Source organism: Rosa chinensis, chromosome 4, assembly GCF_002994745.2.
Source record: "Rosa chinensis cultivar Old Blush chromosome 4, RchiOBHm-V2, whole genome shotgun sequence".
NCBI classification, from domain to species: domain Eukaryota; kingdom Viridiplantae; phylum Streptophyta; class Magnoliopsida; order Rosales; family Rosaceae; genus Rosa; species Rosa chinensis.
In genome coordinates, this window is record NC_037091.1 from 8,859,794 (window position 1) to 8,930,864 (window position 71,071).

Genomic DNA, 71,071 nt, shown 5'->3' on the forward strand with positions numbered 1-71,071 from the left:
CTGAAAATCACCTCGGCCGCCGAGGGATCAAGGAACAAATGTCCTTCTTGATGAATAGATGCGGAGCGTGCCAGCACACGACCAGAAGGCCAAGTGTGCAATTGTAGATGTAGTAGATGAAGTGCGCGTGTTCTGACTTCGTCGAGCGACTGAAAGCCGAGGAAGGAACAATCTCGGCTGAGGGTTTGATGCCTTTAGAAATAAGGACTTTCGGGTTGTTCAATGGATGAGGCGAATGATGATTGGTAACCGAACAATTACGTTAAACTACTCCTAGTGCATAAACGTAGAGTACGATAACAGAAGAGCGAAGAAGTAAACTCTAGACTAAGTGCAGAAAGGTAAAGAGCATAAACACAATAGTAAAAGAGTAAGGAAGTAAACTCTAAATTAAGTGCAGAAAAATAAAGAACAAGAAAATAAATTGCAAGAAACTAAATGAACGATAACGTAAATAGCGAAAAAGTAAACGGCTTGAAGGATAAAACTATCAACTATTATCAAAAAGTAACAAGGGAAACAATTGAATATCGATACTAGATTACAAGAAAAATGAAGGGAAATGACTTGAACTAGTAGAGCCAACAACTAAAGAATTGAAAAGACAATGAAATTAATCTGGAGCTAAGAAAAATAAAAGGAAACCCATGATGGAGTTTTGGCTGGAGATGTATGTGTCTTGATATGTCGATTGCTTCTTTATATAAAGGTGGACTTGCTTGTAGTACGTTGTAGAAGCCTTTCACGAATCCAACTCTTGTGCTCATCTCTGGAACTTCTTTGACAATTAAAACTCTATCTTCGTGTGATGAATATCGGCCACGTACTAGTTTCTTCACGGGGTAGTAATCTTCTTCTTGTTAAAGTCCTTATCCAACTATAATTGAAGTTGGTTCAGAAGCCCACATACTTTGGTTTCATTCTGCTATTACAGTCCCTCATGCACTAAAATGCTAATCTTGCCTGCAAACTCCTAATTTGATAAGTCCTAACATGTTGTACCACGTGAAGGTCTTGGAAACTGACAATTGCCAAGTTGGATTAGTAAAACTAATCCATGAGCACTAGTACGTGCATGACCTTGACTTCCTTGATATTTATCTCGACCTTAATTAGAAGATATAAGAAAACATTCTTTTGCTATGATACCTTCTTCCTATTAACATATCCTCAAGATAACAACACATTAATAATGAGAATTTCGTTAATCATTATCTTGATTCTCCCTTCAATGGTTATGACTTGATGAAATGAAGGTCGATAAACCAGGTGTAAACAGTAATCCTCAATCTATACATACATTTTCACTTGAACAAATGATAGTGATGACAGTGAACTAACCTTTGACATTTTCTATGACTGCATAAAGATCGTTTATGCTCGTGCTTTTACATATGAGCATCAGTATAATCTGCTTCTTGGTCTAGCTGCAAAAATGGCTGAAGAGCCATTCAGACTTCTGGTAAAGACTTCAGTACTTTTTTTTTTTTTTTTTTTGAATAAGGGATTAGGCGATATTAGCTCCTCGGAGGCAAACGATGTAGGGAACAAGTCCCACCCTCAATCCCGAAGGAGAGGGGTTTGCCACACTCTGGGAACCCACCGCCCGTCCCCCTATTATTATTTCATTAATAACATAAAAAAGAAAATACAACCTAAAGAAGGGGGGGACATAAACCTTACCCAAAAAGCTAGAAAGAAAGTCAAAAGGAAGTGAAAAGATTGAAGCAGAATCTCAAATTTACCCAACTTCCAACTATTAAAACAAGCCCAACACCAACCCATGCAAGAAAGAGAGTTAAACATGGCGAAGGTAAGGGAATCCCAAATCATCCATAAGAAGATAAGGAGATATATTAGGCGGGGGAGAAACATGCCATACCAAGGATGGAGAAAGTAAGCCCATGTTTGTCATTCTATCAGCCACCGTATTTCCTTCCCGAAGAATATGGGAACAATGAAAGGTCATTGCTCTAATACGTGCTAAGCAAGCAAGCCATGCAATTCGTAGCGGCCAAGGTGGAACAAAAGATGAGGATTTGATGCATGCAATAACACTAGTCGAATCACATTCAAGCCAGAGGCATCGCCAACCATACTGGAAGGCATATTCAATCCCAATGATCACACCCATAAGCTCTGCGTAGAAGGCAGATTTGTGTCCCAATCCTTGACAGTAACCGCCAATGTAATGACCATGGGTGTCACGAAACACACCACCACAAGTTGCAGGTCCTGGATTACCCTTTGCAAGACCATCAGTATTCAACTTAATCCAAGGAAAAATTGGAGGGTGCCAGAGAACTAACCGCGGCGCCACTCGATTTTTAGGAATAGGCTGAATACCCAACCCAACCAACAACTGAATGTCAACCAAACCATTCGAATAACCTGGCATGTAAGGAGCAGCAAAGCGAAGCCAAGCCTTTAGAGAGGTGAAAATTCGCATGAGGGAAGGGCGCTTGTCCTCAAAGCTAAGCTTATTGCGAGCTTTCCATATAGCCATAAGAGCATAGAGACAACTAGCAAGCCAGAACTCTGTCATGGTACAACTATCAACAGGCCTGGAAGATTGACTTCTATGTGTTCATGTGTTTCAGATTGCGGACTCGGTGATTGCTCTATTTCGTGTTGATTTTACTGGGAGAGGAGAGCTTGCAGATCGCCAGGTCAGTTTCACAGATTCCCTGCAATACATAGGCTCATATACTATCATTTAGATCTTTCAGACCAAATAAAATATACACTCATTTTAATCTTATGGCCTTCCTCTTTATTTTTCTTCTTCAGCAAAAACTTGCAAAGATGCTTTCCCGATTAATAAAGATTGTGAGGAATTCAATGTCGCTGTCTATATGACCAACCAAGGTAATTGGTCATGGACCAAATTCAAAGACCCTTTTGAGCTCAATCATGGATAATTTTTTTAAGTGAAAATCTTTGAGTGGATCTTATAGTAATTTGATGCATGTAAGTTGGAGGCTCACAGTGAATCTGATTACCGTGCAGTGATAGCTGACCCCGGTGGTGGAGTGTTCATATCTGATCCGATGTGCTCGCCCATGCAGCAACCATAAGGCTCATGTTTAGGAAAGGCAAAGGGGAACAGCGTGTCTGCAAGGTGTTTGATGCCCCAAACCTGCCTGAGGCTGAAGCAATATCCTTCTCATTTGCTTTATTGATATACTTTATGACTTTTATCATTACCTACATCATCCTATAATTGAGACTGCATGTATCATGACTAGGGTAGGCTTATATGTGTTGTTATTCTTGACAGAAACGAACGTTTTCCAGATAACTGCAGGAGGCATTGCAGATGCAAAGGACTGAAGTGCAACGCCTTTCTATGACACAAGAAACAAGAAAATACTGTAATATTTTAATTTCCTGCTATATATAGTCATAGTTGGTACAAATTGGCAGTGATATGCAGAAAGGAGAGGCGTGGTATAGAGTGGTAATGATAAGCGTAAACATAATGCACTAGCAACTTATGCTAGAAGATGAATGACTTCAGTATTGAATGTTTGAGCAAGGTTACTTTACCTGAGTGCTTTTCTTGTGTGCAAAAGCATCTAGTACGCTTAAAGTGTTTTTGTTATACAGTACTTTTGATTTACATGTACTACTCTATCTAAGAAACTCTATTATCTGGTTTAGAAAGAACAAAAAATTTTAGACATAAAAGATAATCAGAACACCACAGTATTATTGCTTAATTGGCTAGTTATAGTGGGTCTTCTCTGTTCTGGTGTCTGTTGGTATGGGTAACCTCCTTAACACCTTATTATTCTTGTCAAAGGCCCTACTTTGCAAATAAATTTGTTTTTTCCATAAATCGTTGCCTACAGAAGGTACCTAGCCCATTCTTGCCTAAATCACAGGTTCTTGTTCTTATACCTCAAACACCGAACGTTTTTCTCATTCTCTTTAGTGGGTTCAGTAAGAAGCAGCATTCAAGACTTATTTTGAGGACCAGAATAAATATCACAGGCTACTTTTTCGATCAGTAAGGCTCCAAGGACCACCAATGATTTCGTAGCAAGACTAGGATCAGTTTAATATGTATGATCACATTGAACACCGACAATCCAGGGGTGAATGCTCTAGAAAATCAATTAACGGACTTGGACTGCCACTTAGGATAAGGTCCAATAACTTTAAGAATTATGAATTATTTGACTTCTTGTTCATACATGTCTACCAGTATAACACAGTGCCATCAAGATCATTAGTGGTGATCAGTACTTTATGAGCTTGATATGGTGCTCTGGTTGAATTCAAGCTCATTGTCTACACCATTCATTTGTTTTTTCGTAGAAGATCCTAATTATGTTTGGTAATAGTGATGTCTTAGATCTGAACCTTTCTTCCCCATATGTTTTTTTCACAGAATCATAGCCATTGTTCGCTTGGTTTGAGTTGCTTTCATCCATTCCTATTAGAGTATATGCCGGGATATACTAAAGCCTCAATCCCACATCAGATTGTTATCAGAAATAAAAGCTCACCTCGACCTCCTTGTAGAAGGGGTTCTCTCCAACCTGGGGGAAGAAAAGAAACAAAAATCAATTACATATACCAATCAGCAAACTCCCATCCTTAGCATAACTCTCACGTACTTTAACATACAACGCAACCACAAAACATTACTTATCAAGCACCAACAAATCAAAGGAAGTTAATCCTCCACTGCTCAAGAAGTGGATATCGATGATTGGATTTCTTTGGATGAATACTTTCACATTGCTCTTGGAGTCTTAGTACAGTTTAAAACAGTTTTCACTACATTTTTTCTCTCATAATGTTATATTAGCTATTTTGTTGATTGCATTCCTGACTTCCTGTCACACTTCATTATCTCCCTAATTTTGGATTTACTCTCGGAACTTTATTACACTAAGTTCGATGATTAACTTATTTGTAAAGTGGGACTCTGATTGTTGATGCTGTGTGTGAGCATTTGTGTGATTATTTTAGATATGAAAGTTATAGGTGATTTGAGTTGCAGGTAGCTCAAATTTATTGTGCAGATAGCCATATAGTAGTAATAAGAACAGAAAATAGAAGAAAGGACAGAGAAACAGAAGCAAGTTTGATCACCTCTATAGGTCTAGGGGACCTTCAAAGTGAAAGCCAGTTACTTTAGTGCGTAAGAGAGTACATTAAAAGAATAAACTAATAACATTCTCGAAAAGTATCAAGTATGTAGTGAGTTGAAGCTCCATTGTTGCTGAAACTTGATACTTCCAGGTCCATCATCTTTTTCATTCATATCCTAATCCCATAAACACGTCTTGCGCTCAATATATGGTGTAGTATGTTAACAGATATTTTACTAATAGTACTGATGCATTTTCAGAATGAAAATGTTGTCCAACTGTATTCACTATCTCTGCAGCAAATATTGCTCTAGCTACGTAGGTAATGTTATAGATAGATTCCTTGAACTTCTTTGAAGAAATTTACCCAGCTTTCACTTGATTGTTGTCTCTTTGATTTAGAAATGTTCTGAGAGATCACTTGATAATCATGCCTACTAGTCCATTCTTTGCAGTTGGATCATTGTTTTTCTGTGTGGTTCCTGCAAAATCAATCCTCTTAAGTTGGAGCTTGCTATATATTCTAGTATGCAGGTATATTAACCTCAACCTGCAATTGTCATGTGGCATATACGTTGTATTGGATTTTTAACTTTTCAGGAGTGTACCTCTGTATTCATACTCTGAAATCAAGTCACTTCTAGTGTAGGATATTTTAGATGCTTGCCTGCAAATGATCAACAATAAATTGCTTTTGTAGTACATGCACGGTCTTAACTTTTCTATGTTTTCCTTCAAATTAATTGTTGAGGTCAGGCATTCTTTGGTGAATGAAGATGTATCCACAAGCACTAATCAAAATTTGGTGTTTTCAAATCTTTCTTGTCTTCTTAGGCATTTGAAGCATGGATTTGCAATACTCTGTCATAATTGGTAATTGAATAGACTAGCTTCCCCATACCGTTAATTCCTATCTGGTATAAAGTATAAAACAACTAGATGGTTAGTAATGTTGCCTTATGAACACAGAAACAAACTGAATAAGTAGTTTCCACTACAGTTAATCCCTTACTTGAACCTTGTCATCATCAGGAAACAATTTGTACTTTCTTTCTCAAATATCAGTGTAAGTATAGTGTACTCTTTATTGTGATTCTTGGTTGATGACTGTGATTGTGAGTTTCCGTGCATATCATAGTCTCATACTCTTATTTACTATAGGAAGTGTACACAGTCCACTAATAATCATTGTTATTGTTAGAAGAGAAATTGCAAACTGATTTGTGATAATTGTTGGTTTTGGATTGCTGCATTGCCATGCCAACTAAAGTTGAATGCCAGAACTTTTCACAGTTAGTGTATCCCGTACCTGGTCATTCACTCATAATAAACTTGCGCTATCCAAAGATTTCCATATTGAAATATGCTGTTTGATTTAAGCATCAGGAGACACACACACACACACCCCAATATATCAATGTCCTCAATTTATCAGTATCGTCTGTTAAAATAGTGATACTTTTGTCACATGTCAACCTCGTCCATATTGCTGGGACTGCAAATTATAAAAGATCATTTTTTTTCTTTTGCATAGTCATTAGTTAAATCTACTTCTGCTACGGAAATGGCTGAAGATCCATTTAGACTTGTGGAAAAGACTTCACTAACCAAGAAACCAGAATTCTTCTGGTGATAATATCAAGAGCCCTGGAAGACTGATTTTATGTGTTCACGTTTTTCAGATTGTGGATTTAGGGATTGATCTCTTTCGAGCATATTTTACTTGTAGAGGAGAACATGCAGATCGACAGGTAGGTTCCACAGATTCGAGGCAATGCCACGAGATCACTATATACTCATTTAGATCACTATATGCTCTTCATATTTATGCGTCCATTCTCTTCCATGCCACGACTATGTGAAGACTGAAAAATCGATAATATCCTCGAAATTTCGGTGATATTTCCGTTTTTTTTAGGGTTTCGATATATTTTAACTTACTAAGAGAATATCGTGAGAAATTTTCGAAATTTCGCCATATTTTCTGAAATATTCGAAATTCTTGCCATATTTTCGGAAATATTCCAAATTTTCGCGAAATTCCTGATATTCTCCTGAAATTATGAGATTATTGTCACCTCTCGCGATATGTGGGATGGTCAGAAAGCATTTTGACCAAAATTGAAGCCAAATTTTGACGAGGTTGGGGTTCAAACCTGATATCTCGTGAAAGCTAGCCATTGTCCTTATCTAATCCGATTAAACTGTATAACATCTAAAGAGGAAAACTTTAAAAATTTATAGGGTCATGTATAGCTCTTTGAGACTTCTTCTGATTATCTAATTTGCTAACTAGTAGACATTTGGATCTATTATAAAAAATAAAATAAAATTTTTTTCTATCTATTTCTATGGACCATTTTCTACTTCTTTTCCTGTTTGTTTGAATACCGATGTTTATTTTAACATATCTATTTAATTATAAAATATTATTATAATTAATAATTAACTCTCCTAATCTCCTATTTAAGTCATTTTTGAGATTTCTCATGTATAATTTCATTTCTTTGTCATGTCAGTGCATCTTATTATACTCTAACTTACTACAATCATTATACAATTAAGTTTATCAAACATGTACTTTATTATACTCTAAAGCTGATTTCTGGGATTCGTGGTGCAATTGTAGCTAGGCAGAGGATATCCCTTGGCTAGTAATGGTGATTTGAATGAGATGCTGAGTCAACATGATATGGAGGGGTACCCCTAGTCTCTAAACAGACGACAGTACCTACGATCTTTCATGAATAGTAATGTCCTACTAGATATTGGCTTTAAGGGCCAAAGATTTACTTGGGCAAGGTAGGAACACAATGCTATTGTCTTACAAGAACGATTGGATCGTAGTTTGGTAAATGAAAGCTGGCTTCTCTCTTGGCTAGACACTTGTTTATCTCACCTCCCCCGTATTGGATCAGACCACAATCCACTTCTCCTGAATACTAATCCAGTGTTGAAACGAAGGAAATCTGGTTTCAAGTTTGAAGCTCATTGGGCTGATGAGGCGAACTCCCAAAGGATAATCAAGGATTGTTGGGAATTAGCGACCAACACCCCAAATCTAACCCAGTGGAAGAATAATTTCATTTGTTGCAAAATTGGCCTCAAGACTTAGTGCAATGGTAGATTCCCCAAATGCAATAAGACTGAGATTAAGGAATGCTTGATTCAGCTAGAGTACCTTCAAGCAAACTTCCCTTACACTAGTCTGGACATATAGCAAGAGTTGTCATTCAAGCTGGGCAGTTTGTGGATCAAAGAGGAAAAATATTAGCATCAACGGTCTCGAGTTAACTGGCTCAAGACCGGAGACTCGAACTCAAGGTTCTTTCACCTATTCACCATCCATAGGAGGCAAAGGAACAGAATACTGAGGATTCAAAATGAGAACAATATTGTTTGGCTAGTTGGTGAAAACCAAGTCCGGAAAGAATTTGAGACTCATTTCAAGACCACTTTCTCTCATTCGGGTTCAAGACAGTGGGGGGAAGCTTTCAAGGGGGTCTCTCATTGTGTGACTGATGAGATGAACACTAATCTCATCTCCCCTTTCTCTTTTGAGGAGGTCATGGAAGCTACTCACCAACTAGGCGCCCTAAAAGCACCTGGTCCCGATGGGTTCCCTGGCCTCTTCTACTAGAAGTACTGGAAGATAGTCAATGAATTGGTTGTGGCTTTATCGAAGGATTTCAATGAAGGCCAAGTTTTGTTGAAGGACCTGAACCAGACCCATATAATTCTGATTCCCAAAATACCAAACCCGGAACAAACTAACCAGTTCAGACCCATTAGCCTGTGGAATAACTCATACAAAATCCTTTCTAAGCTTCTGGCAAACCGATTGAAAGCACTATTACCCCATACCATATCCTCTAACCAAAACGCTTTCGTCCCAGATCGACAAATCCAGGACAACATCATTCTTGCACATGAAACTTACCACTACCTTAGACTGAAGCAGGAGGGCGGTAATCATGAACTGGGACTAAAGCTGGAGATGAATAAAGCATATGATAGGGTGGAGTGAGATTTTCTTGAGGCTGCCCTTCTTAGATTCGGGTTTGATCAAACTTGGGTGGACCTGATTATGAGCTGTGTTAATACGGTATCGTTTTCTGTTGTTCTCAATGGGAACCTAGGGAATTTTTTCCGTCCAAGTCGGGGGCTGAGGCAGGGGGCCCCCTATCACCGTATCTCTTACTCATTGTTAGTGAGGTTCTCTCCTTCAGATTGACACATGCAGTATATGATGGTTCCATTATTGGAATTAGACTTTGTAGAGGGTGCCCAACAATATCCCCCTTATTCTTTGCAAACGATGCTCTATTCTTTTTAAAGGCAACACTACTTAATTGCTAGAAGCTAGTTCAAATCTTTAAGGAGTATTGCTGTTCTCCAAGCCAATTGATCAATAATGACAAATCAAGCATCTTTTTCTCCCCTAACACACCACTGCAGATGCAAGGCCTGATGTGTGAACTTTTGAATATGGCTGTGGTGGAAAACCCGGGGAACTACCTGGGACTCCTAACCATTTGGGGCCGCTCCAAAAAAGAAGCTTTGGTTTATATCAAGGAGAGAATCAACAGGAAGATTGCTGGTTGGAAACAAAAATCTATGTCCATGGCCGGGAGGGAGACCTTGATCAAGGCTGTTTCTTTGGCCATTCCCTCTTATCCTATGTCGTGCTTCCTCTTCCCTAAGGGTATTTGTAAAGAAATCAACTCAGTCCTGGGAAATTTCTGGTGGGGATCTTCACAGAATGACCAGAAACTCCACTGGAAGAGTTGGAGCCACTTGGGTACTCCGAAATCAAAGGGGAGTATGGGCTTCAGGGATTTGCAACACTTTAACTTCGCTCTATTGGTTAAACAATGTTGGAGGCTCCTATAGGATCGATCCTACATCTCAATGGGCTCGAACCATGAAGGCAAGGTATTTCTCCAATTCGGACTTCTTAGGTGTTGTTAAAGGCCATCGAGCCTCTTGAGGATGGTCAAGCTTACTTGCAACCAAAGATCAATTTTGTGATGGGTGGTGCTGGCAAGTCATCAATGGCTACTCCATAAATATTTGGAAGGATAGGTGACTTCCTCTTCCAAATTGTGACATCCTTTGCACTAGTAGAGACATCCCTTATACTGCTCCTCAAACAGTGCACTCACTCATCTATCGGGATACTCATTCATGGGCACTAGATAGGATCACACACCTCATTCAACCACAGGGGGTACCAAGAATCTTGGCAATCCCCATTGGGGATGGTGTTGGTTATGACCATTTGGTTTGGCCATGGACTAAGGATGAAATTTATTTAGTAAGTTCTGGCTACCATTGGCTGCAAGATAACCAGGTTATCTCCAAACCCACCAGTTGTGGCTCCTCTCATCAGATTGATCCTAAATGTTGGAAGATTATCTGGGGATCTTTCACTATTCCTAAAATCAAGTGTTTTTTATGGAGAGTACTGTGTGGGGCTATTTTTTATGGAGAGTACTATGTGGGGCAGCCCCATCTATGTTAAACTTATTCAGGAGGAAACTATCCCAGAACCCTCTTTGTCCTATATGTGAAGCACCAAGAAGAGTCTTTCAAACATCTCCTTTCTTATGCCCTTGGGTGGAAGCAGTATGGTTTGGCTCCTCGTTGGGCATCAGACTAGATAAACAACAATTCACCACTATAGACAACTGGCTACTAACAAGTCTGAGGAGTATTCCAAATGCAATACAAAAGAAGAAGTTTCTTACCTGGGTTAGTTTCTTGTGTTGGGCGATCTAGAAGACTCGTTGTGCTTTTGTATACCAGCATAAGCCTGTATCCCCAACTATCACCCTTAATTCAGGCATATCCCTAGCCTCTGAGTATTTGGAAGCCAATACGATTGAAGCTGCGGAAAGTGCACCATCAAGCGCCAATCCCTCCCCAAAGTGGACAAATCCTCATCTTCACTCTGCCAAGATCAACTATGATGCAGCCTGGATGGCCCCTTCTAATGTGGGTCTCAGGGTGGTCATCAGAAATCATGCCGTAACATTCATGGGTGGATCTGCTAGCCCCGCGACTTATAGCTCGGTGGTAGTGGCATAATCTAAGGGGATTCTAGCTGGTGTAAACCTGGCTATCTCCTTGAATTTGAAACGGGTAATGTTTGAATTAGATGTGAAAGATATCATACTAGATTTAAAGAATGCAGCATCTTGCAGAATCTGGAGTACTTACCCGATAATCGAAAAAATCAGAAGAAGATGCTCCTCCTTTGATGAGTGTTCTTGGGACTGGGTTCCCAGTGAAGCGAATCAAGCTGCTCACCATGCAACCTCGCTTGCCATTAAGATGGTGGGTCCTCAGCCACCACCATCCTTGATCTATGTTCTAAGAAATGATGGACTTCCATGTCCTCCGACACCGGAGCTCTGATTATTCCGATGGCTTTTGTTTGATTCTATTTTCCTTTCCCGGTTAGTCACTATTACTATGTCCGAGTCTGGGCTTAGTTGGTGGTCAACTGGTTTCCTTTCCACATGTAATTGGGCTTTAGCTTTTGCTGGGCTATGCCCGTTTTAATGAATCTCTGTCATGAAGACAAAAAATAGTTCTATTCAAAGTCTTTTGCGATCAACAAAGCAAATAGTTCTCTGGCTTCTCTCTTAGTCTCTGTTAAGACCCTCCTCTTAACCAAGGTTTTAAATTTCTCCGAAACTGTCGAAATTTCCGTAATTTTGAAGTACCGAAACGAAATTCATATGCTATATCATTTCCGTCAGAAGTTTCCCTAAATTTTCCGTACATTTCCACAAAATTCTTAATTTCCGAAATATCTACACACACAATATATATTTAAAAATTCACAAAGAAATTTTGTCCGAAATTTCTCTCAAATTTCTGTTAAATTTCTATGTCATCTACAATGAATTTTTACTTCATACTTTTATAGAGAAAATATGAAATTTTGATATTTTTTATTTTTTGCAATCAAGTTGAATACAACAAAAAACCTTTTTGTTTTTATCTACTACAAAGTTGAATGCTCAAACCATAACATGATTTCTTTTTGCTTTGTCTCAAATATTGTATGCTTCATACACTGTAACATCATATTAAGTAATTCCACAATATCCGATATATGGATTGCATGTGGAAATGGAACAACACGTACACATACAATAACCATGTGATGAAGTACGAAAATCATTTCCAAAATTCATGTACTTGAGAGCAGTATTGTATTATACTAAATGAAAGCAGTTCAACCAGCTACATCGAACCATATCATAGTAGCTTTTATATTCCTTTTGTTGTACTTGTTCATTTTCATTCACAGGGTTTTAGTTTTACGTGCCCCGACCCACCCCCTTGTAATTTTCTAATTGTTAAAAAAAGTAAATCATATTTACATTATCAATATACAACATTATCAATACACATAGATAAAAACACTAGTTTAGCAACCTACTACAATACTAGTTAATTACTCGTCCATATAAAATATCATAATTCTATTATAAATGTATAATTTTAGAGATGTTACATTGTAAATAGGTTTATTATAAGTTAGTTTAGTCTATGTAAAAGTTTCATTCAAAAATATCATTTTATAAATGCAATTAATTTAATTTCTTTATTTTTAACCGAAATTTCCACCGAAATCGAAATTTTCTCCGAAATTTCCTTAAATTTGCAGTATCGAAATCGAAACCGAAACCGAAATTTGAAACCTTGCTCTCAACCTAGACAGATTACTATCTACACCCATCTAGTCTAGACTTTTGCCCATTAGTAGCAGCCCACTTAGCTAGCCCAACACTTGGTTGTGGCCCATGAACCATGTATCTACTCTAGCTAGTACTGAAGACTACTGTTGGGCATGTTTTGAAAGATGAATGAATTCATTCTTTTCCTATTTATTAATCTATTACCTCTTGAAGTGACCTCAACAGTCTCCGTCTCCATTTTCTGCGATTTAAGAGCTAGGGTTTCCGTGCCGTTTCTCATCGTGAGCGCCATGAGAAGTACCAGCAGAGCAGAGTGAGGAGGCGAAGAGGGCCCAACCACCCGAGAGCCGGAGGTGCGGGCCTCCTCGTCGTCCGCCTCCGCCGCCGCCGATGGGTCAGCCGGCGCCTCGTCCCCAAGCCGCTGTTCCTGAGGCGGCCGTTCCTGAAGCGGTCGGTGCCGAGGACTTGTCGGCAGCGGCGGCGGAGGACGACGAGGAGCCCGCACCGCTCTCGGGTGGCTTGTGCCCTCTTCGCCTTCTCGCTTTGACTCTGTTGGAACTTCTCATGCCTCACCTCACGCCTGGAAGTCGAGAACGGCAGTGCCGCGGAAACCCACGTTTTTAGGTTTTGATTGTGTGTTGTTTGGTAGGGCTTGACTGGAATGAAAGGTTTATCTGACGCCAGAGTTGATGAGATTTGTGAAGCTGCCGAGAAGATAGTGGTTAGTGCTTAACCTTGCCATAATCTGAAATGTATTTCTAAATTTTCTGAGGTTTTTCGAGTGATAAGTTTCTTTTCGGTTAGTGCTTAACCTTGCCATAATCAGCAATTGAGGTATATTCAAAGTTCAGTCTGTTGATATGATGTACATTCCATTGTTGTAATCATTTGGTTTGCTGCTTCTAAGTGGTACTTCTTGTGAATGTCTGCATATTTGCTTGTTCTCGGGTTGGTTGTGCGAGTTTTATGGTCCTGGATTTTTGCTTTTCATAATCTAATAGTTTACTGAATTTGACATATCAAATTATAGGTGACTTTGACTTGGGCATAATAGTATGAATTTCCAATGTATTTACCCCCCTTGTCCTATCTCCTCTCCATTTGTGTACTAGAAGATTGTTTCTCGTGTGGAAAGAAAAAAGAATAGAAGGATGGGGTCGTCTTCCTCCCAGAAACTCGAAGTCAATAACCGTTTTCCTCTGCGTTTTTACTTTCGGATGGCTAATATAATTCTCAGACAGGTAAACTATACTCCCTCTCCCCCAATTTATTAGCAATTTTATTACTGAAATTGGAGTGGGTGTCTAGTTTGGCTCTATGTTTGCTAATCAACTTGCTTTGGAAGTGGCCACGGGCTTTTATCTTTGATCATTTCATATTTTAGTTCATTGAAAATTGAAAGATAGTAAACTGGTATTGATGCTTGATCGGACCCAAAAGTTGTGACCATGAGATCCACTTAGAATAGTGGAAAATGAAACAGACGTGATCACTTCTACTGGATCTGCTTTCGATGATAAAGGCTTAAAGCCAGTGCATGATTTCTGAATCTTTTGATCACTTGGGACACCGTTGACCTTGAATCTTTGTGCTCACGGAACCGATTGATGATCAGAATCGATTCACTGATATTGAAACTGGTTCAGACTTGTTAATGACCAAACTTGTTGACGAAGATCAATATTCTAAAATGTATATAGCTAAACCTGAATTTAGGAAATTAACACTCTGGACAGTTCCATCTAAGACCAAAATCATGAAATTTACAGGTCAATTGTCTAGTGCTCTGCTCTATAAGTGCGAATGCATCCTACCTTCTGCATTCATATCCTAATCGTAGAAGTACTCTTGCCTAGTGTAGTTTATGTGTATATCAGAAAGGCTTTTCTTCTCTAAATATTAGAGCTTGTGCTTTTTCGTATAAAATGTCATATTGATGTTTTATTGTTCTTAAACAATCTCATGCCCTTATTCATGTCCTAAAAGTTATTCAAACATAAATCTCGTTTCCCCTGGTTTATGTTTCAAAATGTTCTTCCACCTCCTAATGATTTTGTTACAATTGTAGGCTGACATATATCGGGAAGAGAAAGATATTTTTTACCTGTACATTACGCTCCTAAGGTTTGCAAGGTAACAAAGAGCCAAAAAACCGAACTATAGAGTCAGCTAAGTTGAATTAGGATAATATATCAGTGTGGTGTTGTGTGGGTGTGTGCACATGTTTGGATCTGTAACATATGTTCCAAAATAACCTGAAACTATGTATTATTCTTCTGCTTAAGTTTGGTCTCCGAGACAATACCGGATCATCAAGACTATATAAAGGCTGATCAAAGAGAAAGATCCTCTCAGAAGGAAGTGAAAAAGGTTATATTTCATCGCGTCTTTAATTTATAATAAAGGTTCATCTTTAAGCAGTTTCAGTCACTAATTTGATTTCAGTTTCGTGCTCTAGAAATTGTTGAATGCTCTTGCTGAGCTAGAGGAGTTAAAACCAGCAGTTAAACAGAAGACCAATGAGATAAACAGAGGAAATGCATATCAAAACAGCAGGCATGATCACCAAACTGGGGAAAGTATACCTCGTAGATCTGATAAAAAGAAAGTAGAAAGTGTGGGGACTTGTAGCTCCAGTACTGGTGGAGAGAATTTATCCCCGCACCCAACACCAGAGTTTCCCTTTGGTCTCCCTGGTAACAAGAGATTAAAGAAAGGTGATATTAAAGCTCAGAAATGGGGATATGGACTCAATGATATATGTTCATTGAACTAGGTTTAGCGAACTTTACTTGGTTACTACAACTTTAACCCCTTTAAGTATCTGTTTTCATTTGTATTAATAGAGAAGTTTTATGCAAGTTGAACATGAAAAATCTGTTTTTGTTTCTAAAAGTAGATAAAATCCTATGTTGGAACCTTCACCTGAGTTTTCTGTAGTACATAGTATTACCCCCCACCATGCTTTTTCAAGTGCATTTGTAATTTACTGATGCCTTTCTCAAGCCTCCTATCTGTAGTCTCTAGCAGGAAGAACATAGCTTTATGTTCCTTTTCTTTGATATTTTTATTTAAGCACAGTATGTATCTTTTGCAGAGACACGAACAAAAATTTTACTTGAAGAGGCACATGATTGGAAGCTTACCACTCCATGCAAGCCAATACCACAGGTAAAACTCATCTACACAAATCTTATCCTTCTCTATCAACTGTCTAGAGAAATTGCTAAACCTGCATGATAGTTAAATGTCACTTTTCATTTTAGTTTATTTTGTACTGTTATTTAATAAGCACTCTTTCCCTGATCTATAACTGTCATCAACACCAAGAAAGGGCTGAGAGTAGAAAATGTTGCAATTGAAACTCTGGAACTCTTGTCCTGCAGACTAAGACACGAATTTCTAAATTGCTTAGGTCCATTTACATATGCATTACATTTCAATTCTGCAAGCCAATTAGGTTCTAAGTTGTGATAATCAATTAAAGAAAATCAAGAGAATAAACATTTCATATCCCTATCCTATATATATATCTTCAACATATTACAGTCGACATGTCAATAATGAAGCATCAACTTTGCGATTCAATTTACAAAATCCTTGCCTCTCTTTGGGCATAGGATCATTGGAAGTACAGTTAAGCTTCCTTTAATATGGTTTACTCCTTTTTCATGGACAGAAACTTTATTAAAAAGGATTGATAGAGAAACCATATTAGGAAATTTGATTAGTTTTCTCATCAGCTTACTAAAATGTAAAAAGAGTTAAAACATCCTCGAAGAAAGGCTCTCTCTTCCTGCTGACAGATATGGAGACATTATTGTTTAATCTCCGTATAATTAAGGAATAATAGTTTAGTCTAAAGGCCGGCCTCTCTTTTGCCAGTGAGACGGTAAAGAAAACTATATATAGAACAGATTTTGGATGACAAATATCTAGATGGTGGAGCTTAGTTGTGCAATGAAGACGTCAAATTTCTGCTATCTTATGAAAAGCTTTTCATTTACATTATCAAAAATTGTTTGCTGCTAACATTTATGACTCCTGAATCAGAAGTTCAGAACTATGCACGAAAAGTGAGATACGAAAATGGAAAAGTGCTTATTTGTAGAATGGACCCTTTTTTTTTTTTTTTTTGGGGGACTATACTATATGGTAAAATACACTATTAAGTACTGCAGAGAATTTCTCAAAGTACCGAGCAGTCAAAGTTGCTTTAAGCGTAAATATGATTTCCTTCTGTACATGGAGCATTGAATGTGTAAATTTTTCAGGCGCGTCCTGCAATTAACCAGCCAACTGCACCACGAGTTGAAGAAGATTTAGAGCTGGTCAAGGCTATTGATGCCTCCTTCCAGTCTGCTTTGCAGGAGAGGCCGCCCTTGTCTGATGCACTCCAAATCCATGAAACAAATGCATCAAGTAGTTCGAGTACCTCCATGGATAGTGGAGACTTGTCACAGTGTGAAAGTGTCCCAGGAGGGGATTCAGATTCACATGCAGAGATCCATGTAATCTCTACCATTCAAACATCTACTACCTCAGAATCAATCCCATCAGCTCCACCAGTTTCAGATGATTGTCTAAATGATCCTTTTCAGTGTCGATCAACTGATTCCAGTCCTATCCAGGAAGGTGAAAATGCTTCTTCTTCATGCGTGATATGTATGGATGCTCCAGTTGAAGGAGCTTTTATCCCATGTGGGCATATGGCTGGATGCATGGCTTGTTTGAATGACATTAAAGATAAGAACTGGGATTGCCCTGTCTGCCGCGTTAAGGTCGATCAGGTCATAAAGCTCTATGTTGTATGAGTCATTAGCATTGAACACCTTGAAGATTCTGTTTCTGTTAATAGATGAAGTTCTGCCCAACCTGAGTTTGCTGTACACGTTATTACCTTTCACATTGCTTTGTTAAGTATTAGCACTTGGTTTTCACTTTTCAGTTTTTGATGGGTGTAAATTCTGTATGTATATTTACCCTTTTCTTTAAAATGTGTTTCTTATCAATGAATTCAGGTTATGAGATTTACCCTCTTTTATAATTTTCTCACATGATCAGTTGGGTTTGGTTTATGCTTTGAAGGGAATTACTCGGATATATCAACTCTTTGGTGTCAAATATAGCATGAAAGTAACTTATGATACATAAGTGTGCATTACCCTCTTGTACTCCACCTTATTTATAAGAAGTTAATTTTGTGGTAAATGCGTGACAGTTTTACTACTCTTCAGTTAGCAGTCAATAATGCTTAATGCAGCCTAAATATTACGTAGATATTAACTATGTATATACTTTCATGTATTTACATTTTAGGAAGATGGTCTTTTCATTGTTTTTGTCTGTCGCAACTTAAGTTACACATGAATGGCACCGTATGTTACACGCAACGTTGCTAAGAGGTTCAAAAACACTTCTCTTTCAACCTTTAGAGTGTCATTTAAAAACAAGTGTCGTAAAAAAAAAAAGACAAAAAATCGATTAAACTAAGTCAAGAGATTAATCCCGAGGCATCGAAAATGTACATACGGTCATACCCATTTAATAAGAAAGTGGAGTTGGAATAAATTTGACACAGCGCAAAACAATGCACAGCTCAACTACCTCGCTTATGAAACGCCATCGTTTTGGTCCATTCCCGCTCTATAAATTGACATCCCCCTCTCTTTCCTCTCAAATTCAAATTTCAGATACCCACTCTCACTGGATTCGGCTTCTCTGCTAGAAAAGAAGTTGCTAAGATCTGCTTGGATATCATTGTGAGCTCGCCACGTCAGCCTAACTCGATCTAATGGCTATTAAATTGACACCAGAAAAAGCCATAAACCTCACAAACGTCGACGTTAGTACGTTAACGTCAACACTGAATCTCCAGATCTGGCTCGTCTCCTCGCATCTGTCTCTCTCTCTTCGCCCAATTTCCTCCTTCCCCTCACCATCTAGTCGTGAACTGAATCGAACAAGATCATGGTGGAAGTCGTCGGAGCTGAAGAAGCCGGTGTCATGGTCATGGTGGAAGTACTGCTTGACGGGAACCGGAACAGGAACGTAATCGTAGACTTGGGCTTGTATTTCAATTTAATTGATTTGGGTGTATTCCAATTTATTGGATTTGGGCGTGTTTTGTTGGGAGGTTGTAGGAATGAATTCTAAATTGTTTTGTTGATGCAGTAGATCGAATTTCAAGATTTTATTCATGGAGCTGAGCTGATAGCTTCAAATGATACACTTCTGTTTGATAGAATGTGTGTGCAAAATCTTAATCTCGAATTCTGTCTTTTGTAGGGAGGAGGTTTTCCAAGTTGGTTGGAATCCGAAGAATGAGACTATCTTAGCTTCTTGTTGTCTTGGCAGGAGACTGATGGTGTGGGATCTTAGCAGGTAATCCCTTAACCAACCAATTGCACCATTTCATTTATTACATAGGAAGAGGAGATATTGACGTTATCGTTTGCTGTTATACTAGATATCAAAACATTTTAAGTGCCTGTTTTTTTACAAAACAATATCCTGATTTCATGCATGTATGTAGGGTTGTGAATCTATAGCATTTAGTGGTTTGGTTGGTAGCCCAGATGGTAAGAACAATGATCGGTCTGGACAGCCAGATCAAGTGAACTGTGTTATAAGAGGGAGATATGTTCACAAAAGAAAAATAAAAATTGTGGCGTCTTATTATGAATGTGGTTAGAATACTTTGAATCTTTGATAAGTAGAAAAAAGCTAGACTGTTGGTTCCAGTTGGGGGTTAGGATGCTGGTTCATTGATGAGGACATCATTGTCAAACCATTTTGGGTTTATGAGTGGAAGAAATGGAAAAGGAGAACATCTAATTCGCTGGATTAATTGAATTCAAATTAATTACTAAGTTTTAGTTACAGAACATCTAGTTCATCTCAAGCCATCTCTATCCATATGCCTGGATCTAATTGATCTCGGAGCCTTAAAGTTTCCTCTATTAAGTCTTGTATGCTTCAGCCTCACAAGTCTGAGTCTCATCCTTAATTGAGTCGTAACTGATAGTTAATGGGAGTGTAAGTGCCTTTTGTCAAGTCATGGTTTGATGAATAAATTATCAGAGTTTCCTGAGATGGGATTTGTTGATGTGAAGTCTCGTAGAGCCTCTAATTCTTGTTTTCTATCCCCTGTCCTATTGTTTCTGTCCTAGTTTGCTCCTAATATTAGAGGTTGCTGATCTTGGTCTCTAAGGCAGTAGGTATACTGCACCACTTGTAAAAAAACCGAGGCACATGAAATGGATAGTAAAGGATAAAAGGGACAGGAAGAAACAGAAAAGAAAAGGAAAAAAAAAAAAACAGAACAAAAAAGAAAAAGTAGCGGCCTTAGACAACAGACGAAACTGTAGGCATTATCCTCTTTGTATTGAAAGGCATTGGTATATGATCAAGGCTTAAACTTTTGAAGAAACATTGACAGTTCGATATTGAGCAAATATGACATTATTGTAAGGATAAATTATGCACAATTTTGTATTTTCCAAATCTTGGTGCACATGTAGATGACAAATCCATATACATCCAGCAAGAGAGTGAAAAGTATCATTACTGTTACACATGTAGATAAATTATTGTAAGGATAAATTATGCACAATTTTGTATTTTCAAAATCTTGGTACACATGTAGATGACAAATTCATATAAATCCATGTATATGAAATTCAATCGAATTTAAAAATCATGAAGTCTATGAAGCTAATGTTATTCATCTTCACCTTATTAGGTTAATCATGCTCATGTTGTCAATGACAATTTGTACAAGAAGCCATGTTGTTGTAGGACTCGCTTTGATCTCTACAATGAAAGATCCCGTGAAGGAATGAAAATTAGAGCACAACATGTTGGTTAGGATATGGAAGTGGAGCTGATGATGTTAACAAATAGTCTCTTTTTCTTTGTTGAAGGCTGTTGGGTTTTGGTGAAGGTGTAAACTTTTACTTTTGGCCATGACTCCAATTTGGAGTGAATTGATATGAAAAGTTTCCATGACTCCAAACTGTAGAAGAAGACACCAAGCTGTAGAAAGCAACGATTCTGTGATATCCTTCACCACAGATGGCAAAAAGAAGAAGAAACTAAACTCTAAGTTCAAATAGCATCAAAGACCAATCATTCATCACCACAATATGAGTCTTTCCCATCATCTGGAAAATCTTGAGAGTTAAGTAATGCTTGGAATAAATTGGAATACACCCAAATCAATTAAATTGAAATACACGCCCAAGTCTACGATTACGTTCCTGTTCCGGTTCCCGTCGAGCAGTACTTCCACCATGACCATGACACCGGCTTCTTCAGCTCCGACGACTTCCACCATGATCTTGTTCGATTCAGTTCACGACTAGATGGTGAGGCGAAGGAGGAAATTGGGCGAAGAGAGAGAGACAGATGCGAGGAGACGAGCCAGATCTGGAGATTCAGTGTTGACGTAAACGTACTAACGTCGACGTTTGTGAGGTTTATGGCTTTTTCTGGTGTCAATTTAATAGCCATTAGATCGAGTTAGGCTGACGTGGCGAGCTCACAATGATATCCAAGCAGATCTTAGCAACTTCTTTTCTAGCAGAGAAGCCGACTCAAATCTGGAGAAGGCTATCAGCCATGTCCAGCTCTACCACAGTCGACGGCGTCGCAGCTACCGCGCTCCGCTCAATTTTCTACCCCGTCCATCTAAGCTGAAAAATCCAGTCGTCGCGCCGACGAGATCCGAGTGGTGGCAGTGAGCAAGACGAATCTGGCCGTTGTCCTCTACCAAGTATATGACGCCGGCCACCGCTACTTCGGCGAGAACTACGTCCATGGAATCGTCGAGAAAGCTCCTCAAGTTTCTGCTCTGAGCAAGATAATTGAAATAGGTATGATTTTGATGACTATTGGTTTTGGGTTTTTCAGATTTCTGAAGATATAGAGAGGCCTTTTGTTGGGAATTTGCAGAGCAATAAAGTAAAGCCTCTCTTGAGTATAAATTTTTCATATCTTACTCTGAATTCTAGTTGATGTTGATTATTCAGAATCATACATAAAGTTTGTGTATTAAGCATTGGTTTCCAGCAAAGGAAGGAGCTTTTTGGTCTTGTGTGATTGCAATGGTGCTTTTGAGAATATCCCATTTAAATTTCATCTCAATGCTTGACAGTTTTAAGTGTTCAGAACTTTTATTGTACTACGTTAGCTTGTTTGAATCATTTTTTTTTCAAGTGCAGTGTCTACTTGCTAGACTTGATTAGCTTGAGTTGAGGTTCTATCAAGGTCTTTCTCATTTGTCGAACTGTTTGCTTCACCCTTTTTTCTTTAAGCACTTTGCCAGATGCTTCTGCTGTGCAGCTTAATGTTTATGAATAATGTGTAATCTTCTGCTGTTAAGAGTAATGACTTTGTATTTGCCAATAACGTAATTGTTTATAGAAGTATTTGAGTTTGTAGAAAGGGTATGCTTGCCTTGTTAATTTGAAAGATGCTCAAAAAAAAGTAATAGGTATTTTCCCCCCAATCTTTGTTATCAACAGAAGCACTAGCTACTATCTTTATTTTAATGTTACTTGGTTGTTTTTTGCCACCCCCTCCATATAATCTTTTGTTAATATTGCACAAGATAGTTATAGCTTGATTTACTGATGCAATGATGCTAATTGCATTTTGATGTATTTGTAGAATAGTTCTTGCACCAGTTCTGTTATTCTCATACTTGTACAGGAAAGCATAAACTCTTTTCTATAGGAGGACATGTGAAGCTCTAGATGCTCAGTGCAGTAGATTTTGCAAATGACTAGTTACTATAGTCTTTTTGTGCCATTTTAGTGTGTTCTGCCTAATTCTCCAATGCAGTGCTATTTCCATATTGACTCTGATGTTGCTCCCTATTTTCTATGTGATACTTTATTTGCATCAGAGGTATCACTTCGAGCCACTTAGAATTCTCATCTAGATTATGTGGAACAATTTCTTGATTTATATGCAATTTGTAGAAAGGGAACCCAAGAGCTCATAGTTGGTTATGTTTGTGCAAGTTTATTTATTTGTAGTTCATGACAATCATGGATAATTATCTTTATAGTTGAATCAAGGCTTTCCAGATGCCTTCAAATATTTTATACGGGTCCTAATCTGTATTATATCTAGCAAATTTTCAATTATAGTTTCTGACTATCTCTCTTGTGTTTAAAACCAGGATATCAGAGTTGATTAATTGAGTGGATCAAGGATTGAGTGGATATCAGTCGTAAATCTACATGATAACACACATTGGAGTATGTGGGGTGGCACCAGAATGCTGCAACAGCGAACAAATTCTAGATCAGCATTTTAGAAGCTTCAGATCTAACCTCTCCCTTAATAAAGCCTCTAGTCGTTGATGAGATTAGAATTAGCTAGGTTTAGATAATATTCTTTTCAATAAACCTATAACCTAACATTTGCGGGTTGTTGTGATTAATTGTAAGAACTTTATTGTCATTCTTCCTCATGTACCTTCAGAGCCATATTTGACTAAAGAGCTTACTACAAGTGTTACAATGATGGAGATATTTTGTTACTTACGAGAGGAGTACTTTGTTTCTGGTTCTACATTGAACTTAATTATCTTGCATATAACATTACAAAATAAGGAGATGCATTAACTAGTTCGATGTAATTAAAAAGGTAAATAGCTGGGTTGAAATGTTAATACATGTTGTCCAACAAATCTCATCAAGCTATATTGTTTATCTCAATCTCATCATGTTCAATTGTTTATCTGCTTCAAAATTTTCTCTTAGTCGAGCAAAAAAATGCAGGATCTGAATTCTCTTTTGATGCTATGCAACATGCAAAGTAGGAAAACCCTTCAAAGTAACAATCCATGAATTTATCAAAATCCAAACAAATCATGCAAAATACAATACATTAGAATCTGTTTAAATCCATATGGAATAAAAACAATGCATGAATTCTGCAAAATCCATGACAATCCACGGATTATAAAAAATCAAACAGAATCATTTAAAATCTAGATTGAATACACCCCCCTTAGTTTTGAGAATCATGTCCTGCTTCCAAAAACAAGATAGTCTGGTGGTAGGCATAAAGCAACAGAATCATCCAGAAACAAACATAAATAAACCACTAACCAGAACTACTAATGGAAAATGTAAATAGAGTTATTACTTAATTTTCGGTACAAAATAGTTATTGCTGAACAAGAGTTGCTAGAAAACAAACAAAATGAATAATTTAAGTAGAGCAAATAAAAGTTCTTGACATCACTATAAAATCGGATTAAACCAACTAAGTCGAGTGCGTACCGACACCCTAACGCTTGGGAAAGATCGCTTAACTCTTCTATCACCCAAGTTGAATATGCCAAGCTCTCGATTTATATATTCTCGCTGATGTAAAGTCGAGTGATTATTTGTTGCAAAATAAATACAATTTCCTTCCAACTTGTTGATCTCTCTTGCAGGAAGGGACACATGACCCGCGCCCGACAAAAACAATAGTTGATCCTCCAGGCACCGGGCGCTAACAATCTTCTTCTTCTTTGGGTGAAGCTTGTAAACATAAAAAGCACTTGTCCTCAAATATACATTAAGGTCACGATCTTCTTCCTCAACTCTAGTGATACCATCTCCTCCATCCTCATTATCTTCCAAGTTGTCATGTTCCTCATTGGCAGAGTCATTGTCATCATCCATGTCATGGATATCATCTCCTCCATCCTCATTATCTTCCAAGTTGTCATGTTCGTCATTGTCATCATCCCTGCCTTCAATATAATCATCCTCCTCATTTCCTCCACCTTCACCTTGACCTCCACCGCCACAATCCTCGGGGTTCTCGTCGTCATACAATTTCATAAATTTATCTTGCATTTGATGGATCAAATATATTTCACCATTGGTTGCTGACTCTATCAAATGCGAGTCTAGTGACGCTTTTAATTGGACTATATAGTCCCCATATACTTCATTCTGGTCACTGAATCTTGGCATTATATCATAGACCAGATATAATTCCACGGCATGACCTCCACAACTTAAAGTACGAGGAGCTGACATAAAGCCTTCCTTATCATGACTAAGAACCAAGGCATATAGCTTGCCAGAAGAAAACAATAAATCCATAATGACCTCATTAGCATCTAGTACCTCAAAAATACTCCAACTCGTGTCTCCAGGTCTGCACAAACACAATGTTTCAGCGTCTCCAAAGAAAGCTGCTATCATACATTGCTCTGAAGTGATATCCGAGGTGGACAGCACAAGCCAATAGCTGAAACGGGAGGCACCATAGCGTTTCCATCTGGTCGTTTCTACAAAATTTTGGAAAGATGGAACCGTGCTCAAAGATGGAAGTTGGTGTAGGGCTCCTGAAATGGGATTTACTAGAAACATTGTAGAATCTAGATCTTTTTCCATGACCATGATCATCCAACCTTTAGAAGATCCTTCAAACCACCCTCCTTGAAGTGGTTCAGGCAGGTCCAACTTGCCAACTTTGCCGTCATAGAGGTCGTAAAAGCTCAAGCTCTTACGGCAACATTGAGGAAGTATTAACCAGGGGAGTTGATGTGGAGCACTAGGGATATCTCTGCGCATAGGAACGGTGTTCCAAGACTTGCAAACACTGCTTAATCGTATACGATCACGTACACTCAGGTGCGACACAACCATCTCCATGACATCATCTGGTAATGTCTCCCAGGGTCTGCTACAGAGCAGTCTTTTGATCACACTACCACCAAACACTAAGCAACCGCAAATGACCAGAGTATCAATAATCACCTCCATCTGGCTAAAGTAAATACTCAACGACTTAAATAATGAAAACATTTTGCTCTGCATCGTGTGTAGCTGCCGCAGTGGCTCTCGGTCGGTCGGTCGGTCTGTCTGTCTCTAGTTAGCTCTGTGTAATGGATCCTGAGCTTTGCCGCCTCTGTTATCATAAAAATAAGAACCCCATTCTTATCAGCATTAGGGAAAAACGTTTCTTTTGCCAATAGTATTAGGAAAATACTAACCTTTTGCGATTAGGAAAATAATCTAACAGATCCTTGCTGTTTGACTCCAAGTTTAGGTTTAATTGGGAATTCTCAAGTCCTCGTTTTTTTGGCCAACTCAGACACAGTTTGTGCCTTACAATGTATCCCTGCTCTTGTTCTCTTTTAGTAACTTTGTTATGCTGCTGTTTTAGTACAACTAAATCTAGGTTGTTCAGTTTACAATTGGTAAATTTCTGTTTTTTCAAATTGTTTCTCAAGTATTTGGAGTTTTCAGTATTCTGTGTAAGCTAGGTGATAATGAACTTCTTTCTCAAAAAAAAAAAAAAAAAAAAAAAAAAAAGTGATAATGAACTTCAGTGACATTTACATTTGTGTAGTTACCTGTAAAGTATTTGATTGAACTTGAAAGGAAAATATGAAGACCAGGTATGTTAAACAGTTTCACTTTCAACTGTGATCATGTTTCATGAATTCTTACCTTTTGTGTTGGATTTCATAGTTACTTAGATCAAAGTATTGTTAGTGATTGTTCATTCCATGTCTATGATTGTATATGAGAGTTTTCATTACCCAAGCTGTTCGGTTGTTTAAGTGATAATAATACCAGATTCATGAGATGGTATATCTTTAAGTTTTCATATTTGATGTTGCTGCATAAGTTGTTTGTGATATTATTATACAACCATTGTTTTTGTTTCTTGCTCATTTTCAAGTTTTATATTTGTTTACTTACATTTTTTTTTTTTTTTGTTTAGTTTCCTGGTAATTTCTGTAGTCATATGTGTTTTTATCCCTCATTCATCTAAATCTTTTTGTCAACATATTTGTTTGCTCAGTAGGTAAAGGGGGCTCTGTGAGAAGGCTAAGGTGATATTGATAGAAGAAAGCAATGTTCAGGTTAGCCCTTTTAGTATATTCATTTTCTTTTCTTTATATAGTTATGTGTAACTTTCCCAAGATCTTGATTTATACTGTAAACTTATGCATTGATATTGTTAAACTACAGCTTAGGGTTGCTTGTATCACAAAGTTTTTGCAGTTCATAAGCCTCTGCTTGTGTCTTCACTAATAGAGATTGCAGCATATATAAGTAGGCAAACGAACTCAGTTTTTGGCAAACTCAGACACAGTCTTTCTCTTTGAATAATTTTGTCATGCTGCTGTTTAAGTACAACTAAATCTAGGTTGTTCAATTTAGATTGTTCAGAAGTAGACCGCTTCTTTTCCATTTAAGACTGTATTTGGTTCAGAAATTAGTGATTGTTCTACATTGTTGTCGCAGACCAGTGAAATACATTGTCCAGAAAATACTTGTTTTCTGTGATATATGACTGATCAGAGTGGAATACATCAACAACCTCATACATATCAATGTTCTGTTTTCATCAAACCACGCTCCAATTCATCGCTGACCTATTATTCAAGAAAGTTTCATAATTGATGAATAAATGACATGAATCTTTGGATAACAGAATCATTAAAAGTTTTAGCATAATGTAACTCTCCTCGAACACCAAAAGAGGGGAAAAAAATCAACACGATGCTTCACTCAATTGATAAGCATATCGAGGAGATTCCTCTAACAGCATCTAGCTTCTGATTAGAGTGAAGGGTGAAAATTTGACTCACAATTCTGCATAGCGCAGGCTCCAAGTTGAGGGAAGTCGCTGCAAGCTATCCATCTTCAGGGATTCCACAATCACACTGCATATGAATGAAGCATGTATAAACATAGATACATAAAATCTGACATACAGACACATGTCTGCGTGGATATTGGGTTGGTAAAATAGTGTGAATGGTTGCAGTTGTATTGAGCTTCTGATTTTGACTGTTGAGTGTTTATGTATCTGTTTAATTTTAGAATCTACATTTGCTCTTATGTTTCATATGCTGCTGTTGTTTATCTTTTGTTGTTTGATCAGATTGTAGATCATTTTACTGCTTTAATTGGGTTGAACTCCCAGATAAAGTTACTATGTCAATACTGTCATTGGCTTGGAACAATTGATATCTCTGAGAGTGCTCAGAAGGTATGCATGAAGTGGCAGTAAATCTGCAAGGAACTGAAGTGGAACACCATAGACATGCGCAATGATGGTGCTCCTAGCATTCCCTCTGACTTAAAGAAGATGTGCTGCATTGTTGTTGATCTTAGTTGTCGAACTTTGGTGGATGTGAATGTTGAGGACTTTATCTTGGATGAGCTCATAAAGTTTATCACTGAGAGGTATGTAGTTTGCTGCTTTTATTAAATGTTTTGGTTTGTTGGCATCAAGCTGCAACTCAGACATGGAATGTTCCATAGTTGGTCCAGGTTTAATTAAGAAGTTTACTAGGATGTGCTTCTCCTCGATGTTTCTTCCCTGTGTTTGTTTGTGCAATATTTCATTGCAGATGCATTTGTGCCTTTAGGTTAATGGAAAACTAAAAATGGCTTTCATATGTAGTGATTAAACTGGTGGAATGCCATATATTTGATATGATTCATTAGATGTCATATTAACTTGCGAAAATGGAGAGTTAGGGGGGTGATCAATTCTATGGAGCTGTAAATGTCATGATTTAGAAAAGAAAAAAACCAGGAAATATTTTGTATTAGGACTACTAACCTCTGAAGTCATCCCTGAATGCTTTTGTATTAAAGTAATATAGTATATGTGAAGTGAATCTAACAACATGTAATAAAAAGGAAGAAAAGTACGTGGAATACTTAATGTGCTGCCATTTACTATATACGAAAGTTGAGTTCCACTGTGCCCCTGTTCATAAGGCAAAAAGTTTTGATTTTTCGGATTGTTTTCATTTGCTACGGCTTTATCTTCGATCTGTTTTGAGGGATTTGATTAAAACAACACAAGTGGAAGGTATTTGTAGCTTTGTGAGAATTTGATTTGAAATATTTTCTGGGTTGTATATTTGATTGGTCCAGGATTGGATCAAGGATTGGATTTGAAATTTTTTCTGTGTTTGTTATAATGTTATTCAACAAGAAACAACTACAAAAGCTGGAGGGGCATATTCGAAATAAGGAATCACAACGTGCCGCTCACAACTCTCCCACCTCCATGATCAAAATAGTTAGAAAGTGGCTTTGAAGATCCCCCCCCGGGCAAAAAAAAAGGAACATGAAAAGCGGCTTTGATGCATGTTATTAAATTCAAGATTAATGAGGTTTAGATTTTGAAGGGTGCTGCTGTAGGAGGTGTGATGTTGAACCGTTTTGTTGTTTAGCTTCGAAAGGGATTAACATGGTTATGCATTTTAAGGAATAAATGGTTGAAATCTTTCCAAAGATCAATCCAGGTCTGTTTTCAGTCTGTGGTAAAAGTTTAAGAGATTGCAGTTTTGTGTTGTACTCCTTATGAGTGCAGCAAGTGGTATTATATTCAAATGATACTTTTCTTTCTGCCTATTGGTCAAATGAGGCATGTGCTATTTAATTTTGGATGCTTATAGATGTGTTGGTCTTTCGAATGAACCGTATTGTGCCTATCATCATCTGTTCAGAAAATGTATATTGTAGAACGTAGACCATGCTGGCAAGTGATACTGATAACTGAGATGATGAATGTGTAGTAGAGAAGACTAATAATAAGGATTTTTGTTTAGAAGGAATTATTGAGCAAGTGGCATACTGGACTTTATTTAATATAGTCAAAATAGCTTAATGACCATTTTTATTGGTCCTTTCAAAGTATATAATATTAACCTGCATACGGGATTTGGAGTTTGTTCCAATCCCTAATTAAAAACCGCAATGAGTCCCTAAATAACTCTCGCATTATACTTAACCTTTGCTTCACTATTGTTTAGATAATTAGTTTGCTCCTTGCCGCTTCTAATTTTATCTTTTGCACATTCAGTTACTGTATGATTAGTGAGTCATCTACTTTTGGAGCAATTACTGGCTTTTGTATAGCTATCTCAACTATGTATTTGTTCTGATGCAAATGAAACACAGGCCTAGCCACCTATAACATTTATATGTTACGGCATTCCAGTTTGGTACGGCAATCACAAATAAGAACTAAATTATTTTTATATGCCCTGTATGTCTGTTACTTTTTGTGATACAAGCTTTTTGTTAAAGGTTTAGTCGTTTTCTGTAGTTCTAGACTACTTTGATTGAAGTCAAAGTTTTGGTCCATTGTTTGTGCCTGGGTCATTTTCAAACATGATGGTTGGATCTCGAAAACATTGTGTTTTAAGTGCTTTTATTTGGAACAGACGACTATGTGGAAATTTTTATTTGGGATAGAAAGGCCATTGGGATGTCAAACAAGGAATAAACTAATTTTTTTTTTCTTGGTTGAATTGATCAAGGGTTGGTGTTTGAGCTTTGTAATTGTTTTTTTAATTGGACATGAAAATATGATCTATGCTCTTTTTGCTTGACAGTGTTTTTTGTATTTGTGTTCCTTTCTGTGATGCAAGCTATTTTATAAATTCTGGTAAAGACTTTTTCTGCATTTCTTAGGCTAATTTGGTCCATGGTTTTGATGCCTTCCTCATTTTTAGACTTTATTGTTGGGTTTCAACTGACTCTTTGGATTTTTTCTATTAATTAGTACTTTCCTAATTGTCCTACTCCTAATAGGAATTAGTATGAAGAACACTGATGTCTAACAAGGAATAATCTAAAAAGCGTGCTTTGTAATTTTTTTCTTGGAGTAGTTTTTGATTAATGGTGTTTTCTGTAAGACTTTTTGAGATTCTGTATATGTTTTCCTTTTCTTTTTATTCTATAATTTTTTATGCAGTGCTTCTGTAGATTCTGGTTTAGACTTTTCTGTGTGTTTTTTTAGACTATTTTGGTTCGTTATTTTCGATTTGTGGTTTAATTGGTAAGTTCTTTTCACATGTTCAGAATTGTCATCTATCATTTCATATTCTGCATTGTAGTATATTGAATTTTTGTTTGTTTTCCAGTGATATTCTGTTCTCAACCAATGAAACTGAAATAGTATTGTAACTGAGTTGAGGTTACAATAGTTAGTCTTCTATTTATAAGGCTTTGGTTTTATGAGAAGTTGCTAGAGATTAGAGAGGTGGCTTCTTAATAGGTATAAAATCTGCAATAGTTGGTTTTCATGAATTGATCATTAAGTACAGAACTATGCATACCCCCCCACCCCTCCTTTTCTCTCTCCTTTTTTGCTCTTACTATATAAACTTTATAAACATTGTGTTCAGATTAATTTTATTAGTTTTATTTGTTTCTCTTTTGCAAGTTCTATGCAAAAAAGTGTTGCTGTCATTTTTTTGCCACTGTTCGTTTGTCTATTAATCAATACTATCTCACTCTACTATTGTTATTCAGGTAGAAAATCTAAAGTTTATTGGATATTAACTGTAGTAATATTGATTTTTCTGACTACTGCTGTTTTCTTATGTAGACTCTACAAACAGTGTGGCGTTTAATTTTTCAAGTGGTTTCAGTTCAGGTATGTAATTTGAAAAAAGCATCAATGTTTGTTTGTCGTTTTGTAAATTATCTTTAAAGATTATTTATTTGTTGAGTTTGTGTTTCATTGTATTAAAACTGTGGGTTGTTTGAATACAGTAATGGCAGCGAAGAGTGGAAAAACAAAAATGAGGAGAGTTTTACGAGATGATGATGCAGAAGGTCAGAATACTCGGAAACAGACAGAGAGAATACCTAATGATCAATCTTTTACTGCTGTTTCTCATATGGACACTGATTGTGAAACTATATCAATAAAGCGAAGACAAGGTAAGTAAAAGTGTATTGATAAGAAATTTTAATTTTGTTGTATTATAAAGTAAATTTTAGTCATGAGAGCATTAGTAGAGAATAATTTGGTTTATTTTGCATTTCAATTGCATAGTTGTCAATATCTTTTTATTCTTGCTGCTTTTTCTTGAGGTGTCAAAGTAGTTACTTACATTGCATTTCACGGTGCATTATGTTTGATTAAGTTTTGTACATTGAGTTTGTTTTTTTTTAAAAATAGAATATATAATGAAAATAAAGTTGAGAAACTAACTGCTCTGTTATACTTTATTTTCAAATTTTGTAACTTAGTTCTATAGGTGATGTCTCATTTTGCTCCTGCTTAACAAATCTCATTATGAGAATGATCTCCCTGTTTTGGTTCTAATTATATAGAGTTTCTACCTAAGCTAATTAATTTTCTGTAGAGAATAAGAGAAACTTAGGATCTATGCTGTTGAGAGCCAATTAGTTTTTGACATGATTAAATTTAAAGAGACTGTAATTTGGTAAAATGCAACTAATTTCTTATTGTCACTCTGTTCTTTTCGCTTTAAAGGTTATGTATTTATTTATTATCTGTTTCATTGTACAAAAACCGTACATTCTTTACTTTGATTTGCAACACTGTTGTAACTCAGTTAAGGTTATTGTATCTTTTTCTTATAATATGCATGCTTGGTGCTTGGTTGGTTTTGTGTAGCAAGTGTATTCTTCAGAAATTTTTCTCATCATTTTGTTTTATAGAGTACCAGTATTTTCAGTTTTTTCTATAATGGATTAATGATTAAAGTTTTGCTATTGTTTCTGATTTAAATACAGATTGTCAAAGAAGATCGAAAAGATTGAAAGAGGGTAAGTGTATGTTATCAGCTGTATAATGTTGATACAAATGAGTAATTTTTGTGAAATATGTTTTCTGTTTATTTTTCTGAAATATGTTTTCTGTTTATAGATTTAAAAATAGTTGATAATATTACTGAAATTATATTTACAGCTCTTGGCCTGTGATGATGGAACAAAACCAGAGTTTGCGGAGCAATGATGAGAATGTCAATGCATTCGATTATGATCAAGGAGATCCTAGCATGTCAATGCCTTCCATTCTGGTAATTTCAGTTTTCAAGTTCTGTTGTAGAACTAAAGCATGTCACAATATGATCATAAATGAGACCTAATGTCTTACTTCTGTTTTCATGTTGTATGAGGGAGGGGAGCAGAAGGTTATGTTATACATTCATCTTCAAAGAAATTTTCTTCGGTATGATCCAAATACACATCATTGCTGTATGGTTTGGTATGTATCTTTCCTTTCGTTTATAAGTGAAGTTTACTATTATTCTTTCTGCATTGCCTTCAAACCACCCTTAATAATATGCAATTTAATCTTAACTGTATCAAATTGCATTGGATAACAATAATAGTCCATTACCTAGCATGTAATAGTCTTTTAAAGTAAACATACACTTCCACACACACCTAAACTACATTGCATATTTTACATATTGGCACACTTCATATCATGAAGTGTGTGAAACACCCTTAATAGTATGCTTGTGTAATTTTCACGTTGCCCTGCATTATACAAAGAGGGGCAAAACTCCCAGGCTGTTAGAGGTAGGCTTAGTTGTGTGTGAAAACGTGTGGACAAATGCAGTTCATTGTGGCACACTGAACAAGTCTCACTGAACAAGTCTTATTGAGGTAGGCTTAGTTGTGTGTGAAAAAGTGTGTGTATCAAATTGCATTGGATAACAATAATAGTCTATTACCTAGCATGTAATAGTCTTTTAAAGTAAACATACACTTCCACACACGCCTAAACTACATTGCATATTTTGCATATCTGCACACTTCATATCATGAAGTGTGTGAAACACCCTTAATAGTATGCTTATGTAATTTTCACGTTGCCCTGCATTATACAAAGAGGGGAAAAACTCCCAGGCTGTTATTGAGGTAGGCTTAGTTGTGTGTCAAAAAGTGTGGACAAATGCAGTTCATTGTGGCACACTGAACAAGTCTCTTCCCTGATTCAATGGTGAACTTCCTTTCAAGCTCTCCACTAGGTTTGTGTAATTTTGTTAAATGAGTTTCTTTGGATTCATAAGATTTAGGTTTTTGCGTTCCTTGCATTTACCTATTTACTTATATTCTGATTTTACAATTACATTTACTTTTCTGTACCCACAGGCACCAAGAATCCAATACAGAAGGGACATGCTTGGTGCACTGATTACATGTAATCAGATATGTTTTACTACTATTGAGTCAAAAGGAAACCCCAAATAGACCCTTTGTTGCTTAAAAGAGAATACCAAATAATATATTGTCTATATTCATTATTTGGTACTCTCTTTTTCAATCCAGTTCCCTCTTCAATCTGTTGGACGTTCCACTGTGTTTGAATGGATGTGATTGATTGGGTAAGAAGAGGGTTCTGTGGTTAGCTGTTACTCAATGTATGCTGTTTTAGTTTGTGGTTAACTGGTTATTGTATACCTCTATAACAGTTTTTTTCTCTTTGTTAATTATTTTTTGTCTTCGATCCTCTCAAGCAGAAATGCTGGGAGAAGAGTTACGGAACTTAAAATTAGATAGCACATGAAAATATAGTATCCCTCCTGTAAACTAATAAAACATTGTGGACTGTAGATCATCTAAGATGTCCTGGAGCTTCTGAATTAATTTTTTTTTCTTTGGATACTTGGTTCGTTTAAAGGTCAATTGAAGTTTCGGGTAGTGTAGTACTCTATTGAAGATTGGGAGTTCTGGTTCAAACATGATCAATTAATCATTGAAAGGAGGTATATATGTTGATGTATTACTCTGCAATACGTGATCTTTTTAGATTTTGGAGTCCATTTCATAACAAGGCAATGTTTTTAAATTTGTTTTAAGTAGCAAACATTTTGATCTGTTCCTTGCTCATGTTATTGCTTCCTCTTTGATGACTTTCGTCTTCTTCTTTTCTAGAGAATTCGGATTCTCTTTCCTTTTTGTTTATATTTATAGTTTCTTTTCATTGATTTGCATGGGTGAGGGATAGATGTTGGACCTTGAAAACACAATTTGTTGCTGCAATTAGGTCAACCAAACAACTATATGCAAATTCTAGAGGATTTGGTTCTCCTGGAGGTGTTAAATTTGGTGTCAAAAACTACACTTAAAGTTGAAATGATCATACAACCCGCAGCAAAGCACGGGCATACTATCTTCTAAAGGAGTGCTCAGCTGCTGTTATGAACAGTGATATCCTTAGAAACTGTATCGTTTCGATTTTGCCCTGCTTCCTGTTACTGTTTTGCCCCCAACTTCCATTTTGTCTGCAGACAGAGAGAGAGCGAAGAGTGCAGAGGAGGAAGGGAGAATAGCCCAATTTAAACCCCTTCCTTTCATTTTCCTCTCCTAACCAGTAATAACCATTCACCAGCACCAATTATATGAGCTTTACACACTCATTATTTCATTAACTCTTTGGGATTCTCCAAAGAACACATTTTGAAAGTTTAATTGGCTCAATTTTTCTTTCAAGGTACAAACTTTGATTTCATCTGCTTCTGGGTTCTTTGAATTTCTGCTGCTTTCTGTGTTTGCATGAGTTTGCAGTAATGGGTTTTTTGATATGGTGCCTTTCTCTTTGTTTGTTTGTTGTGTTTGTACTTTGCCTGGTTCTTATGGTTTTCGTTTGTTTAATTTTCAGTTTTTATTTTTGTTTTATACACTGTATATGTAGTTTGAATACTGGTTTTGTTCCACAATTTGTGTTTGAGTTTGGGGGAAGGAAGTTAAAGTATTAGGTTGGGCTTCTGCAATGCATAGTATGAACCATTCAGAAAATATAGTTTGTTTAAGTCCGGTTGTTGTCTGTAACCCTCTGGGATGGAAAACAGAGGATGAGGATGTGACAAAGAATCCTGTGAGTTATTATTTTCTGTTATACATTCTCATCCTTACTGTAAGTGTTTTTAGATGGAATTGAAAGCGTTTATTCAATTATTTATTGTCTTCAGTTCCTGGAGTATTATTAGTTTCCAGGTGTTTAGGGTTTAGGGTCTAGGGATTTGCCTAATCTAGGAATCGGCAAATGTTCCTCAGGCCAGGAAGCATTTCACACCCTTTGAGATAGCTATAGAAAGAATATCAGGTAACTGATATTATGCAGCTTTACACCTTAAACAAAAGTTCTAGATTGAGCCTGCAACTTTTGTCTCAGTGATGTATTAGTTCCTCTGATTATCCACATTATGATTAAATATGATTTTATCATTTTAATATTGTGGATAAATTATCATTATATTTATTTACTCAATCACTCATACTCTAGATAAAGGCCCATCAACCCTATTGCCTGGTTCTGTGGTAATTCAGAACTTAACTTTTTTGGTTTAGCTCTGCCTTTTTTCATCCCAGGGGAAAAAAAAAAAACAACACAGAGAGAGAGAGAGAGAGAGAGAGAGAGAGAGAGAGGATAAGAAAATGAATCGAGTTAAATGTTAAATGTGGGTGGCATCTGTATGCAGTGATCATCATCAGTCTGAAGGTGCCAACCTTATATTATTAATTTCACTGCTTACATATCGTAATCATTACATAGAAGGAGAACCATAACACAGACTCAAATCAAGTTTTGATGGATAAGTTTATTTTATTGAGCAGTTGGCAGTTGCATAGTCTTAATCTATTATCATCCCTTGTTCAAGTAGCTATTACTAGACAAACTTTAGGTAAATTCATGAAATTAGATGTTAGGTAACACAAAGTTTGAGATTTTATCGGGCAGTGCTGCTCTTCATAAAGTTTTTCTTTAACAGCTTGCAAAGGGATTTTTTCTATGTTCTTGAATGCTGTTCAATAACTCAAATATTTCATCTCTCTGTTTGCTTATTAGATACTGATTCAGTTGTTTAGGTCATTCAGTGATGCAGGACAAGTAGCATAAAAACTGTAAAACTAGGGTTTACTTGCAGCAGTCTTGATTGTTAGGAAGAAAAGGAATTTAGGATAAGAAATTTAAGAAGAAAAGGGATAGAACTACCAGCATCACACCAGTAAGCTTCTAGGATAAGGGTAGTAGCATCACACCTAAGATTACGTTGCATCACACAAACCTGGAGAGAAGCAAAAGCTTTCAATTTTATTAATCTTAATCTGAAAATAAAAGACTACAAAGGCCTCTATATATAGGGAAGCTAAGATAATTCTAGAATAACTAGGAATATCCTTAAAGAATCCTAAAGAAATAATCCTAATAATTATAAGAATCCTAATAATAAAAGCCTAGATTTATTTGAACTACATTCCAAATCTTGACTTAAAATATTCTGCTTGTATTCTTCATCATTCAGGTTGCAAAATCAGATTCTTGACTTGCAAACAATGATCTTCCTCTTGATATCCAGACGTCGAGATGCTGTTCCTTATATCTTGCATTCCATTTCTCTCTCCCAATTGAGATTTTAGGAAAGGTTTCAAATTTGAATTGCTTTGTTTGCAAATTTGAATTGCTTTGTTTGCCAATTTCTTTTTATTTACCTTGGTCATTAAGCACTTCATTAGACAAAGGTTCCATACTGAAGAAACTATCACTGCTGATAATGGCCGGGATGGGACCACAGACTTGGATACTAACTTTGAAAGAATCCTATCTCTAAGACCCTTCACCATTGCTGCAAACTATTCACAACCCACTATTATTTAGAGTCATAATAAGCAAATGAAAAGTAAATCATAATTCCACAACTGGCCGGAATGGCACATTGACCAAGCAATAGGACTACTGATGATTATTAGAACCTAGAAGACATAAAAAACCATGAGATGGCAACTGATTTAGTGTTACTGTTACCTTTAGAGTCTCAGAACTATATAGTCGAGAATTCAGGTTTTTTTTTCCATCTTTTGTGATCAAAAAGGTTAAATGTCTTCATCTTCTCTGTACTTGGTATATTCTGAACTTCTGTTCTTCCTACTGTTATCATATATCATTGCAATGCCTCGGCTCGCACAAGAATCCTGTATCTATCCAGTTGAGTATTAAAGAAAAATCAGGAACAAGAAGAAAACGAAACAATCTTTCTTACTGCTTTGAAGACTTTAATCGCAATTTTAAGAATTTACAGATGAATTTGATAAAGATGAGGCTAACATTTACCTGGAATGAATAAAATTTGGCTGAATTTGCTGGTACTTTAAGCTTTGAAAATGACGGAGAATCAAGGCCAAGAGTTTCTGAAATCCTAGAATAGGGACTTGAACCAGCAAAGTTTTTAGGGACTAGATGAAAGTTGATTGCCTTTTTTTTTTTTTTTTTGCTCTTACTGTTCTCTGGTGGGTATAAATTGGATATGCGTAGTCCAAAATGTACGTAGGTTCCATTCTTTACAATCAGCTGCAAGACATAACTAATGTATGTTACATTTGAGAAAGCTTAAGGAGGAGAGTTGTGAATTACATAAGCATTAATAACTTAAAGTATATTACATTTAGGTTTCAGATCATTGCTGTCATGGGTCTAATTTGAGCTTCTGAGTTAAGCATGAATTTCTTTTTTGATACAGGAAGGTCGCTGCGTGCATGTCATCGAAAGAGACTTGAGTGAACCAGACAGAATTGTTGGGGAGTTGTTACAGCCTGGGGGTTATCTCAAATTGATTTGGTTGGGTCTTGAGGGTAAGAAATCACCTATTCTAGAATTGTTTACAGCAAAAGTTGTTTGCTTTAATTTCAATAATTTTTCATAGTTTCTGCTAAAGTTAAATGGTTGGTGCTAAATTAGCAAGCTATTGTTTTTTTATTATTGGCTTCTTTGTACATTCTTCTTATTCTATAATGAAACCCCTAGCCTGCAGTAGGAATATTTAGGCAAATGCCATGCATTGACTGAAATTTTATTACAGTTAAACCCTTAGCCTCCATTAGGAATCGTTAGGCAAAAATAGACAAGCTTGGAAAAAGCATCTCAACCTTTTCTAGTTTCCATTTACAATTTCAATAATGCATACAAAATATACAATCATTTTATTGAGTGAGTTGAGGAATTTAGGGAAAAGTTGAGAACTGATGATAGGCAGCTTAGCTATTTACACTATCTTAACACGTATTAGGTCAAAAAAAGATATAGAAATAAAAGTTTGCTCAAACTAGAACATTCATAAAAGGCTTGCATGTTTACTGTAATATAGCATTTTTTTTAGCTTTCATAACTTGAATGATTTGACCCCAAGTCCCAACCCGCCTTAGTTAAGTTATATTGGTGCTCAAGCCTATGATATATGTAATGGCCATCCTGGCTTAAGATCAATATATTGGCTATGCTTTCATACAACAACAACAACAAAAAAACAAAAAAAAAAGGCAGCCTGTGATGTATGACTACAGATTACAATTTTCATTAATTACTGTAGTTAGCATGTTTACTGTAGTATAGCATTTGTTTAGCTTTCATAGCTTGAATGATTTGACCCCAACCTGCCTTAGTTAAGCTATTTGGTGCTAAAGCCTGTGATATATGACTACTGTTTTTTTTGAGAAGAAACAGCTTTTTATTAAAAAAGCAAAAATCGAGATACAGGGAGGAGGCGGACAAGGAGTCCGCTTTAATGATCTAAAGAGGGCAGCTAGGGCTATACTAATCAAGGCTTAGGGGCTTATACTACAGCTGCTTGCCAGTTAAGAATAATGGAAGAAAGATTATAATCCTTGAATTCCTTAGAAATAGAAACCCATAAGGATGCCCAAAACTTGACTCTCTCCCACAAGTCTTCCTTCTCCACCCCTCCATAGTTTTCAAATAATCTTTTATTTCTTTCCATCCAGATCACCCAAACTACAGCTAGCACCCCACAACCCCAAAGGGTTCTGGCTTTTTTACCTTTACCAAACGCTATGGGGTTTTCTCTTAGCAAGTCATTTCTCTCTAATGGAGTTGTCCAGTCCACTCTTGCTTCCCAAAATAATTTTTTCCATAAGAAATTAGCCACTTCACAATGCACGAAGACATGATCAGCACTTTCCCCTTGAGCTTTGCATAAAATGCACCAGTGAGGAGAAAAACAACTTCCTGGTCTTCTCCTTTGAAGAACATCACATGTATTTGTCTTCCCCAGTACCACAAGCCATCCCAAAATCTTCACCTTAGTAGGGACCTTGACCTTCCAAATAAACTTTGCAGGAGGAAAAATTGGATCTGATCCACCACTAATTAAGAAGCTATGGAAAGATTTGCAAGAGAATTTCCCATTAGGCTCAAGCTTCCGCCTCCTTTCATCTGGTTTGGACTCCACTGAACGGACATTTTCTAGCTTAACCATCAGCGAGGCAAACTCCTCAATCTCTTGATCATTTAAGTTTCTTCTGAACCCAAAATCCCAGCTCATCGGAAAATTGAGAGGGATAGCTAACCTTTCCACTGAATAGTTGGTGTGTCTTGATAGTCTGAACAACCTTGGAAAGTAGAATTTTAAGGGTTGATCCTCTAACCAAGAGTCTTCCCAGAACCTCACTCTTTTGCCATTGCCCACAATTAGTTTATGACAGAGAGAATATTGGCTTATTCCTGCTGAAATATCCTTCCAAGGGCTTCTACTTGATCCACCCAAACTTGGCTTTGTGTCCCACCCATTCACATCATATCCATATTTGCTCCTTATTACAGCATGCCATAAGGACTCTCTCTCCAAAGGAAATCTCCAAAGCCATTTCCCTAGGAAAGACTTATTTTTTGCTAGTAGATTCCCGATTCCCAGCCCTCCTCTTTCTTTGCTTTTCAACACTATCTCCCAACGAACTAGATGGTTCTTCTTGTTAGAAAGTAGAGCAAAATTAGCTTGATATAGCTGTCAACATTCAACACAATCATTATGTATCATCACAGTTAATTCTATATAATTAGGCATTAATAGGCCACGAATAGTTTTCCTTTTTGTATCCTAGAATCAAGCTATATCTTTGTATATATGATATACAGATCAATACAGCAAGTATCACTTCCTGAAAATCTGTTTCTGTTATTTTTCATGGTATCAGAGCAGGACGCATAATCCTGACTCTTCTCTAGTCTTCTCAACATCAAATCCACAAAGCCATAATCACAATGGCTGGAGATAACGTCCCACCATCACCATCCAATCCCAGCAAATCAGATAATTCAAAATCTGATGTCTCAAATCCATTCTTCACTCATCATTCAGACCACCCTGGATTGGTCCTAGTCTCCAAGCCTTTGAATGGAGACAATTACACAGGTTGGAAGAGGGCTATGACATTGGCTCTTAATTCTAAAAACAAACTCGGCTTTGTGAATGGTTCAATCAAAGCTCCATCATCCGAAGCTGATCCTGAAGGATATGCAACTTGGTCAAGATGCAATGACATGGTCCATTCATGGATCGTTAACACTGTCAGTTCTGAAATTGCTGACAGTATCATCTACTATCCTACAGCTCATGAGGTATGGGAAGATCTAAGTGAGCGATTTTCACAAGGCAATGCACCTCGCATATTTGAAATTCAGCGAGACATCGCTTCACTCAGGCAAGAACAACAATCAGTTTCAGCATACTACACAAAATTGAAGAGTTTATGGGATGAATTGGCAACCTATTCAGAAGCATCACAAGGAGCCCAGGCAGATCAACAGAAACTTATGCAGTTCTTGATGGGATTAAATGAGACTTACAGCGCAACCCGCGGTCAAATCCTCTTGATGAATCCCCTTCCAAGTATCAGACAAGCGTATGCTGCCGTTGCCCAAGAAGAGAAGCAACGTTTCATTGCAGCAGCGGAGTCTGGTTCAAGCGCTGCTGCCATGGCAGTTCGAAGTGGCGGCCGGTCGAACCAGATCGGCAGCAGAGGCGGTCGTGGTGACCGACTGAATTTTCGGACCGGTCAGGATGCAGAACGCAGCTTCACCCCGCGTTTTGGTTCAGGTCGAGGAAGGGGAAGGCCGCATTGTACCTATTGTGGTGATCCTGGACATTGGGTCCAAACATGCTTTCACTTGATTGGTTTTCCTCCAGGTCATCCCAAAGCAAAGCAAGGATCAGGAAATTTCCCCAAGAAGCACACTGCTTCACCAGTCGCGCCCTCTCCTTCTGCTCACCAGGTTCGTGCGACAAGCATCGTAGAAGAGGAGAAAGGATCAGCAATTACTTTATCTGAGGCCCAATTCCAGCAGTTTTTAGCTGCTCTTCAACAAGCCCAAAAGCCCAATCCAAATACTGACTCGAGTTCCAAAGCAAATGCAGTAACGCAGCCAGGTTTGTCTAGAGTTGCTTCCCGCAATTGGATTATTGATAGCGGGGCGACAGATCATATTACTTCGTGCTCTAAATTGTTGAATAAAAATAAAAAATATGCATTATCGCCTGTTTTGCTACCTAGTGGAGAAAAAATGCATATTGAAGCCACAGGTTCTATGCCTCTGAGTACCGCATATTTTCTACATGATGTACTGTTTGTGCCAAAGTTTAAGGTTGATTTAATGTCGGTTAGCCGTTTGACAAGAGGTCTGAATTGTTCAGTGACATTCTATCCTTATTGGTGTGTTTTACAGGATCTGGCTACGAAGAGGACGATTGGTTTGGGTAAAGAACGTGATGGGCTATACTATTTGGTGGCACTGGCAACGGAGCAAACCAAACATTCCATTACTAAACCTTCCAGATCATCTTGCAACCTTGCCATTTCCGCTACCAACCTTTGGCATCATCGCTTGGGTCATGTTTCTTCTCCATGTTTAAGTCACATAGCAAAACAGTTTCTACATTTTTCCATTCAGCCATTTCATAATTGCCATGTATGTCCCTTGGCTAAACAGAGTCGTTTACCATTCGGTTCTAGTTCTATTTCTTCTACAAGACCTTTTGAAATGATTCATTGTGATATTTGGGGTCGTTATCGACACCCTTCTCTTTCTGGTGCCTTTTATTTTCTTACAATTGTGGATGATTTCACCCGATTTACTTGGGTTTTCTTAATGAGGCACAAAGATGAAACACAACCACTTTTAAAGCATTTTTTTGCTCACATTCTCACTCAATTTGACTCTCGCATTAAAACTTTCCGAAGTGATAATGGTAGTGAATTTATTTCCCTTCGCTCTTTTTTTCAAGATCATGGCGTTGTCTTCCAACATTCTTGTGTTTACACACCTCAACAAAATGGGGTTGTGGAGCGCAAGCATCGTCATATTCTACAGGTAGCTCGTGCTTTAAAATTTCAAGCTCACCTCCCTTCACAATTCTGGGGGGAGTGTGTCCTCACAGCCGTCCATATAATCAATCGCTTGCCCTCGCCCATCCTTTCTTACAAAACTCCATTTGACCTTCTTTACTCCAAACCGCCTTCTTTTTCTCATCTTCGAGTTTTTGGTTGCTTAGCTTATGCAACTAATGTGCACCCTACTCATAAATTTGACACTCGAGCCATACCTTCCATTTTCATTGGTTACCCGGTCGGTCAAAAAGCCTTCAAATTGTTTAACTTATCGACTAAGAAAATTTTTACGAGTCGAGATGTTAGATTTCATGAAGATGTGTTTCCTTATGCCTCCAATCCGCCTACTATTCCTTCTGCCTCGTTGGCCCATGACCCAGGCCCAGGCCCCATTCCACTTCTCTCTAACTCCTTTTTTGACTCAGCTTTTGACTCTCAGATGCCTCCCACACCAGTTCGGCCTCCCACACCAGTTCCTTCTTCTCCGCCATCCCCAACCACGCGATCTTCTCCGCCAATCCCAGCCCCACGATCTTGTCCGCTTCCGCCACCTCCGCCTCCGCCTCCACCAGTCCGGCCCCCGTCACCCTTCGCCAGTATTCCCGTCGACCCAGGCCGCCTGCTCCACCCCCGCTCGTCCCTCCTCTTCCTACCCCACCATCTTCTCCGTCTCCTCCTCCCTCCCCTCCACCCGTCGCTCTTTCCGACCAGCCTCCTCCCGGCCCGCCACTGCTCCGTCGCTCCACCCGCTCCGCTGCGCCACCTGCTCGGTTCGCCGATCTCGACTTCTCCAAGCCTCAGTCCAATGCTTGCACTTACCAATCGCCCTCCTTCCCGCCAGGTCCTTCCAAAGGTACGCGGTATCCATTGGCCAATTATGTCTCTTATCATCGTTACTCTCCTGCCTACTCCTCTTTTGTGGCTCAGCTCAGTGCCGTCCATGAACCAAATTCCTATTCTGAGGCAGCTGCTGTCCCCGAATGGCAGGATGCCATGAGAGCCGAGTTGGAGGCCTTGCAGGCCAACGGTACATGGACACTCACCACGCTGCCCCCTGGGAAGTTCCCCATTGGTTGTCGATGGGTTTATAAAGTCAAGCACAAGTCTGATGGTTCCATTGAACGATACAAGGCCCGGTTGGTGGCCAAGGGCTTCACGCAGATGGCCGGTATTGACTATCAGGACACCTTTTCTCCTACTGCTAAAATAGTTACAGTCCGTTGTCTACTTGCATTGGCTGCGTCCCGTGGCTGGTCCCTTTCTCAACTCGATGTCAACAATGCCTTCCTCCATGGCAATCTGGATGAAGAGATTTATATGTCTCCACCGCCAGGGCTTCGGAGACAGGGGGAGGAGCATTTGGTTTGTCGGTTGCATAAATCCTTGTATGGTCTAAAACAAGCTTCAAGGCAGTGGTTTTCTAGATTTTCAGAAGTTATTCGATCTGCTGGTTTTGTGCAATCTAGAGCGGACTACTCTCTTTTTACCAGAAGGCAAGGCAAGTCATTTACAGTCTTATTGATATATGTTGATGACATCTTAATTACTGGCAATGATCCTGTGAGTATTGCTGATGTTAAGAATTTTCTGCATAAAACATTTCGTTTGAAAGATCTTGGCTGCGTAAAGTATTTTCTTGGCATTGAGGTTTCTGCATCCAAGAGAGGAATTTTTATTTGTCAGCGCAAGTATGCGTTAGAAATTATAAAAGATGCAGGATTATTGGGCGCTGCCCCTGTCGATACACCCATGGAACGTGGTTTAAAGCTGTCAGATAAGACTGAGTTACTCAAAGATCCAGAGAAGTATAGGCGTTTGGTTGGAAGATTGATCTATCTCACAGTGTCAAGGCCAGATATTACATATCCTGTTCATATATTAAGCAGGTTTATGCATCAGCCTCGAAAAGCCCATTGGGAGGCAGCCTTGCGAGTGGTACGCTACCTCAAGTCAGCTCCTGGTCAAGGCTTATTCTTTTCCTCAAATAGTGATCTTCGGCTACGAGCCTTTTGTGACTCAGATTGGGCCGGGTGTCCACTTACAAGAAGGTCTACTACAGGGTATTGTGTGTTCTTAGGACCTTCTTTAATCTCATGGAGGTCTAAACGTCAGAAAACAGTCTCTCTTTCTTCAGCTGAAGCTGAGTATCGTGCTATGACAGGAGCTTGTTGTGAGTTGACTTGGCTACGTTATTTACTTCAAGACTTGGGGATTTTACACCAGGAAACGGCATTGCTTTATTGTGACAATAAGGCTGCTTTACATATAGCAGCAAATCCAGTGTTTCATGAACGTACAAGACATATAGAAATGGATTGTCACTATATCAGGGATAAGATCCAAGATGGTTCAGTGGAGACACGGTTTGTGAGTTCTGGAAATCAATTGGCTGATGTTTTGACTAAAGCTCTTGGCAAGGAAGACTTCATGCTTATGATTCGCAAGTTGGGCGTACAAGATATCCACTCTCCAACTTGAGGGGGAGTGTTAGAAAGTAGAGCAAAATTAGCTTGATATAGCTGTCAACATTCAACACAATCATTATGTATCATCACAGTTAATTCTATATAATTAGGCATTAATAGGCCACGAATAGTTTTCCTTTTTGTATCCTAGAATCAAGCTATATCTTTGTATATATGATATACAGATCAATACAGCAAGTATCACTTCCTGAAAATCTGTTTCTGTTATTTTTCACTTCTTACCCTCTCCGACTCCATCCCAGAAAAAAATTTTCAGAAGAGATTCTAATCTCTTTGCCACTCCCACCGGAATTTGGAAAAGAGATAAATAGTATGTTGGGAGGCTGCTTAGAACTGCTTGAATCAATGTTAGCCTACCGCCTCTTGACAAAAAAGCTTTTTTCCAACCCTCCAAGCTCTTCTCAATTTTCTCTACAACTGGGTTCCAAAATGAAGCTTGCTTTGGGTTACCACCTAAGGGAAGGCCCAGGTATTTCATAGGCCAAACTCCAATCTCACAGCCTTGATCATCAGCCATCCTTTCTAATCTCCCAGCCTCAGTATTTATTCCAACTACGGAGCATTTTGATTTATTGATTTTCAGCCCCGAAAACAAACAGAAACTTTCTAGGACCATGTTTAAATTATTCCAATTATGGTCATCATCCTTCAAAAAGAAAATTGTATCATCAGCGAATTGCAGATGAGTGATTTCAACCTCTTCCCTCCCGACTACCAGGCCTTCAATTAGTCTACAATCTCTTGCTCTCTCCATAAGTCTATCCAGAACATCCACCACTAGGGTAAAAAGAAAAGATGATAAGGGGTCACCTTGTCTTAATCCCCGAGAAGCACCGAATTTTCCTCTTGGTCTCCCATTTATCTGAATAGAAAAATTTGCTGACCTGAGACAACCCCCTATCCATTTTCTCCATCTGTCTCCAAAGCCTTTACTTTCCATAGCATAATCCAAAAAGTTCCACTCTACGTGATCATACGCTTTCTCAAAGTCAATTTTGAACACCAGACCCTCTTTCTTCTTCTTCCTTGTCTCATCAACCACTTCATTAGCCACCAAAACTGCATCTAATATTTGTCTCCCTTTTATGAAAGCGCCCTGGGCACCAGAAATGGTGTCACTTAAAACCTCTCTCAATCTCCAAGCTAATACCTTTGCAATAATTTTATATAAGCTTGTTATCAAGCTAATAGGTCTGTAATCCCCAACTTTTAGGGAATTTGCTTTCTTTGGTATAAGGCAGATGTAAGTCTCATTCGTCACCTTATTCACAACTCCGTTTGTGTGAAATTCTGCCATAACATCTAATACCTCTCTTTTGACCACTTCCCAATTTCTTTGTAGAACTGCGAATGAAAATCCGTCTGGACCCGGAGATTTAACCGTGTCACACTCGAACACTGCTCTTTTAATTTCTTCTTCTTCAAATGGTGTCTCCAGCCATCTTGCCTTCTCTACGCTTATTGGGTTCCAATGGAGGCCTTCAATTCCGAAACTCACTTCCTCTTTGCTTGAATAGAGATTCTTGTAGAAGCGGATGATCTCTTCCTCTATCAAATCCTCTTCTTCAACCACAATGCCGTTGCTTAATTCCAGCTTTTCAATAACATTTCTTTTTCTTCTGCCATTGACTAGCTTGTGGAAGAATCTTGTGTTGTTGTCTCCTTCTTTGGCCCATTTTAGCTTAGCTCTTTGCCTCCAGAAAATCTCTTCTCTCAGGGCTAACTCCTCCAGTCGCCCTCGTAAAACTTCCCTCTCCCTTTTTTTGACCACACATATACCTGCACTCCTTTCTTCCTCATCCAGCTCGTTTATTCTTGCTTCCACCACTTTCTTTTCTTTCCCAATATCACCAAAAGTCTCTCGACTCCATATCTTTAATTTTCCTTTCACATTCTTGAGCTTTCTCATGAATCTAAAGCCTTTCCAGCCATCACAGTTTCCTTCATCCCACCACTTTCTAAAGTTTTCTTTGAAGGAAGGATGTTCCAACCACATGTTTTCAAACCTAAAAGGTGTAGGACCCCATTTAACACTAATTGTGTCAAGCAAGATTGGGCAGTGATCAGAAGTTACTCTCGTAAGAGCCTGTTATGAATCCAAGTATTAGTTTCCAGGTTTGAGTTGTTAGAATGGATACACTAAAACGGTATTAGTTAAGTGATGTCGTTTTGTCGATAGGGTGCCGCGCACCGTTTTAAGAATATGTTAGGTAGGTTCACATATTGCAGTGCAACACGTGTTTTGCTACTACTATATATCCATTTGTAATCTTGGTGAGAAGGCATGAATGAAAATCTGCATTTCTATTTTCTTAGTTTTCTCTAGAATTTCTCTTTGCTTCATTTCACTACTATGGCATACCATGGCTACGATCCCGGGGATCGTAACAACTGGTATCAGAGCCCGCACCTGGGCCTGTCTCCGGTGCGTCCGGCGGTGTACGGCAGTGGGATCTACGGCGGTTGTTACAACACGCATACTTCTCACCCTTACGGTAGCCCTAGCTACCCACCACCTCCTTCCCAATTCCCATTGCAACCAAGCTACCCTCCACCACCACCACCTTCCCAAACCATCATCAATGGCCACTTACTCCCTCATCAATTTCCATCAACCCACTCTTACCATTCACCTCGTTTTGACCCAATTCCCTGGATATACCCATCGATTTCACAACGCCATTCCTATGACCCATCAGTTACCAGTGTTCATTCTCAGTTCATCTTCACCAAAACCATGAATCCACCACCTATTTACCATTCTGCTCCTTCATTTCCAACCTTTCAGTCACCCTCAATCTCCACTTTTGTGCCCCAATTTACTGATCTCAAACCTCTTTCTCTCCATAGCAAACCGTTTCGGGGTTTCAATCGTAGAGTCGCCATGGGTGCAAAAGCTAGAGTGGCCAAAAAGACTCGAAACCCAGATCTGCTCCGTGAGGTGGGTAAGTACTCGAGGTCCAAGAGGTGCCACAAGCGCGGTCTTTGGGCCATCAAGGCCAAAAACGGCGATGTATTTCCATGCCACAACACCAAGGCGGCAGTTGAGATTATGAAGGAGATTCTTCAGCAAATTGTGGGTCTAAAACCTCCATTCGATATATCAAAATCGACTGCGGTGCAATTCAGAAGTCTGCCGTCTTCCAGAAACACCTCGTCGTCTTCAGTTTTGGCAACGGATGATACATACCACTCTACTCCCAATTACTTCACCTAAAGTTGCACATCAGGTGTTTGATGAAAAGCCGGCGATGGAGACCCTAGCACCAACTACAGAAGATGAGGAGATTATCAAGGTTGTGGTTGCCGGAACCATTCCTTCATACTCAGTCGAGTCAAAGCTCGGCGATTGCAAGAGGGTTGCTTCTATTAGGTGCAAGTCCTTAGAGGGATTTGATTAGGAGTCAAATTTGGGTCAATGCTATGAAATGCCAGTTGGGTTTGTCACCGTTCCTGTTGGGATTGTCGGGCCTCTCATTTTTGATGGAAGAGAGTTGTCAGGCCCTATGGCCACCACTGAAGGTTGCCATATGGAAGACCTCGCTAAGAGAGCAGCTGAGTTCAAGTTCTTCATGAAAGACCCTGACAATTATGAAACCAGTTTCCATCTTGAAAAGGCAAAAAAGGGGCCAAAAACACATGAAATTGGGCACCAAGCATCCATTATGTCGGTTAGTGGCATTGAGAATGCCAGAGTAGAGGACCCTACATCTATTCTTGGAGTTAAGAATTCATCAAAGATTCCCTCCCTAGCCATTGACGCAGACAAAGAAGCCTGTAACCATCATCCCTTGGAGAAAAGTTGTGATGACAGTGGAGGATTGAAAACCTTGAATATTCAATTTGAGGTAATTGCTTCTCCATTTGATAAATGTCACTTTTTGAGAGGTGTATCTACTTTGCCTCTTGCAACATGGCTTGAGAAAATTCAAAGGGATGCAGATATGATTTTTTATGGAAATTGGGAGGGGCTTAAAGCCAATGTGGTTGTTGGAACTTCAGTAGTTGAGTTTTGGGACAAGAAGTTAAACATGCATTTCTTTATCAAGTGTAAAGAGCCAGATAAGTACTATATTAGAAATGCAATTTTCAGTCTAGAAATTTCGATTTCATTTGTGACTTTGAAATTGCTCGCATTTAACTCTTGTATGAGTGGGAACATATCTATGGATAACGAAAGGGTCCGGGCATTTGATGATGGTACCATTGGTCATGGTCATCAAGTGGAGAATTGGCTTTCCTTGTCTCTGAGACCAACAAGTTCTCTGATTAGTGCTCTTGAACCCTCTATTTTAATGGTAGTTGGTGGAACTAGCACTAATTATGATCAGGAACAGGTGCCATTGGGTTTCTTGCCTTTGGAACGAATTTTAATGGTAGTTGGTGGAACTAGCACTAATTATGATCAGGGAGTGATGCCTCCTAATTCAACTCTGTATTATGAGGTCGAGCTTTTATCTTTTGTCAAAGACAAGGAACCATGGGACATGAATACTTTAGAGAAAATGGAGGTTGCTGTGTCATTGCTGGAGCAGGATATCAAAACGGGACCATTAGATCAATCTGGTTTAAATTTTGTCAGTGAGATTATTTGTAAATCCAAAGCTCTAATGTTTGAGAGGATGTTGTTTCATGCTACAAGGGGAAATTTGTTTTTCAACCAAACACCAGCAGATGAACATATCATGGATCCTTTATCTAGTGAAATGGTTGAGCAGATAGTTTTTTTTGTCTTCTTCTCAGGGTTGCAGGCAAAAGCAAAGATTCTGAAAATTTGTGAGGCCTTTGGTACAAATTGCTGCCCTGTTCCTGAAGATATAAATAAGCGGAGGCAAATAACTAAAGACGCTTCATCACATCTTGCTGAATTGGAAGCAACTTGGGATGCAGGGCTTCACCACAGAAATAAAGTCATTATTCTCATTATGCTCTACATGAGGCCTCCTGATGATTTCAAGGTTGATGCTAGCAGTGGTTATATTCAAATAGGTGTCCCTCAATCTATTATTAAAGATGCCCAATATGTAGAAATTAGTGCTAGTGATCTCATCAAATGGGACAAGGCCAAAATGGGGTACTACGTTGGCATTGATATGGCTAAAGGATTATTCCTTGGAAATAGCGTGTACTGGATACAATTTGATGAAGAATGGATCGTCCTCCTTCATGTCTTTAAATCACGGGAAGAAGAGTATGGTATGGAGTTCATTTTTGTGAAGGACTCTTATGAACTTATGCACGAATATATTTTGGAGAAGTTCAAATTATATTGGCTATTGCAATATCTATTGCTTCCAGCAGGAAAACAGTCTTTGAGTGTTATCCTTGCCACTAAGTTGATGACTTTGAAATACAAGAAAGATGCACAGGATGCCAATTGCCATGTGGCAATTTTCCATGTTGGTTTTGTGTTGTTATTGCATATGCAACTCGTAGGGATGTGTTTGCCACCTCAAACAGTGGAGTTTCCTCAACATTACTTGACAAAGCAAGAGATAGCCAAATTTGGGATTTGGCTTCCTACAACACTGTCACGTTTGCAGACAAAGGTGATTTTACTGGAAACCACTTATACATGCGCATATTTCCAACCTAAGCAACACAAATGGTCTGCTGCAATTTCTGTTAGGTTAATCTCAAGTGGTCTACATATTACTGATCATAAGCAGATGCTTGAGATGTGTTTGAGTGTTACTAAGTCTACCTTGGATGCTCTTTATATAATGCAGAAGTCGGGTATCACACAAAATTATCAGAGTTTTCTTCAGTTGTATTTGCCTTATGTTTGTGTGGGAAAAGCATTTATAATTCTGCAACATGAGTATCATATTGATCCAGAAGATATCAAGGCGATTATTTCAAGTGCAATTATTCAATTGCATTTAAATGAAGCTACTGAGTTATACAAGGGAATGGACAATCTTCTTAGAGCTTTTGGGATATATATAGTCCTTAATCATTTGGTCTACCATCTTTGCTCAAATGGTCTACAAGTTTTAAATGAGCAATCTGTTGATGTTGTATCCTTTGTGAATTTCCATGATATAATTGGGGATCATTGGCTCCCTGCTCATGATGAAAGATCCATTTGCCAAGGTACAAAGAGAATCAGTAGAAGGTCGCTCGCATTGCTTACCCTTCATCACTGCAATAATAAAATGGTCCAACGATTCAGTTACCTGCGGATAATTCTGAAGAAAGTCATTTTGGCAGAACTGCAAGTTTGTAAGTCTAACTTGGAAAAATTGTCTGATAGTTCTTTTCTTCTGTGGTTATTCAAGTTACTAGAGCCCAAGATCTCATTTGAACGTCCACAACCACGAGTGTACCATGTTGGCAGTAGAAAAACATTGAGGATTAGTTCATGATTCTAGTGGTCATCAGCCTTTTGGCTGGTGCACTTCTAATCCATGTTCAGATGATAAACCTCACATCTTATCAATTAATGTTCTTGGGGGTTTTTGTTTTGCTACGCCTGGTAGCATTGAAGTGACTAGTGTTGGCATGTTGAACATTATTGTTGCTGGGTTGATTTGTGTTGTCTGCTTATTAACTATTGTTGATGGTGAATCAAAGTGCATTGACGTTATCTGGACATCAAAGCTAAAGGATGACTCTCTCTGCATTGCTGGTGGTGATGTGTGCAGACCTGCTGCTATTGACCAACTTGTTATTCTGAATGAACAGGTATTGATGATCAATTTTGTGGATAAACTAGCTTGCAAGTGGTTTTTTGGGTTCCAATTTCCCAAAATGGTACTTCTCATATACAGTAATGCAGCGTTGAAGACTTATCTCCTCTTTGTACTTACTGCTTGTTATAGAACTATTGTGGCTGTGCTTGTAATGTCTCCATATTTGAAACTTGAGGTCAAGTTTTGCTAAGGGGGATGGATTGTTATGAATCCAAGTATTAGTTTCCAGGTTTGAGTTGTTAGAATGGATACACTAAAACGGTATTAGTTAAGTGATGTCGTTTTGTCGATAGGGTGCTGCGCACCGTTTTAAGAATATGTTAGGTAGGTTCACATATTGCAGTGCAACACGTGTTTTGCTACTACTATATATCCATTTGTAATCTTGGTGAGAAGGCATGAATGAAAATCTGCATTTCTATTTTCTTAGTTTTCTCTAGAATTTCTCTTTGCTTCATTTCACTACTATGGCATACCATGGCTACGATCCCGGGGATCGTAACAGAGCCAGTTGTCTTGAGTTTGGAAACATGGACTCCCAATCTGTAGAGTATAGAAATCTGTCAAGTCTACACCAGATCGCATTCTCCCTTAAATTGGACCATGTGAACTCTGCTCTTTGAAGACTTGGATCACAAAGATTTGCCTCCCTTATGAAATCATTGAATGCCTGCATGCTACGGGTAGTTCTGCCACCACTTGATTTTTCGGAAGGGAATCGGACTACATTATAATCCCCACATATGCACCACCTACTTCCACATAACCCATATAGCCCTGCCAGTTCCTCCCAAAATCTTACTCTTTCTCTGTATTTGTTTGGGCTATATACTCCTGAAAGCCACCAATCCAAGCCATCAACTCCAGCAATCTTTATTGATACAGAATAAATCCCGACTACAGATTCTGTCACAGAAACACATCTGGTGTTCCAAACCACCACCACACCACCAGATCTTCCCCACGATGGAATTGCTACCCAATCTTTGTGTCGTGCTCCCCAGATGCTTCCGATTAGTCTTCAATCTATTTCGCCTTTTTTTGTTTCCTGTAAGATTACTATATCAGCCCCACTTTCGATCAACAAATTTTTAATCACCCTTCTTTTGTTCTTACTCCCCAACCCTCTTACGTTCCAGCTGAGAATCTTCATTTTAAATTGTTGGATTCTCCCATCTCAACAATGGCATTTAGCTGCATATTCGTCCAGTCCTTCTTGGCTTTTGCATCAAGGTTGTTCTTACTCTTCTGCTTTTTCCTTGCATACACTTTCAGCTTCATAGGCGCTAGGAACTTCCCAAGTTTACCTATTTTTTGTAGGCCTGTGACATTTTTTTGAGTCTGATGTGATCTCTCGTTGGTTGAGTTTGTCCCCTCTTTTCTCTTAGGTTGCTTGGTTAAAGATTGAACTTCTTTCGTTGCTCGATTAATTTCTCCATTTTTTCCAGATGCAACTGCTCCAACCTTGTTTGTCCCCTCTAGAGGGAAAAAGTTATTCCCTTACTGCACATATGAAAACTTAGGAACCGTAAATAGACCAGAAATCAAGGGAACTTGATTGTGTCTGTAATTTTTGTTTCAGTTGCCAACAGATATCTTTTCTTATGAATGCATGAGTTGTTAATTCTTTCTTTTAAACATTTTAGTTCAATCATGCTTATTAATGTAAATTGTAATCTCTAGTAGTCATATATCACATCGAAAGAGATGGGGAGGAAAACTTGTCTGTAGATCTTGCTTTGGATGATTTGCTCAGTTCAGATAGCTCAGATGACGAGTGCAGTGATGCGAAGTTCTCCTCTGTTGAAGGAAATCTAGACAGAGATCCGTTGGAGGATGAGGATTTCAGTTTAGAAGGTTTTATGGAAGGACAAACAACCAGTAACAACCTAGCAGCAATTCAAGAAGATGAAGGAAAGGTGGAAGATGGGAAAATATTTAGATAAGCGTGCAGAATCCTAAAAGTTTAAGCATGTCTTCAATTGTACTTTGTTGCAGAATGCACATATGCATGAAACCATGCAGTGGATAAGCAGCGACCAACATTTCCAGTTTTGACATGAAAGTCAATTAATGGGGAGAGATATTGAATTATGAGACTTGATTCCACCTGTTGTACATGAAAATTGTGAACAAAAAACTTTATATACATGAAATTTGTTTATGCTGTTTACATTAGAGGTTCTTGAAATGGTTGTTAGATTAGTGAATGTGACAGATGAAATATATTTGTTATGCATTGAATTAGTTATCTTCTTTATACTGTAGGCATTAAAGCATTCGTTATTGCCTAGCTGCAGCAGGGCAAGAACTGCTGTTGTTTCATTGAAAAAATTGCAAATTTTGTTTAAGGTTTTTCTTTTAGCTGCAGCAGGATAAGCTATACCTATCCAAGTTTTGTATCGTCTTTTTTTAGTTGTGTTTCTGTTGCACCTATTTTTATCTGCTGTGGAAATTGCAGTGCAGCTGTTGTTTAGTTTCTTGAAATTGTGGTTCTCCTGATTCTGTGTGGACTGTGGTTGTAGGCTTGTAGCCTTTGTTGTTGATAGTTCTCTAAGTTTAGTTGTCTTGGAAACTCTTACCTTATAAGTAACAAAGTCCAACGTAAATATTTCACTATGTATTTACCATCAGTAGCCCCATCAAACTAACAATATTTAAAGACAGACTGATTTAGATGAACAAAACATGTGTGTTATCGAAAAGGACATTGCGCTACTGTATGATCCACTTTCTAGTTTCAAGTCATGCATGCTTCCATAGAAGTTGTACATTGGCACCACATAAGCCCACCTTTCTCGGATTATGATTGCTATTTTATTACGTATAAATTTCAGGAAGAAAAGAACCCGCAGCTTCGCGCGGGCTTATGCGCGCGTCGACCTTGTTATCAAACCTTCTCGTTTCCCCTAGTCTTGTTTTCTCAGATTAAAACCCTTTTCTCCACCATATATACTAGGAATGAATCTGTATGCACTCATCAGAACCAAACTGCATTACAAGTCGAACTTCTTCCATGATTTCTTTGTCTTGGTTTGATTTTAAATAATAATAATTAATATATCGTTGCTTTTGCAAATGACTAAGCACTCTACACCGGTGCAAATCTTCCTGGTCTACTAATCTCGTCTCCCCTTGCGACTGAACTCGATCCCCCCTTGACAAGATTTAGGACTCAACTTCCTGAGTCAACTAGAGGCGTGTGATTATGAATCGAGCAGCCTATAGTCAGATTGCTCAGGTGTGGTCTTGCTAGGATTGATAAGAGTGAGAGAGGGGTTGTTGGCTGATTATGCCTATTACTTTTTTTTTTTTTTTTTAATAGATTAGACTATATTAGCTCCTCGGAAGCAAACAATGTAGGGCACACGTCCCACCCTCGATCCCAAAAGAAAGGGGTTTGCCACACCCTCTATTACTTAATTATTTAGTGTTTAAGAATTAGAAGAATGAATCAAATAGCTCAAAAGTGTAAGGTGTAGGCAAGGAATCTATGCCCAATTAACTAGTAAATGACTTTACATATCAGCTCGGAGGATTTGCATATCAAAGTTGGTGACTGACAAAGATCAAATGATCAATTATGAAACATTAGACCAGGCTGGCTGTCAAAACAATAAATCAGAGCCAATCTAATTTGCAATCTAACCAGGGAGTCTACGATGGGTTAAAATGTTGTGTTTGAACCTAAATTTGAAAGGCCCATGTGATGAACATGGGCTCACAAGATATTTTTATTTACGTGGCCCACACCATAGCTGTTTAAACGAATTCAATAAATAGCGTGTATGATCACGATTGAATGGCTACGATATACTAACTTATTTAGGTGATTGCGACATAATGAATGACCATGATTGAATGGTCGAGGCGGTATAGCAAAGGACCGTGGTTGAATGGTTTAATAGTTGCGGCAAAGCGAATGATTGTAGTTGAGTGGCCATGGCATAACGAAGGATTGCGGTTGAATGATTGACTAGCCGCGGGATAGCAAAGGACTGGAGTTGAATGGCCGCGGCATAACGGCGGACCGCATTTGAATGGCCATGGCATACTGAAGGACTGCGATCATTTGACCGTGGAGTAAGGAATGAAATTTTTGGAATCGTGGTCAAATGGTCGCAATAATAGATGAAGTTGACTGGCATCGAGACCGCAAAATTTGGGATAATCAACTTGAATGCACGGTTATGAGTTTTAATTCCCAACTTAGCAGTTACTCCACTCAAATGCATGTAACCGTGGTTTGGTTCTCAACTTTGAAGTCTTGTAGTCAATACATCCTCGACACTTACAGTCGAGGTAATATATTTTATTTATTTAGTAGTTTTATCCTTCAACATAAAAATGACTATATGCATCCTTGTTGGAGGTCCTCGACCAAACGCTCAATGCAATAGCATATTTTACCTCAATACTTCATCAACATTTCAACACAAATATTAGTTTTTACCGGCTTTGTCTTATAGCTTTTCTTTACTGGTATTTACCTATCTTTCCTCCAATTTATATTACTGCTCTTTAAAATGCTTCGAGTTCTCTTCTTGCGGTGTATATGAATAGAAGCTCCGTTCTATAATAAATATATTTTTTTTTCTGAGTCATAAGCTAAGTTGAATGTATGTAAATTTACCAATTTTACATTTCTTATCCTTTTTCTTGTCTTAGTGGTCAAACATTTACATGAGAAAATATGATCACTGCACGACATTCTTCTAGCAATTTTGCTTTAAAAGGGAATCAACACCTTCTTAGGTAGCTGGTGGGGTTATGAGTAGAGAAGAGGAACATACATTGTCGATAATTTTCCAAGTCATTGGAGAATCGAGAATTTCTATAATTGTATTGTCTGAAAATTTTGCATCCTCGGATGAACTCGGTGAGGCAGGGTCGGTCTTGAGATTCTAACGGCCTGAGGCGAAGAATTAAAATGTGGCCTCCCAGATATATAATAGTTTTGCCAAATAACAGTACAAATTAATGTGTTTTGATTAAAAATAAATATAGAATTAAAATTAAAAAAAGTGTGTATGAACTTTTATTCATACTTGAAGAATTTCTGAAATCAAAAATAGATAAAATAAATTTTTTATATGGGGTTTAATTTGGGTCATTTTCATATGGAGAAGTAGGGGATCAGTTCTACTTTTTTATATGGAGAAGGAAAGGGAAAAGATGGGTTGGGCCATTGGGCCCAAGGAAAATTGATTCAATTGATTAAAAAGGAAAAAAAAGTAAAAGAGGTTGCTGGAAGCTGAACTCTGGTTGGCTAAAGCGCAGACAAACCGCGCTTCCGCTGAAGTAACATTGTAACATGCGTATGTGAAAGCAAAAACATAATATTATACATGTCATATACACAGATCTGAATCCTTCGAGGCCCCCCGAAACTGGTGGCCTAAGACCGCCGCCTCAGGAGGCAACCCTCAGGGCCAGCCCTGCGGTGAGATCATGCAATATAAAGAATCAAATTCCTACAAGAACAATCCACTTTGAAAACAAAACTACCAAATAAGATCAATGACCCCACGAGTTTTTAACAGTCACTGTCAATTTCTCAATTAAGCACTATAAACTTATAAAGCCAAGTGCTCTGCATTGGTAAATTGAAGCTTACAATGCAAGGTCGAGGACATTGATATATACATCATCAAGGCTTGATGTGTGTGCGTGTGTGTGCGTGTGTATGTCCTGATGCTTAAATCAAATAGCATATTTCTATATGGAAATCTTTAGATAGCCGCAATAAATTTGATCTACCTGCAACTCAAATCACCTATAACTTTCATATCTAAAATAATCACACAAATGCTCACACACAGCATCAACAATCAGAGTCCCACTTTCCAAATAAGTTAATCATCTAACTTAGTGTAATAAAGTTCCGAGAGTAAGTCCAAAATTAGAGATATAATGAAGTGTAATAGGAATTCAACCAAAAAAAAATTGCTAATATAACATTATGGGGGAAAAAATGTAGTGAAAACTGTTTCAAACTGTACCAAGACTCCAAGAGCAATGCGAAAGTATTCATAAAAAGAAATCCAATCATCGATATCCACTTCTTGAGCAGTCGAGGATTAACTTTCTTTGATCGGTTGGTGCTTGATAAGTAATGTTTTGTGGTTTCGTTGTATGTTAAAGCATGTGAGAGTTATGCCAAGGATGGGAATTTGCCGAGCGGTCTGTAATTGATTTGATTTTTTTTTTTGTTCGCCCCTTCCCCAAGGTTGGAGAGAACCCTTTATACAAGGAGGTCGAGGTGAGGTTTCATTCTGATAACAATCTGATGTGGGATTGAGGCTTTAGTAGATCCCGCCATATACTCTAATAGCAATGGATGGAAGGAACTCGAACCAAGCAAACAATGGGTAATGATTCTGTGAAAAAAAACGTGTGGGGGAGAAACATAATTAGAGGTTCAGATCTAAGACATCACTATTACCAAATATAATTAGGATCTTGTACAAAAAAACAAATGAATGGTGTAGACAATGAGCTTGAATTCAACCAGAAAACCATATCAAGCTCATAAACTAATCGTCACTGCTCTAAATGATCTTGATGGCACCGTGTCATACTGGTGGACATGTATGAGTCAAATAATTCATAATTCTTAAAAAGTTATTGGACCTCATCCTAATTGCCAGTCCAAGTACGTCAATCGATTTTCTAGAGCTTTCACCCCTGCATTGTCTGCTCAATGTGATCATACATATTAAACTGATCCTAGTCTTGCTAGGAAATCATTGGTCGTCCTTGGAGCCTTACTAAAATAGTAGCCTGTGTTTCTGGTCCTCAAAATAAGTCGTCATTGTTGCTTCTTACTGACGTGTTTCGGGTATAAGAACAAGAAGCTGTGATTTAGGAAGAATGGGCTAGGTACCTTCTGTAGGCAACTATTAATGGAAAAAGCAAATTGATTTGCAAAGACCCTTTGACAAGAGTAATAAGGTGTTAAGGAGGTCACTCGTACCAAACGACACAAGAACAGAGAAGACCCACTATAACTAGCCAATAAAGCAACAATACTGTGGTGTCCCGATACTCTTTCATGCCTAAAGTATTTTTGTACTTTTTGAACCAGATAATAGAGTTTCTTAGATATAGTACATGCAAATCAAAAGTACTGTATAAGAAAAGCACTTTTAAGTACTAGATGCTTTTGCACACAAGATGAGCACTCAGGTAAAGTAATCTTGTTCAAAAATTCAATACTGAGGTCATTCATTTTCTAGCATAGTTGCTGCTACTGCATTATATTCACACTTGTCATTACCACTATACCACGCCTCTCCTTTCTGCATATTACCGCCACTTTTTACCAACTACTATAGCAGGAAATTAAAATATTACAGTATTTTGTTGCTTCTTGTGTCATAGAAAGGCGTTGCACTTCAGTCCTTTGCATCTGCAATGCCTCCTGCAGTTATCTGGAAAATGTTCGTTTCTGTCAAGAATAACAACACATATTGGCCTACCCTAGTCATGATACATGCAGTCTCAGTTATGGGATGATGCACGTAACGATAAAAGTCATAAAGTATATCAATAAAGCAAATGAGAAGGATATTGCTTCAGCCTCAGGCAGGTTCGGGGCATCAAACACCTTGCAGACACGCTGTTCTCCTTTGCCTTTTCTAAACATGAGCCTTATGGTTGCTGCATGGGCAAGCACATGACCTCCTGCTGTTTTCTTTGGATCAGATAACAACACTCCACCACCGGGGTCAGCCATCACTGCATGGTAATCAGTCACTGTGAGCCTCTAACTTACATGCATCAAATTACTATAAGATCCACTCAAAGAATGACACTTTCAAAAATGATCCATGATTGAGCTCAAAAGGGTCTTTGAATTAGGTCCATGACCGATTACCTTGGTTGGTCATATAGACAGCGACATTGAATTCCTCAGCAATCTTTATCAATCGGGAAAGCATCTGTGCGAGTTTTTGCTGAAGAAGAAAAATAAAGAGGAAGGCCATAAGATTTAAATGAGTTTATATTTTATTTGGTCTGAAAGATCTAAATGATTGTATATGAGCCTATGTATTGCAGGGTATCTGTGAAACTGACCTGGCGATCTGCAAGCTCTCCTCTCCCGGTAAAATCAACATGAAATACAGCGATCACCGAGTCCACAATCTGAAACACATGAACACATAGAAGTCAATCTTCCAGGCCTGTTGATAGTTGTACCATGACAGAGTTCTGACAAGTAAAGTACTGAAGTCTTTACCAGAAGTCTGAATGTCTCTTCAGCCATTTTTGCAGCTAGACCAAGAAGCAGATTATACTGATGCTCATATGTAAAAGCACGAGCATAAGAGATCTTTATGCAGTCACAGAAAATGTCAAGGGTTAGTTCACAGTCATCACTATCATTTGTTCAAGTGAAAGTGTATGTATGTTAGTAGGAAGCTGAAAAGTAGCAAATAATCTCAGTCAGCAAGGCTTGATGTATATAATGTGATATTCGAATCAAACTGCATGTTCAAATATGGAAATCTTAGGCTAGCTACTAGTTTGTGATTTGAGAAAGACCAGATATGGCATGGTGTATAGTGGCATTCAACTTTACTCGGCATGGTATTGCAGCAGTCCAAAACCCACATTTATCACATTTTCAGTAACATGCTTCTTAATGGTGTATAATTTCTCTGTTAATGAAACTGAATGATATGCAAGATGACTGAAAATCACAGTCAATGTAAACTTAACATTTCACTACTCAAATGCCAGACTTTTAGGAAAAGACCACAACAGAATTTTGCACAATGATGGCATGATTTCCAGTACGCTAAGACAGTCACAACCTAAGAAGAGAGACAAACCTGTGTAGTTACGCAGAGTGTGTGTGCAAGCTGTGTTTTCCCAGACCTGAAATCAGTGTTTAGGTTTAATACAAGCAATGGGCAAAAGTGAGACTCAAAAGAAACATTTCAGATTATGGACACCAGTGATACTCAAAGAAACAATGCTCACCTAAATTCCCCAAAGGCTTCTGTGACTGCAAGAGTTTCAATCCCACCTGCAATTTATTAACACAGAATCAAATGAAAACAAACTATTGAGCATGATAAACATTAGATTAAATAATTAACAGCACAAGACTACCGCCTAATAGTTCATCAAGTGCTTGGCTCCCAGTTGTAATGCGAATCACAGACTCCCTCTATACACCAAAACAAAAGTCAACTTCTGAGGTTCAATTTCATCCCCACAGTAAAATAACTTTCAAGACTGCATTTACTTAAGCCAGCTTAAAACCACGAACAACTTTAATCTTACTCTGGTTAGAGTATCACTTCCAGTTATATATCCAAAGTTCTGAAAAAGAAAAAACAATAGTGAAAACCGATAAGACTGATAAGTTTCGAAAAACTTCAGAAAATTTAGATAAACATTTCAGATTATGGCAATAAGAATATAACACCAACAATAATATATGAACAAGGAACATGGTTAAGCACTAACCACTATCTTCCCGGCAGCTTCACAAATCTTATCAACTCTGGCATCGATTGGAGTCAAGCCCTACCAAACAATAATCACAGTACGTAAAATCAACATTTTCCAAGAAAAAAAAAAGTATGTGTAACAGAACCGGCTGCTTCAGCGCCGCCCACACCGGCTGCAGGAACTCCCTCAGGAACGGCAACAACGGCTCGGGGACGCGGAGCCGCCTGCTCACGCATGGCGGCTCGACGGCTTTGACGCCGTTCGGCTGCGCTGACCCTGGGGCCCGTCGGCGGCGGCGGCGGCGGATGTTGACGTGGAGCCCGGACCTCCGGCTCACGAGTAGCTCGCGCCCTCCTCGCCGCCTCACTTTGGCGTTGCTGGTACCACTCGGGCTGTTCGCGCCTGTTTCCACTGAGCACCATTGTCGCGGAAACCTAAATGGAGTCGATGATCGGAGAAAATCGATGAACGGAGAAAATGGAGTCGATGACCGGAGCAAATGGAGTCGGGAGTGAGAGAGAAGTGAGAGGAGTGGGTCTGGGTCTCTATTTATAGGGTGAGAATGGACCAAAACGATGGCGTTTCAGAGGCGGGATGCAGAGCTTCGCTTTGTGCATCTTTTTCGCGTTGTGTCAAATTTATTCAACTCCACTTTCTTACCAAGTGGATAGTTACATTTTTCGATGCTTGGGGATTAATCTCTTGACTTAGTTTAATCGTAGCTTATCTGTTATTATCTTTTTCTACAATATACTCTTTTTAAATGACACTGTAAACGTTGAAATAAAAGTGTCTTTGAACCTATTAGTAACACAGTGTGTAACATATGATAAAAGTGTCTTTGAACCTATTAGTAACACAGTGTGTAACATATGATATCATTCATGCCTAAACACATGAATAGTTAATATCTATTTATGTAATATTTGGACTGTATTAAGCATTATTGACAGTGAATTAGTGTGCAACTTTAGTAAAGGCTCAACAAGATGTGCGTGGCGTGGGAGCTAGAAAACCATGAGTTTCTGGACCTGGAAATGATTTCTAAGAGAATAAGAGAATTGCTTGGGCTGTTTAGTGGTTAGCTTGTGTGTTGCTTCTCCTTTCACAGCAGCTATAACCATCGATTTATAGAGTGGTGGTGGCTTAGGTCTGCTGCCGTAATCCCAGGAATCTTGCTGTTGTAATCCCAGGAATCCTGCTGCTATGATTCCAGGATTCCCGCTGTTGTGATCCCAAGAATCGTGGTCCAAAATTTGTTGCGGAAAAAGGGAAGTCAAAGGTAGAGAATTGGCATTTGTGTAGAAAGATGTGGTATAGTATTTGAGATGTATGGTTTTTAAGTAAAATGGTTTGATGTTGGGTAAAAGAAGTGTTGTCATAATTAAGGATTTTTAGATTCTTTCTTATTCACTTACCCATAATCAGAATTGGGCTGTTGAGCTTGAATTTTAGTCCCCAAGTCCAAAATTACCAACAAGCCTAAAACTAATAATGGGCCTCATGCATTTCCATTACCTTCCACAACACACCTGTTCATGCAATCCCCGAATGCATGAATGTGGCTGGGGTCCACATGAGTGGCATGATGATTGTAGGTATAATTTGCTTATTGGGCTCAAGATATGAATTGGGCCTGGTAGTTGGATTTTTGGGCAACAACATTAGTCCCCTTGATTATATGGGCCATGAAGAACATTGTAATGGGCCATATAATCACATTCTAAAATTGAGGCCTGTGCATAAAATTTAACAATGTTTGTTTGGCTTGTCTTGTCTTTTCCGAATTGAAACATTAATAGCTCCACATTCAAATGAAGGAATAATCAGTATCTCTTTCCTTGGTTGTTGGTGGTTAAACTCTTCCGTCTTTGGGAATTTTAGATCTTCCCTAGTGCGAGTTCTCATCGTCAAAATCTTGTCCTCTTTCTTCCGTTGATATTGGAGTGTGGATTCACATGGTTGCTTCAGCAGGACTGGTAAGAATTTTTTGTGTTGTAGCTGTTGTCGATATCACTTCAAATTCATCGATTGCTCGTTGTTATTTCAACGTATATTGGTTTGCTACTGTCACTGCCTCCTATCTTCTTAGCTGCTGTGATTGAATTTGAAGCCTTACAATATGTAAGCCACGTGTTCTTTTCTTTAGTAACCTGATTATTTGAGCAGCATATTGCATCATGATATTCATGCCAGACATCAGCATATGCGATCTATAGTATTTTGCTTGGCGTGATATTTGAATACATCAGAATTCCCAATTGTCTTCATATTGGCTGTTTCTGATGTCTGATGCTACCAATAAGATTCTTTTGCTTATTGCTGGTATTTGAATGTGTTCAACAATTTTAACAACTGACTAAATGTGAATGACCATTGATATTGCATTTGAATTGCTCATCATCAAGCCCCACCAATTTCAAACCTACATGTTTTTGTTTGACAAAGTAGCTAGCTGTCTTGATCTTAGCATGGTAATGGTTGGAGTAGAGCGACATTCCTTAATCTGGATTGACCATGATCTTATTTCAGCAGCATATTCTTACTTATAGCTTCACTCTCACCTACCTTGAGATTTATAAAGCTTGCATAAAGTGTGCCTCACATGAACACAGTTACTGTGTGTACATACATGTACATTTGCAAGCATAATTAGCTATAATGGGCCACACTCATTATACCGCCAAAGGTACTAATTCCAACCAAAGAAATGACATACAGGTGCACCGCCAGGCGGGCTACAACCTCAGCGTCGGATCACCCTCAGATCACCACCGACGCGCCGCCACGCGCCGTGCCAAAATGGCATCAGTAGCTCCCAGAGCTAGGAACTGAAACACCTCAGTCCCACATCGAAAGCAAAGGAGAGAACCTCCTATTCCTCACCTATAAAAGGTTCTCTCCTCTCTCCTCATTAAGGACGCATTCAATACTTACCTATTGTTACTTTGTCAACATAAATACATTGACTAACTTAGGCATCGGAGAGTTGAAGACCGCCTAGCGCGGTCTCCCTCTGACACCCCTTTGTATTTTACTTGACAGGTAGCGGAGGCTATGATAGCATCACGAGTATCGATCCGCCCACCGGATCAGCGTTAACAAAGGTTCAGCTACTGCCGAACTTTTAGACGTTAACATTGGCGCCGTCTGTGGGAACCCTTGAACAAAAGGTCATCCCACCATGACTAACGGTAGCGGGGCAAACGCTGAAGAGCAGGCAGACCATTCCGCCATCCCCTAACCCTCCGACCCAGCGGTAGGCGTTAACCGCGCACTATTCACAACCCCGGCCAACCCCGGCCAACCCCGGCGTCGAGGCAAATCCAAGCAGCAGCCGCCCGCCGGGCCAAGATCTCATCACTATGTATGAGCTGGCACTGGCGGATCTTCATAAGGCAAACAGAGAACGCGAGGAGGAGCGTAGGGGGAAGGCTAAGGCCCAAAGACAGTTGGCTACGCTGATGTCACGTCTTGATGAACTGAAGAGGACGCTGGGAGCTACCGCCAATCCAGCGCAAAGCGAACAGTCACGTAGCACCAGGCGTAGTCGACCTGGCGCTGGCACATTGCTACCAGAGCCAGTCATACAGATGCAGGTACCGCTGGAACCACCTGAGTTATTAGGAATGGGACCACCGCCCATCCCCCAACTAATGCTGGAGCAGGAGGCGGAATCACTGCCGCACACCAACCGCTCGGAAGCTAGGGCGAGGACTGAAGACAATCCGCCTACGCCGAGACGCAGGGAGGTCCAGCGGAGTGTTCGGGCTGATTTCACCGGCGATGCAACCACCCAGATATTGAAAAGGATACAACAGCTGGAGCAGAGGTTGATCCGGGCGGAGTCGGGCGCCCCAGCGCCAACTCATAATCCACTTTTCGCTTCCAGACCTGGGCCCTTCACCACTGCGATTCTGCAAGCTATCAGACCAGCGTATGCAAAAACCCCGAAGATGTCGCATTACGGCGGAATGTCTGATCCCTTCGTCTATATGGACACCTTCAAAAAAGTCACCAACAACAAGGGATTTGACGACGCCACCCTGTGCCACTTGTTCAGCGAAACATTGGACGGTGAGGCGATGAGCTGGTTTTTCGAGTGTCCGCTAGGGTCCATTGACTCATTCCACGCACTATCACACGCCTTCCTCTCTCGGTTCATCCTATTGTCCGCTGGACATCACAACACAAGTCAGCTGTTCGGCGTCAAGCAAGGGGCGGACGAATCACTGAAGGCCTTCGTCACAAGGTGGCGGGCGGCAGCGTCTCAGTGCCGAGACCTAGACAAAACAATGGCATTGGCGGCCTTCAAGCAGGGACTCCTCAAAGGGCCATTCCTCTATCACCTCAACTACAATCATCCTAATGCGGTATATGACCACGTCATGAGTGAGGCGGTCATCCATGCCCAGGCGGAATTCCTTACATATGGACAAACCCCACCGCCTCCAGCAAATCCAATTAAGTCAACGCAGCCATCCTCCAGTCATCAGGAAACCGCTAACAAGACCCCTTCAGCACCTCTAACTGACAAGAAGAGGGAGTGGCCGCAGGGCCACCACCAGAACAAGTGGCAGAGGGACCAGCACTACAACAAGAGCCACCGCCCAACCCATGGGGATAACCGCAACAAGCAGGAGGAGTCCTCGCAGCGGTATGCAGTGTTCACAGTCCTCACGGCCTTGTATGAGGACATCTACAATCAGTGCAAGGATCAGATCCCACCTCCACCCCCTCCAAAGTACCCAAAAACGGGTAAACCCAGGAACACCGGCAAGTGGTGCAAATACCACGAGGACAGCGGCCACAATACCAACAGCTGCAATGCTCTCAAAACGGCCATTGAGACCTTGTACCGTGATGGCAAAATGGAGCAGTTCAAGGTGCGCCAACCGCCACCTGTGATCACTAATATTGAAACTTTGGGCCGTATCAACACCATCGACGGCGATGCCCCAATCACTAGCATGTCCCACAGGGCAAGGAAGCACTATGCCCGCGCTAATCACCCAAAGGAAGTCTGCAACATCCGCTACGAAAGATCCGCCAAACTCCCAAGATCAGGTTGGGAACCTATTACCTTCTCAGAGGAGGAGGAGCGCGGAGTGCATTTACCCCATGACGACCCATTCTTGGTCGACGCCATTCTGGGCTAATTTTCTGTGGGGAGAATCTTGGTGGATAGTGGGTCCGCTGTCAACGTCATCTTCAGCAGTTGCTACGACCATCTCAAGCGGAACAAGAAACTACTCCAGGATCACGAGCCACTGCTTAGCTTTTCCGGCGACGTCACACAACCGCTGGGGTCGGATTACATGCGACTGGTTATTGGCACTAGCCCATGCATGGCGGAGGTGCATACGGAATTCATTATTGTCGATTGTTTCAGTTCGTACAACGCCATCATTGGACGACCAGCGCTTAACAAGCTCAAGTGCATCATTGCCGGATACATGCTTCTCATGAAATTCCCCACACCCAACGGCACGGGCTATGTGAGAGGAAGTCAACAGTTGGCTCGGGAATGCTATTCAACGACTATAGCACGCTCGGCGCGCCGCCATGAGATCCTGGCAGTGGGCAACCAGGCACCGCCCCCAAATATTTTCGAATACCCTAGAGATGAGGAGAAAAAATATGTAAAGAAAGAGCCGGTCAACCCGGACACGTCATTGACAGTTGTCTGCATCTCCGACGAGCACCCTGAGCGGACAATCCGCATAGGCGCCCAACTAGACCCAGAGGTGGCAGCAGAGCTCACTCAATTCCTGCGTGATAACGCTGCCGTCTTTGCATGGTCCTATGCGGACATGCCAGGTATCTCTCCTGAAATTATCACTCATAAGCTGACCATCAAACCCTCCTTTTATCCCATCAAGCAGAAGCGGAGGGCCTTTGATAAGGAAAAGTACCAGGCAATAGGAGAGGAGGTTGCCAAGCTCCAGGGCATTGGATTCATCCGCCAGGTCATCTATCCCCAGTGGATCTCCAATTTGGTAATGGTCAAGAAGCCCAGCGGCAAGTGGCGGATGTGTGTCGACTTCAAAAATCTCAACAAGGCATGCCCAAAGGATAGTTTCCCGCTACCTCGTATCGATCAGCTAGTCGATGCAACCGCCGGACATGAGCTCCTCAGCATGATGGATACGTTCTCCGGATACAATCAGATCAAGAAGCACCCCGGCGACCAGGAATGCACCACCTTCACCACCGACAAAGGCCTCTACTGCTACAATGTCATGCCTTTCGGTCTGAAGAACGCCGGTGCAACTTATCAGCGGTTGATGAACGCCTTGTTCGCTGAGCATCTGGGAAAAATCATCGAGGTCTATGTGGACGACATGCTAGTTAAAAGCATAAAAGCCAGCGGCCATGTGGCAAACCTCAAGATCATAGTAACCATTCTCCTGGCCTATGGTATGCGCCTCAACCCAGAAAATGTTTCTTTGGGATCACCGCTAGCAAATTTCTGGGTTACATCGTCAGCGAGCGAGGCATCGAGGCTAACCCGGACAAGGTACAGGCCATCCTTAACCTGGTGGACCCCGAGTATAAGGTGGACGTCCAGTGCCTCCAGGGCAAGTTAACCGCCCTTTCTCGATTCATCTCCAGACTCACTGATAGGTGTGCCCCATTCTTCAAGCTCCTCAAAACAACTCACAAGAAAATCATCAATTGGAACCCAGAGTGTCAGGCGGCGTTCCAGGGCCTGAAGGAATACCTGGCGGCAGTCCCTCTCCTTTCTGTCCCTGCGCAAGGAGAGACACTGTTCATATACCTAGCGGTCTCGGTATCGGCAGTAAGCTGTGCCATTGTCCGGCGGGAGGGCCAAGACGAGCTCCCGGTGTTCTACGCTGGCAGAGGCATGAACGGAGCAGAAACAAGGTATCCTCACTTAGAGCAACTAGCCCTCGCACTCATCGTTGCCGCCAGGCACCTCCGCCAATACTTCCATGCTCACACAATCCATGTGTTAACCAATCAACCGCTGAAGCAAGTGATGTAGAACCCTGAACACTCGGGGCACCTAAGCAAGTGGGCCATTGAGCTCAGTGAGTTCGACATAGACTACAAGCCAAGAACCGCCATGAAGGGCCAGGCAGTGGCGGACTTTATCGCTGAACTCACCGAGCGTCAACCAGACCCCGGTATCGAGACAGGGCCTGGAACGGAAATGGTAACCGCTGAGGAAGCAACTCCTCCACACTCGGATTGGAACCTACATGTAGACGGCTCCGCTAGCGCCAAGGCCAGCGGCGCTGGAGTCATCTTAACAGGACCAGGGGGGGCTGAACGCGGAGTACGCGTTGAAATTCAACTTCAAGGCTTCAAACAATATGGCGGAGTACGAAGCACTCATTGCCGGCCTACTCCTTGCCATCGACTCGGGTGCTGACAGCGTCAACATATTTAGCGACTCTCAATTAGTCGTTAACCAGGTCAACGACAGCTTCCAAGCCAAGGACAAGCAGTTAGCAGCATAGTTGGGGTACGTCAAAACGCTGCTTAAAAAGTTCAAGTTTCACACCATCACACAAATCCCCAGGGAAAGGAACGCCAAAGCTGATTCACTAGCGAGACTGGCAACCGCCCAACCACATCAAAGTCCAGCGGACACAAGGGTGGAAAGCCTTGACAAACCAAGTATTACAAAAACCCTGGCGGAGATCTTCAGCATTGAGGTCAGTCCCAGCTGGATGGACGAGATCATTGCATACAAGCGCAGCGGCACATTGCCAGAGGATAAAATCCAGGTGAGACAGCTCAAACGTAGAACAACCCGCTATAACATCCAGAATGGCAAGCTTTACCGCCAGGGATTCACCCATCCCAACCTCCGCTGTCTCACCCCGGAGGAGGGAAAAGTTGTACTAGAAGAGATCCACGGAGGAGAATGTGGAAACCACTCGGGCCCAAGATCCTTGGCCAACCGCACAATGCGACAGGGCTACTTCTGGCCCACACTTGGTGATGACGCCCGACGGATTTCGAGGTCTTGCCACAAATGCCAACAGTTTGCAGATCTCCCACATGCACTGGCAGAACCACTGTCAGTCATCATCGGCCCATGGATTCACTCCACGTGGGGCCTCGATTTGATGGGAAAGTTCCAAACCGCCAAGGGCCAGTTCAAATACATCATTGTTGCCATCGACTACAACAGCAAGTGGATAGAGGCGGAGCCACTGACGGCAATAACTACCACCAAGGTAATTCACTTCCTCTGGAAGAACATCTACTGCCGCTATGGTGTCCCACATACAATCATTACAGACAACGGCACGCAGTTCAACAACAAGGAACTTATCTCCTTTACCGCCAACTTGCGCACCAAATTGAGTTTTGCATCTGTCGCCCATCCCCAAACCAACGGCCAGGTTGAAGCAGCAAACAAGATAATCAAGAAATTGCTAAAAATGAAGCTCGACGACGCCAAGGGTTTGTGGGCGGAGAAGCTTCCAGAAGTTCTATGGGCCATCCGGACAACTCCAACCTCCGCCACCGGCGAAACACCCTTTTGTATGATGTTCGGAACAGAGGCTGTCCTACCTATTGAAGTAACTTAACCTACCGCTAGGGTCGAAGGTTATTGCCCAGAGACCAACGGCGACGGCATCAACCTGGACAGGGACCTCCTAGAAGAGAAAAGACACAAGGCTCACTTGCACAACTTGCAAAACAAACAGCGAGTATCGCGTTTCTACAACGCCAGAGTCAAGGCCCGGAACCTCCAATTGGGGGACTGGGTAATGAAGGAAGTTATTCCACCGCCAACAAAACTCCGCCCAACATGGGAACGTCCATACAAAATTGTGGAAGTCGTTAGCCCAGGCACCTTCTACTTAATGGGCAAGGATGGCGTCACGTCGACCCCCCCTTGGAATATCGAACACCTTCGGTATTACTATAAATAATCATGCCGCTACCCAAGAGCATCTTGACTTAGCTAAATTTTTGTTCAAATATTCAGCTAAGGGAAGCTACCCAAAGGGTACATCCCTGCTTTTGTAAAACGCTGATCAGTCGGCTATCAATGAAACGAGGAATTATTCAAACCATTGTTACCAAGTCTAGCACTGAGGGCAACTGGCGACGCCAGCAAGCGTCAGCGGACCACGTCCGCCACGTAGTGCACTTGGACCAATCTTAATTCCTTTAATGTTTCATTGATTGCAAAAGAAAATTCCAAGTTATAAGGCCATATCATAAAAGCACCAAAATTCGAACCGTCATTTCATACATAAACGGGTTGGGACTCCCCACCCAAAAAAAAAAAAAAATGTTCTTTACATCAAAGACTTTAAGCCTCAATGGCTACACAAAAAAAGAAAAAAAAGAAAGAAAGAAGTGCAGCGTCTCAGGGGTTGGCTTCAGCCTCTTCACTTTCGGCGTGCGGCGGCGGATGTGCGCGGCTCGTTTGGTCAGACCCTCGGGCAGTTGGACTTGGAGTCTCTATTGTGCCGTCTGCTCGAGTGTGGGCCACCAGGAAACCAGCACAGGACACCTCCGACTGGGTAGGAGGAGTCCGCTGGGAGTCACCCGCAGGTCGAGAGCCACTCTCTCCACTCCCCGAGCGAGCACCTTCAACTTGGGAAGGGGCCATACTCTTCGCCGGCAGGACTTTCTTCGCTAGCGGGGTTTGCTGAGCCA

General features: G+C 39.7%; 6 protein-coding genes, 1 non-coding gene and 1 pseudogene across 10 annotated transcripts; 5 read left to right on the forward strand and 3 right to left on the reverse strand.

Moving 5' to 3' along the window:
* Positions 1–3,622, forward strand: part of LOC112198501 — a 5,131-nt pseudogene extending 1,509 nt beyond the window's left edge.
* A 9,408-nt stretch (positions 3,623–13,030) lies between these two features.
* On the forward strand, positions 13,031–17,867 carry LOC112198499 (probable E3 ubiquitin-protein ligase XBOS34). Of its 4 annotated transcripts, none has more exons than XM_024339633.2 (7): positions 13,031–13,541; positions 13,933–14,061; positions 14,889–14,953; positions 15,106–15,190; positions 15,279–15,537; positions 15,918–15,991; positions 17,095–17,867. In XM_024339633.2, the coding sequence occupies exons 1-7, from the start codon at positions 13,482–13,484 to the stop codon at positions 17,632–17,634; spliced, it is 1,212 nt and encodes a 403-aa protein (XP_024195401.1). In that variant the 5' UTR covers positions 13,031–13,481; the 3' UTR covers positions 17,635–17,867. The 4 variants fall into 4 exon arrangements, with proteins under 4 accessions (XP_024195401.1, XP_040374440.1, XP_024195402.1 ...); XM_024339634.2 differs by having other exon boundaries at positions 13,032–13,541; positions 13,936–14,061; XM_024339635.2 differs by having other exon boundaries at positions 13,033–13,541; positions 13,851–14,061.
* Positions 17,868–18,516: 649 nt separating this feature from the next.
* Positions 18,517–23,404, forward strand: LOC112200688. Its single transcript, XR_002936425.2, has 3 exons — positions 18,517–19,204; positions 20,565–21,696; positions 23,010–23,404. It is a non-coding gene; the product is annotated as an uncharacterized LOC112200688 (transcript).
* Positions 23,405–24,081: 677 nt separating this feature from the next.
* On the reverse strand, positions 24,082–25,605 carry LOC112198746. The gene has a single exon (XM_024339864.1). The coding sequence runs from the start codon at positions 25,603–25,605 to the stop codon at positions 24,082–24,084; it is 1,524 nt and encodes a 507-aa protein (XP_024195632.1).
* Positions 25,606–39,203: 13,598 nt separating this feature from the next.
* Positions 39,204–39,932, reverse strand: LOC112198748. Its single transcript, XM_024339865.1, has one exon. The coding sequence runs from the start codon at positions 39,930–39,932 to the stop codon at positions 39,204–39,206; it is 729 nt and encodes a 242-aa protein (XP_024195633.1).
* Positions 39,933–40,648: 716 nt separating this feature from the next.
* Positions 40,649–41,226, forward strand: LOC121052770. Its single transcript, XM_040518632.1, has 2 exons — positions 40,649–41,088; positions 41,163–41,226. The coding sequence occupies exons 1-2, from the start codon at positions 40,649–40,651 to the stop codon at positions 41,224–41,226; spliced, it is 504 nt and encodes a 167-aa protein (XP_040374566.1).
* A 6,915-nt stretch (positions 41,227–48,141) lies between these two features.
* Positions 48,142–48,658, forward strand: LOC121052771 (3-hydroxy-3-methylglutaryl-coenzyme A reductase-like). Its single transcript, XM_040518633.1, has 2 exons — positions 48,142–48,375; positions 48,488–48,658. The coding sequence occupies exons 1-2, from the start codon at positions 48,142–48,144 to the stop codon at positions 48,656–48,658; spliced, it is 405 nt and encodes a 134-aa protein (XP_040374567.1).
* A 10,457-nt stretch (positions 48,659–59,115) lies between these two features.
* LOC112198749 (meiotic recombination protein DMC1 homolog) lies at positions 59,116–61,839 on the reverse strand. Its single transcript, XM_040518634.1, has 11 exons — positions 61,558–61,839; positions 61,433–61,492; positions 61,247–61,285; positions 61,073–61,130; positions 60,941–60,986; positions 60,790–60,835; positions 60,195–60,287; positions 60,032–60,100; positions 59,832–59,910; positions 59,526–59,692; positions 59,116–59,394 (listed from the first exon to the last, which is right to left on the reverse strand). Exons 1-11 carry the CDS (start codon positions 61,837–61,839, stop codon positions 59,350–59,352), a joined length of 984 nt encoding a protein of 327 aa, XP_040374568.1. The 3' UTR covers positions 59,116–59,349.
* Positions 61,840–71,071: the final 9,232 nt, after the last annotated feature.

Excerpts from the sequence above, each read along its gene's own strand:
- LOC112198499 (XM_024339633.2), top strand. The coding sequence starts at position 13,482 with ATGAAAGGTTTATCTGACGCCAGAGTTGATGAGATTTGTGAAGCTGCC. Across the intron at positions 14,954-15,105 it reads ACGCTCCTAAGGTTTGCAAG|TTTGGTCTCCGAGACAATAC; the intron begins GTAACAAAGAGC and ends CTTCTGCTTAAG. Across the intron at positions 15,191-15,278 it reads CTCAGAAGGAAGTGAAAAAG|AAATTGTTGAATGCTCTTGC; the intron begins GTTATATTTCAT and ends TTCGTGCTCTAG.
- LOC112198746 (XM_024339864.1), bottom strand. The coding sequence starts at position 25,605 with ATGGAGGTGATTATTGATACTCTGGTCATTTGCGGTTGCTTAGTGTTT.
- LOC112198748 (XM_024339865.1), bottom strand. The coding sequence starts at position 39,932 with ATGAGCTGGGATTTTGGGTTCAGAAGAAACTTAAATGATCAAGAGATT.
- LOC121052770 (XM_040518632.1), top strand. The coding sequence starts at position 40,649 with ATGGCTGGAGATAACGTCCCACCATCACCATCCAATCCCAGCAAATCA. Across the intron at positions 41,089-41,162 it reads CGAGACATCGCTTCACTCAG|AAGCATCACAAGGAGCCCAG; the intron begins GCAAGAACAACA and ends CAACCTATTCAG.
- LOC121052771 (XM_040518633.1), top strand. The coding sequence starts at position 48,142 with ATGGGTGCAAAAGCTAGAGTGGCCAAAAAGACTCGAAACCCAGATCTG. Across the intron at positions 48,376-48,487 it reads ATATATCAAAATCGACTGCG|GTGTTTGATGAAAAGCCGGC; the intron begins GTGCAATTCAGA and ends GTTGCACATCAG.
- LOC112198749 (XM_040518634.1), bottom strand. The coding sequence starts at position 61,839 with ATGGTGCTCAGTGGAAACAGGCGCGAACAGCCCGAGTGGTACCAGCAA. Across the intron at positions 61,493-61,557 it reads GCGCTGAAGCAGCCGGTTCT|GGCTTGACTCCAATCGATGC; the intron begins GTTACACATACT and ends ATTGTTTGGTAG. Across the intron at positions 61,131-61,246 it reads GAAGTGATACTCTAACCAGA|AGGGAGTCTGTGATTCGCAT; the intron begins GTAAGATTAAAG and ends TTTGGTGTATAG.